General features: G+C 35.0%; 2 protein-coding genes across 3 annotated transcripts; both read right to left on the minus strand.

The window, feature by feature from the left end:
- Nucleotides 1-25,079: 25,079 nt before the first annotated feature.
- Nucleotides 25,080-42,601, minus strand: LOC138307632 (monocarboxylate transporter 12-like). Its single transcript, XM_069248439.1, has 7 exons — nucleotides 42,373-42,601; nucleotides 38,782-38,853; nucleotides 36,887-37,030; nucleotides 36,196-36,342; nucleotides 34,450-35,267; nucleotides 33,829-34,045; nucleotides 25,080-32,578 (listed from the first exon to the last, which is right to left on the minus strand). The coding sequence occupies exons 2-7, from the start codon at nucleotides 38,843-38,845 to the stop codon at nucleotides 32,424-32,426; spliced, it is 1,545 nt and encodes a 514-aa protein (XP_069104540.1). The 5' UTR covers nucleotides 38,846-38,853; nucleotides 42,373-42,601; the 3' UTR covers nucleotides 25,080-32,423.
- Nucleotides 42,602-48,370: 5,769 nt separating this feature from the next.
- Nucleotides 48,371-55,814, minus strand: LOC138307842 (monocarboxylate transporter 5-like). Of its 2 annotated transcripts, none has more exons than XM_069248745.1 (7): nucleotides 55,745-55,814; nucleotides 55,318-55,438; nucleotides 54,421-54,564; nucleotides 53,574-53,720; nucleotides 51,011-51,840; nucleotides 49,894-50,110; nucleotides 48,371-49,366 (listed from the first exon to the last, which is right to left on the minus strand). In XM_069248745.1, exons 2-7 carry the CDS (start codon nucleotides 55,373-55,375, stop codon nucleotides 49,206-49,208), a joined length of 1,557 nt encoding a protein of 518 aa, XP_069104846.1. In that variant the 5' UTR covers nucleotides 55,376-55,438; nucleotides 55,745-55,814; the 3' UTR covers nucleotides 48,371-49,205. The 2 variants fall into 2 exon arrangements, with proteins under 2 accessions (XP_069104846.1, XP_069104848.1); XM_069248747.1 differs by having other exon boundaries at nucleotides 55,318-55,396; nucleotides 55,745-55,797.
- Nucleotides 55,815-65,634: the final 9,820 nt, after the last annotated feature.

The following is a 65,634-nucleotide window of genomic DNA, read 5'->3' on the forward strand; positions in this document are numbered from 1 at the left end:
TCAAAGAATATCTAATATATATATAAGTAAGACCATTCCAATTTGATTTCTTGTTCTGCGTATTTTGGAATTTTGAAAAAGCAGCGAGAAAGTGATTTTTTTTTTAAGCGGAAAAAATTGGAGCGATCGAATATTTTCACAGTCATAACTGTATCAAAGATGTAATAAAAAAAGGGAAAGTATAATATTAAGATATTTGTGCAGCTACTGAAATTATGCAATTACACAAAATGCATTCAACGCATAGTATATTTCAATATTAATAGTTAAATAAACTAATAGAAACAACCAGCGATTACCATTAATAGAAAATCATTTAAACCGATATATTCTCATCCGACATGTACATTATTTCTACATTGTACGTTGCCACATAATATTGTATGAAACTGACTCATGTATCCCATTTTAAGTATGAGCAGCTAAATACACAAAAAGTATGAGCAGCTAAATACACAAAAATTAATTATTTTAATAACATTCCTACATTGTTTTTAAAAAGCATATTTGTAAAATGACAGTATGGCTCAAAAGTTTATCGACATATGTATATTAGCATTCATATCATAAACGAAATATTTTGAAATCATTTTTTATGAAGGCGATGTATGTTGTACATATATTGTTGTAAAAGTCTGGATATGAAGCATAAGTAACACTAAGCTTGGATCCCAGAAAAGGGTGTAATTCACTACCGATACAGTATTTGACCGAATAGCATACAAAACACACACTGACCGAGTTTTAAAATATATAAGGTAACTGAGGTGTTACATGTAATTAATTACCGATTGCCATCAAATAATTGGCATGTCTGATTACCGTTTTTCGTTTCGCAAGTCGGACAGTCAAATCACCTGTAATGGTCGGAAAGTCTCTTAAAAGTTGTGGACATCGGCAAAAACAGACTGAAATCAGGACACGTCATATTGTCATAAGTATGCGTCCCTCAGTCTCTATCTCTAAGTACCACTCTGTCTGCACGTGATGTTAGAAAGACTTTACATGTATGTTGTTGTAAATGTTTGCAAGACGCTTGCGTGTTTGAAGTGACAATGTACGAGAAATTCAAACATCTGAATGATCAGGAAACGGTGACTAGTAAAAATGAACCCAAAGAAAATTTGCCCGGGTTCGTCAGATTCCCGGACAAAAAATGAGGAGCGGTAAAAACATTTTTTTTATTTTTATTTCATTTTCGGAAACTAGGAGCGGGAAATCCGACGAACGAGAAATTAAATTGGAATGGCCTACCCAACAAAATGAGCAGTTATTTAAGTACTGATCAACAGCATTCAAATAGAGTAAAACAAAATATCGTAGATATTGAACATTTTATCATGTATGTGCACTGAAACAAACTGAAACGTAACCAAATAGCATCATCATAGTCAAATTGATAGATCTATAGATTGAAGCAATGGAAAGATCGCATATTTTGATCTCATTGTGCTATTTGTGAACATCATTATACAGACAATGCTGAGACTTCTTATAGTATTATTTAAGTGCCGCTTGGGTCTTGTATTTGTGATATGACTGTTACAAGAAAGTGTTCACGAATAGATTTCCAGTATATTATTGACACTATTGATATCAATTGTACTTGGTTTATCATATTAAATGAGCTGTACATCGTAAAACAACAACCACTACAGACATTTTAGCAGTACTATATTACGCTGTAATATGCATTTACTGAACACGTTTATTACATAACTTACTTTGTTACAGGTATATCTGATTAGGATGATAAACTGTATGATTAACCACGGTTAATGTCTATAATCGTTCTTCGTGATCTCACCCGATACACCCAATGTAGTGCATGTGGCAATATTCAACAGATTAATTGTATGGCGTCCATTTGTTAGTAATTCATGTAAGAAAGTTGACAAAAATGTCATTAATGAAGTTTAAATGGGTTTTTTAAATATTGAAATATAGCAATAGTAAAATAATATATTTCAGAATATAAAAGACTATTTTGTCTACTATATAACCTAGATAAGTGTATGCATCAATACAGACGACAATTTAATTCAACTTTTTATTTCGAATCTTAAATTTCGTTAAATTCTAATCGCATATATAAGAGATAAAATTATATGACCTCATCTCATTTGAATAAAACCCAAACAATTACAAATATGATTGGATATTATTGTTGATAGATGTTTTATGATATTGTTTCACAACCAGTTTATATTTTACATGCGGCGTTTCGATAGCATTAAACGAATGTACACACTATTATTTTCGCCACACGTATTTAATTTCCACACGCAATTTCCTGCCTTAAAATATGTGAGCTAGATATATTTGTTAAGGAAATATTTATTTAATCTGTAGCCAGACTCGACATCTGTTTCAACTACATAAGAGATAAATTGAAATAAGGAAGATCCAAGACGAGCGTGTTTTAACGAATTAATTGTTTTTTCTTCATAATTATCTTCGGTACGTGGATTTACACAGTTTGCATACATATTGTTTTTATTCCCCGATTACATTATGCTAAAATAAAACTAAAATATATACTGAGCGCCGATGAAAACGCAACACTTTTTTTTAATTATTTTTTTTTGTTCATATCAAACAAATTAATAATTTAAAACTTAGAGCACCTTACCCATGTATATAATAATGATTCGCATGACGAAAGTTGTTCTCGGGCCGTGAAGCAGTCGATTGTTGAAAAAAAATACCTATCTGCACGTGCACTCGGTATCAATGCGCGCTTGGTCTACCCATAAAACGTGTACAGTCCTTGTGGATAGGAAGACTGTTTTCCACATTCAGATTTTAAAAACGCCATTTAGTTTGGAAAACGTAGCCATGACTTACGGATACCCAGCATCACGAAGTCAGGGGTATGTTAGCAGGTGGACTTTCGCGGCGTAAAATTGCGCGCAGAATGGGATGTTCGCCTTCTACTTTTGTGAGACTTCATCAGCGGTACGTTCAAATGGGTTCTCTGAATGATAGACCTCGCCCTGGGAGGCAACGAGTGACGTCGGATCGACAGGACCGTTACATCCGTGTCACTTATCTCCGTGACCGCTTCCAAACTGCCTCTCAAACGGCCAGAAACACGATAGGTATCAATGGAAGACGAATTCCGGTTTCTACTGTCGGCCGACGTTTGCGTAGCGCCCGTTTGAAAGCCTGTAGACCCTTCCGTGGGAACATGTTGACACAACGTCGACGTCAAAATCGCCTGACGTGGACCCGGAAGCATCGACGTTGACTCATGTGCCAATGGAGACGCGTACTGTTCACGGATGAATCCCGCTTCCATCTCCGTAATAGTGACGGTAGAATTCGCGTGTGGAGACGCCGGGGAGAGCGTTAGGTCGATTCGTGCGTCCGCGAATGTGACCGTTGGGGTGGTGGCAGTGTCATGGTGTGAGGAGAGATATCCTTCGACCGCAGGACGCCCCTTGTTATCGTGGACGGTAATCCGACGGCACGGCGTTACATCGACGAAGTCCTACAAACTACCGTTGTACCGTTCTTTCGTAATCATCCCGACGTCAACGTTCTATAGCAAGACAATGATCGTGCGCACTCAGCAAGGTTGACCACAGACTTCCTTAATCAACATTCAAACAGTGCTTTGGCCTGCCTTCTCCCCTGACCTCGGCCGATTGAACACTTGTGGAACCAGTTAGGTCAAACTGTGAAACGACGTCAGCCACAACCACAAAATCGACGTGACTTAAAATTGCCCTTCAGGAGGAGTGGAGGAACATTCAGCCAGTTAGAATTCAGCGTCTGGTTCGTTCCATGCCGCGTAGGTGTCGTGCTTGTATGGAGGCAAATGGTGGCCACATCAGATATTGAAAGTGTGAAAATTAATTTGGGGTGGGGGAGGGGGGTAGCGTTGAAACGTTTGTCTCATCTCCATTCACGGGCAATCTTTGACTAACTCACTGGTAGGAAACGACTCTCGAAATGTATGTCTTGTAATGAAATAAGGATTTTTTTCTGTAAATATTTTGTTACCATTAAATTTTGCTTATTATATCAGTGTTGCGTTTTCATCGGCGCTCAGTATATTATATAAACATCACTTTAAATATGATGGATTCAAATCATCAGCGTTTTTGCTTATTTCAGAATTTAACCACCTAATGGATATGTATTTGAAAAATTATGTCTTTTGATAGTTTTACAGTGTGTATGATAGCCATGCGTGATTATAGATTGCATATGTGGTAACGATTATAAATTGTACAGCGACAATGAGTTGTCATTACTGGCAATCTTTAGATGGTTGATTATAAGACTCTTTCGCTGGTGGATATGATGCATATGAATATTCTACCCCTAAATACAAAAGTCTAATTATACCCTTGATATGTTGTCGGTTTGTCGCCGAAGAGAAGAATATACCTATCATTTCTATCCATATATGAAAGAATATATTCCTTTCATACCTCGACGTTTTATAACAGTTTTAGAGAAATGAGTTCAAAGAAAACCTAGACGGCAATTTAGTCACTTCTCCATGAAAACTGCATGATATTTCAAATGCAAATCCCATTGCTTATGTTCTTTATAGTTACCACTGACAAGATTATGAAAATAACGTTACAATACACCGCAAAGTAATACCATCTATTTTCGAATAGCAAATAGATGCCGTTATTGAAGGAAGGCAGCTAGAGTAGGTTTCCCTTTCACCTTAAATATATTTGATTAATGCTATTAGTGGAAAGGGGATATTAGAGTAGTTTCCCTTACTGTATAGGAAGTAAGCACAGCGCATGTTCTTCCTTGAACTTCCTTTTCGAAAAAACAGCGTGGCTCGAGGAATCATTTGACATTATACGAAATTGGTTTGTTTGATATTTGGTAGAAAAAGGTGTTGGTACAAAAATATTGATTACAATTATCTTATTTAGGTTATTATTATTACATTTAAGCATTGTTGAGGGAATTTAAAGCTTTATCAAGTACGATGTTTACCGATGTAGAATGGCTGGATATGTTCTGCCATGTTGGGCCTTTGGGCCATATCGGATACGGCACGTGGTATGAAAGTTTTGGTCATTGGTTAACTAGAATGTCAGTTCATTTGCAAACCGTTATAATTTATTAAGAACGAATTATAGTAATGATTTGATTTGAGCGAATGTAAGGCTCTATAAGCACGATCTTTTACCGTTTCATAATGGCTAGATATTTTCTGCCATGTTGGGTCTTTAGGTCATGCCGACTACGGCACGTGGTATGAAGTTTTTGGCCATTTATTAATTTAATGTCGTGGACTTAAACAACTGGATCTAATTTATTTAGAAACAGGTATTTTGATGACTTGAAAACAAAAATAAAAAAAAAGGAAAAAGGTGAAGGTCACTAGGATCGAGCCAGTCAGCCTTTACATCGCTCTGACAATACGCACTCCTTTACGGTTACAATGACATGTCTAAACATCTTAATTTTGCTACAAAGGTAAGATAGGATGATCGTCTAGATATACATCCATATTTCCTGATGTCTTTTGATTGGAATCGTGTATATTTGGTGGAAAAATATGGATAATACCTGGACACTTACGTGTAGAACATTGCCTCTATTTGAGTATCGTGGATATTTACCAGGAACTTAACCATGCCCACTGGAAATAAAGGTTCTCGTAGACAGAGTTTCAGTGGTTCCAGTAGGGTCAGTGGAAATGGTGTAGATCATACTTTTTCGAAATCGACGGACGAGCGTCTTGATGAGATACATACTATTTTAAAAACTCTTATCACAGAGGACGTTCACGACAGAAATGTAAAGAAATTGAAGATTGAATATTCAACGGGAACATGCGGAACGTATCGAGGTCTTGGAAGAGAGAGTTGCCAAGCAAGAGGATAAGAACGAGGATCTCAAGAACACTGTTTCTTAAGTAGAGGAAGCTATATTAGTATCCATAGATAAACAATCTGAGATGGCGGGTAAATTCAACGATCTCGAGCAACAGGGACGGAACATTTCTCTACGAATTGTTGGACTTAAATATCCGGGTGAGAAGGAATCTGTGGAAGATTGTGTGAGATCCGTTGTAGGTTTTTTGCGCTGCTCCTTGAAAGTTCCGATAGTGATATTGATATTGTTCACATATTTGGAAAGTACAACAGCTCTCGCCATTGGAACATCATTTTAAAGTTCACTCATAGAGGGAAGAAACAAGTGCAAGAAGAAATCTTAAGGGGTCTGACTACGTTATTTTCGAGGACTTGACGTGATACAATAAGCAACGACTCCGGGAAGCCTATCTGACGGACTGTGATAAAAGCTCCTACAGCTTAGATGGGAAACTGTTCGTGATACTGAAAAATGGGAAAAAAACGTAGACTTGAGTTTGACACACCTTTGGAAGAGAGTTACTTGTGTAACGATGCCAATTTCATATGTACATCGCGGAAGTAAATGAATATATGATATAGATCGGTGTTGACAGAGACCAGAGCTCGGCACAATGAAACTATTCTCAGACATATTTTTACTCAAGTATATGATTTTACATAGGCTTGAGTAAAAAAATTGTCTGGGAAAGTTTTATGGTGCCGGGCCCAGATTCTAATCTGGTAACCGATCAGATTGTTTGGCTGTGTACACTGTCGACTTTGAGTGATATAACATAGCATGTATAATGTGTATTGCATGGTCTACCGACTCATGCAATATATCATATTTAAAAGTGCTTTGTCAATGAAATTGTGATTCTGTTCAGTGATTTATTTTTCGTTTTAGGAAGGTATACAGAGGATAATTTCTGTTTCTAAACATACACTGGTGAGTTGATTGCGTTTGTATAGTAAATTTAATTATTTTTCCATTTCTTTTCCATTTTACATTAGGTCTCTGTATGTATAAAAACTGTTTGACGCATTTTCTCAATGTTATAAATCTAATTTTTGATATTTATCGGTGAAGCAGACTTGTTACTAAACAGCTAATGATTTATTGTTTTGTTTCTCGTTTTCTCCAGAAAAGTCGCACAGTCATGTACTTCTAAAAATCTACTATACAACGGCTAGTGAACTTATGATATTTCTTTCCTGTAATTATTTTTTCTGATTAGTTGTAATTATTATCTTTATAACATAGATTTAAAAAAAAAGAAAAAAAAAAGATGAAGTAATTTTTTCCATATTTATGTATTTTAGTCACCATATATTTATCTTTTTTTGGTTTCGTTTCGTTCTCTACTACCATAGATGAATTCATGCACATATCCAGATTGGCATACGGTTCTTACCAGCCTCATTCTAAAAATTAGTTGACTGGAATAACTTCCGGTTCCTTATCGTTTGCTTCGCTTTGCTAGATCAGTAGATAAACAGATTATCCAGAGCAGCCAACTGAACCGTATGACTCTCCAACTTTAAACAAGTTTTCGGTAGTGGAATTACATATTATATGCAAGTTAGGAGTAGTAGGGACTTATGTCTATTGACCTATATTATGTTTTACACATGTCATTTGTCTTTGTCATTTTGTGTTTTGTCTTGTCATGTTTGGGAGACTGCTATTGTCTATTATTTCCTTAATATTAAATATATATATGTATACCATTACAATACGTTCGGCGAATTGTCAGGGTATTGGTAATAAACTCAAGAAATTTTGTTTTCATATTTAAGGGACAAGAGATACAATATTTACTGTCTGTACGACACACATTTAACTAGTGAAATAAAAGACTTTATAAGAAGTGAATTGGAGTACGATACTTTTCATCTCTTTTTCGTCAAATTCCCGTGAGGTCGCCATTCTTTTAAATAACAATTTGAATGTAAACTTTATAAGGGAAAAAACTAGATTTAATTGGTAATTTCCTTGCAATTGATGTAGACATTGAAGGTTCGAAAACTACTCTCATAACTATTTACGGTCCGATTCAAGACAACCCAGATTTTAATAATCTTGTCACTGACATTATAGACAAAATTTGTAATGATAACATTATTGTTTGCGGAGATTTTAATTTAGTATCCTTGATCCTCAGTTAGATTATGACACGTACAAGAATATTAACAATATCGCTGCTAGGGAAAAAGTCTTGGAAATTATTGACACCTATAACTTGATGGATATTTACAGGGAACACCACCCCGATAGTAGGAGATTCACTTGGCGTAGAAACAATCCAATCAAACAGGCTAGACTAGATTATTTATCTATTATCTATAAACTTGCTGTCAGGTATCAGTAAGTCAAGTATAGAGCCCAGTTACCGTTCAGATCATTCTGCCACTGTTATAAAATATAAACTAAAGGATTTTAAAAGGGGTATATTGTGGGAGTCTTTGGAAACTAAACAATACCATATTATTAGATCCTGAATATATAATTGTAGTAATAAAATGTATTGAAAACACTAAATTACAATATGCCTTGCCTGTATATAATTTAGACTTTCTTTCTTACATACCCAATCATACTATTCAGTTTACTATCAATGACCAACATTTTTTAGTTTGTTTGTTTGTTTGTTTGTTTGATTAGTTAACGTCCTATTAACAGCTATGGTCATGTAAGGACGGCCTCCCATGTATGTGGTGTGTTGCATGTATGTTGTGCGAGGTGCGTGTTTTGGGAGACTGCAGTATATTCATGTAGTGTCTTCTTGTATAGTGGAACTTTTGCCCTTTTTATAGTGCTATATCACTGAAGCATGCCGCCGAAGTCACCAAGCAACACAACAACGGGTCACGATTATACCAGTCGTCCCACTCCCTGTATGCTGAGCGCTAGCAGGAGCAGAAACTACCACTTTTATAGACTTTGGTGTGTCTCGGCCAGGGGACAGAACCTAGAGCCTTCCTCACAGGGGCGAACGCTCAACTCAAGGCCAAAAGTGAGGCGGTGCCAATGGAGGCATTAGGAAGGATAAAGTCAGTTAGGAAGACAAGAAAAGATTAGATCCTAAATTTAGTCGCCTTTCACGATCATGCAATAGGGGCAGCAGGTACAATTCTTACGCCCTACCTGCAGGGCCAACATTTTTTAGAAACCTTATTCATGGAAATAAGAGGACAATCACAATATCTTACGCATTTTACAAGAAAAAACAAAATAACTTATAAGAAGACAATTTTAAGAAAATTATAGAAACTCTTGAAGACAACACAGATCCAGATCAGGTTGAATTGGAAGAAAAGAAGGGAATTAGAGGAATTACGTATAATGAAAGTTAAGGGGAGTATTTTTAGGTCGAGAGCAAAATGGATTGAAGAGGGAGAAAAACCTACATCGTACTTTTTTAATCTTGCAAATAGAAATTTTACCTTAAAAAATAATCCAAAAAAAAACAGAAGGAGAATGGTGACATAATCACAAACCAAAATGATATTTTTTTCAAGTTCAATATTTTTACACTGATTTATATAGCTTTAGAGAAATGAACAATGCTAATTTAGATAATTATCTCAATGGTTGCGAGGTTCCCAAATTAAGTAAATCTGAGTCAGAAAGGTTAGAAAGGTACATAACTATGGATGAAGAAAGTAACACTCTGAAAAGTATGAAAAATAATAAAAGCCCGGGCTCTGATAGCTTCAAAGTAGATTTTTTAAAAATGTTTTGGAAATATTAAGGAGAGTTCATTGTAAGATCAATTTATTTTAGTTTCTCGATAGGTCAATTTTCTATAACTCAAAGATAATGGATTATTACATGTCTACCAAAGGGGGATAAACCACGCTACATTAAAACAAAACTGGAGACCAATTACTCTTTTAAATACAGTAATGTTTATAAAATTACATCTGGTGTTATCTCTCATAGAATTCGGCCAGTGCTTGATAAATTAATAAATGAAGATCAGACAGGTTTCTTATCCAGACGCTATATTTCAACATTCCATACTCTAGATAGACTTCGAAAAAGCTTTTGATTCTGTTTCTTGGGAATTAATTGATAATGTGTTAAATTATTTCAATTTTGGGGTGGGTATTAGAAAATTGGTCAAAACGTTACATAACAATGCATCGTCTTTTGTAACTCAAGGTGGAAATCTTTCCTTGCCCGTCTCTATTAAACGTGGTTGCCGTCAGGGAGATCCGATTGCCCCATACATTTTTATTCTATTTTTAATATTTTCGTAGAAATACTAGCTGCTAGAATTAGGTCAAATATCGAAATAAAAGGTATCCAAATTGATAATGTAGACATCTTGAACTTACAATACGCTGATGACATAGGTCTAATATTGGATGGTTCAGAGATATCATTAAGGGAGTCATTAAATGAATTAAACAATTTTGATAAAAAATATCAGGACTAAATGTCAACACAAGTAAAACACAGGTAGTATGGATAGGAAACAAAAAGTACAGCGAGGAAAAGTTTATTCCGGAATATAATCTTTTATGGGGTAGAAACAAATTCACTTTTTTGGGAATTGATTTTTCTGTCAATTTAAGCGGGATTCCAAAAATGAATTTTGATAAAAAAAATGTAAAATTAAAGTCAATACATAACATGTGGAATAAACACAGACTAACTCCAATAGGAAGAATTATTATTAAATCTTTACTTATTTCTCAGCTTAATTACTTATTTATCACCTTACCAAATCCATGTGTGTATACGGAGTACTACAAAGAGGAGCATGTACATGTATCTATCTTTTGACAAGAATAGTATGTGTTGGTGTGTAATTGCGTGAAAGTCAATGATGGTGGGTGTGATTATGGGCCAGACGCTAACATTTTGTGTTAATGATAATTAAGAATAAAATTAAACTGAACTGGCTGTATGTAAAAGTGTATGAATGTGCAGGTTGAGTGTGTATATGTGTTCACGTAGCATGTTATTTTTCTTTGTATGTAATTCTATATCTGTACAATCTTAATATATGTAAAGGACAAGGAGGCCATCTACAAGCCCTTAAGCAAGAAATGATGTCAGCCCCTCAACCAAACAGTATGCCAGCCCCTCAACCAACCAGTATACCAGCCCTTCAACCAACCAGTATGCCAGTCCTTCAACCAACCAGTATGCCAGCCCCTCAACCAACCAGTATGCCAGCCCATCAACCAGATCCTCAATCATCTCCTCAACCAGACCCTAAGCCGTCGGGTACAATGGGAGGTCTAATTGGACACCCAGGTCAAGGTCTCGCAAATGCAGGTTGTTCGGTCAGTGAGGGACCAAACCAAGGTACACCTACTTCCATACCTAGTATTCATAGTGTTCTTGGTGAGAATATGTCGTCAAAAAATAAGAGCAAAAGTATAAATGGAGAATTCATTGATTTGGGAATCTTGTTAGATAACTCGTTGTCTGCTAGGCAGGACACTGCCCCAAAATCACTATACTTGGACGTTAATGGGCAATTAGTAGCCAAGGATAAGAACGCAAAGAGAATCAACAACATAGCCGAGTGGACTGATGCGTTCATTATCTATACGAGTATTTACTTCAGCTTCCCACCCTGAACGGGATCATGAATTGTTGAAATACGTGTATATAGGCTGGGTGCGAGAAGATGTAATGGCATGGGATGGAGGTCTTACGACGAGCAATTTCGTTTATAGCGGAGTCAAGACCAATGTAGCTAATGGGCTACTGTAGATACTGAGCTTTGGCTGAATTATCTATCTTCAATCATTAGTACGACGCATAACACAGAGAGCAAACTTTAAAATGCTTTGACTATAATTTGAAAGGTTTGTGTGCCCGTCCCACTTGCAATTATGCCCACATTTGTACGAGATGTGGAGGGGGTCACTATAAAATAAACTGCAGATCTCAAGGGGCCATGGGAATGAATAATTCATTTCGCCCCCAAAATCCTAGGGGACTTACCCAGACAGGAACCCGTCCCAGGTTCAGCAACCCAACCCAAAATGTCCGCCAGCCAAGATATATGGGCCCTAGGTCATTCGAAGTGGCCCCTAACAGAATATTTAGAGAATTACCCATTAGGAACAGTAGCAAAAGAATTAAAGGACGGTTTTACAGATGGTTTTCGACTTCAGTATACAGGCCCTGAAGCAGCTGGGTTTTTTCCAAAAAAATAACATCAGTAAATCAGCACCCACGGTATGTAAAATAGAAATTAGATTCCGAGATAGAATTGGATAGAATTATGGGCCTTTCTTCAAGTCCTCGTTGTCAGTATAATGTGACCGGGTGGGGTGTGTTGCTTGGTGTCTTCGGCGGCATGCTTCAGTGATATAGCACTATAAAAAGGGCAACAGTTTCACTATACAAGAAGACACAACATAAATATACCGCAGTCTCCCAAAACACGCACCTCGCACAACATACACGCAACACACCGCATGCATGGGAGGCCGTCCTTACATGACCATAGCTGTTAATAGGACGTTAATTAATCAACAAACAAAAAAAATCCTATGGCAAACTTTCATATCTCACCTATAGGGGTCGTTCCCAAGTCTGATGGGGGATGACGAATGATTACACGTTTATCAATTCCCCCTTCAGGGAGCATTAATGATTTCATTTAATCCAGAATTGTGTTCAGTAAATTATGCTTCATTTGATTTTGGAACTGAAATGAAACTAGGTCAAGAGGCAGTTTTGGGCAAAGCTGATATTAAATCGGCTTTTCGTTTAATATCAATATATCCCGGCGATTTTGACCAATTAGGTTTTCAATTTGAGGGAGGTTATGACATAGACAAATGCTTGCCCATGGTATGTGCCATTTCTTGTAATATATTTGAAAAAAAAATTGAACTTTCATTGAATGGCTCGTCGAGTATAATACTCTCTCTCATTATCTTGATAACTTCATATTTGCTGGTAAGAGAGACACTCAGGACTGTCAGATTCTTATGTCTTCACTCAAAGATACCTGTAGCGAATTGGGAGTTCCCATCGCTGTCGACAAACAGTTGGCCTTACTATGGTCCTTATTTTTTAGGAAAAAAATGTACATGTAGATACAGAAGAAATGGCTATCATAATCCCTTCTCAAAAGGCAGTGGAGCTTACTGATATGCTATTTAGGTTTCTCAGTCAGAAGAAAGTCACCTTAAATGAGCTAGAATCTCTAGTGGGAGTACTTTTTTTCTGTAGGGCTTTAAAGTCAGGGAGGCCATTTTTAAGGCTTTTGTTTGATGCGATGAAGGGCGCGAGCAAATCATATCATTTCGTCAGGGTTAGTAGGGCAATGCGGGATGACCTTATGTTATGGCTGCAATTCATTCAGAATTTCAGTGAAACATTATTTTTCCCAGATTCGTCCTGGTCAGAAAGTGATGTATTGCAACTATTTTCAGATAGTGCAGGTAATTCATCATTGGGTTGTGGCTTTCATGGGAGGTGGGTCTACTTTCCCTGGCCTGAAACATGGACAGACTCTGACAGAATGCGGGATATCACATTTTTTGGAGTTTATTCCAATAGTCCTTGCAGTCTTAATATGGGGACATCATTTAGGGTATAAGTTTGTTTGTTTGATTCATTAACGTCCTATTAACAGCCATGGTCATGTAAGGACGGCCTCCCATGTTTGCGGTGTGATGCGTGTATGTTGTGTGAGGTGCGTGTTTTGGGAGACTGGTATGTTCGTGTTGTGTCTTCTTGTATAGTGGAACTGTTGCCCTTTTTATAGTGCTATATCACTGATGCATGTCGCTGAAGACACCAAGCAACACACACCCCCGGTCACATTATACTGACAACGGGCGAACCAGTCGTCCCACTCCCTGTATGCTGAGCGCCAAGCAGGAGCAGAAACTACCACTTTTATAGACTTTGGTGTGTCTCGGCCAGGGGACAGAACCCAGAGCCTTTCTCACAGGGGCGAACGCTCAACTCAAGGCCAAAAGTGAGGCGGTGCCAAGGGAGGCATTAGGAAGGATAAAGTCAGTTAGGAAGAAGAGAAAAGATAAGATCCTAAATTTAGTCGCCTTTTACGATCATGCAATAGGGGCAGCAGGTAAAATTCTAACGCCCTACCTGCAGGTATAAGTACCTTCTCTTATATTTAAGTCTTTGTTATATCTATGATCTAACATTGATAATAGTGCGTTAGTCAGTGTCCTGAATGGTCAGTCTTCCAAGGATAAGTTGGTAATGGAACTTATACGCCCATTGTATTAGAACTTTTGAAATATAACATTATTTTCAAGGCAAAACATGTTTCGGGCTAGAAAATGAAATTGCAGACTCTATTTCTCGTATGCGGTGGAGGCGGTTCCGGTCGGTCGCGCCTCAAGCTCAAGTTCATCCAGCTTCCAGCAAAATTCCAGATAAATTCCGTCTGCTGTTATCAAGGATGAAGTAGATAGGTTATTGAGGGCCTCTATTTCTAGGAATACTCATAGGTCATACAGTACAGGGTTGTCAGCATTTGATAAATTCAGGGCGTCAAATAGGCTGCCAAATGTCTGGCCCCGATGGTTGATCACTGTTTTTTTGTGGGTTTTTTTTCGTTGTTGCCACATTATCACTTAGGGGGTTAGCTGACACAACGGCTGGCTCCTATATTTCTAGCATTGGGTTCCAATACAAAGTACTGGGGAAGTGTGATACGACACAGATTTATTTTAGTAGGTAATGTTCTTGAGGGGATGAAAAGGCTAAAGCATAGGGTAGATAAAAGGCTACCTATTACAGGACCCATCCTAGCTCAGATTGTTAAGATTCTGCCATTAGTATGTTTAAATAAATTTGAGGCCTTACTTTTTCAGGCAGCATTTACAATGGCCTGTTTTGGATTTTTTAGGATGGGGGAGTTGTGCTTGTCTAATGGAGGTAATCCAAGCCATGTTGTAGGAAGGGGCGATGTAACATTGGTACAGGGCCAATATGTACAAGTACACTTAAGATATTCCAAAACTGACCAATCAGGAAAGGGAACTATAATTCAACATCCGGTGTCTGATAATGAAATATGTCCTTTGAAAGCCATGTAAGCTTTTCTGAAAGTGAGACCAGGGGTGGGGGCCCGTTACTGTGTCACTTTAGTGGGGAACCTGTTACCAGATACCAGTTTTCACCAGTTCTTCCAAAGGCTCTTAGGTATCTAGATATGGATACGGCTTCTTTTAAAACTAATTCATTTCGGATTGGGGCCGCTTCTGCAGCATTTATAGCCGGTCATACAGCTGACGTTATTAAAAAGGCTGGTCGTAAAATAGTGCTGTTGCAAAGGATGTTCTTGGGTTAGGGGGTTGCTATCTGAAATACCCAGATATTAAAGCTACAGAGGCTTTTTTCAGTCAGGATAAGGTGCACTTGTCAGAGCTAGGAAACAAAATATTCCTAAATACTTTGCAAGGGGGTGTGGAATACTTTGCCCGGGGGGAAGGGGGTCCAGTATTTCCCGAGTAGTGTATTAAAGGATTACAATAAGTCAAGGCAATATGCTCATGTCAAGGTTAGGAAACAATTTTTAAATACCATATTAGGTAGTGTTGGGAGGGGGGCAGTCTTTCAAGGAGTAAAATAAAATAGGATAGGGTTAGGGTCACGGCTTTAGTGGTATCTGTTTGGCTCCCCCCTATAGGGTGTGGCGGTGGTAAAGATATGACTAACATGCAACTAGCATATCTTTACCATTTGGCGAATTAGCGCATAGCAAAACTACAACTTGTCTAGATTATTTGTCCGCTGTTCCCAGGGACAAATATTTTAGGATATCAACTACTGAACTTTGACCGCTGACACTCTCTTGAGTATCCAGGGTCAGATCATCTTGTGCCCTCTTGAACTTGTGACCTTAAACTTGTGTCCCTGAACCTGTGAGCTTGGAACCTATGAACTTTGACCCCTTTTTGACTTTGTGTCTTTGAACCTGTGTGCTTTCTGTAGGGCTCGTCATATTATTTGTCTGCAGCCCGATTTTAATTTTCATAAAATAGAGCCGTGACCATTTACGCCACAATAATAATAATGAATAAAAGTAATTAATATGTTTTATTAGCTATGTTTTTTATTGGGCTTATCTTCGATAATTATACTGCAGTCATATCACGTGGTTGAATTGCATGGGTAGCCATGTAAAAACACAGAAGGTACAATACACTCGTAGGTATAAAAGAAACACATCCACGTGGGTTTGTGTAAAATGAAAATGTATGTTGGTTTTTTCTTACCGTTACAGACTTTACAACATTTGAAAAAAAAAATACAAAAGATTGCGCGATTTATTATCGTCTCTGACATTTTACAGAATTTCGTGACGTGTGTTGTATGGTTCAATGTTTTGCAAGTATTTTACTTTGTATTTGATACCTTTGGAAGTCGAATAACATTAAGAGCTTGCAGAGAAAATGTAGCAATGTTTTTTTACGGTAAAACCTGCCTTAGAACCACTTCTATGTAAATACATAAACCACTCGATAAACAATAGGACCACACTTTCTCTGGGGCCCAAAATATTCAATTTCAACACATTTTGACAATTGTAAAGCCCACATGGCTAAGCAGGACTTTATTGCCAGGCTTGACTGTATTTGTATGCAGCATTGCTTCAATTCATTGCATTGTATTCCATTACAGTAAGAGATTGCAAAAACAACCAACGTAATAGATAGTCTTTTACTTGAAATGAAGCTGAAATGGAAACACTCATAGTTATATTTGTAGCCGTTGTTTCCGGCGTAAAGCCGTGTGATTGATAGGAAAGAAACCTGACAATGGTTCAAATAGGATATTAATGCATCCATCTATACAGATAGTTTTAAAATGGCGTAGAACACAAATGGCGTTTTAGTGTTATCTGAGTACGTTATTGTTTGAATCTGGCAATATATATATAGGAATGTTTCGTGAGGATTGAACCTAAACAGCTGTATAATGATTTATAGCAATATTGTCGTGTGAAATAAATGGAAAATGCCTAAATCGTACAGTTACTTTAACGGATAGTCTGTATATGAGGCCGATCTATTAATTTTCTCGCTTCTATACCACGAGATCCTTCAATCGCAATCCATTTATTGATGCCATACGTATCAATGTATTATCAAGTTCTTCACATCATTAACATCGAAATAGTGCTGTTTGTAAGTCGAAGATAACGTGTCAATCTCGGCCGGTTGACGCAGTAAAACATGCTTGCCTTCCACCGCTGCCAGGTTCCTGCAGTGCCCATTCCATAAAATATCTATTTTGTAAATTAGTATTAAACATTCCTTATTTTGTATGTAACCAGAGAATAAACATCCAGACTGGATTTCAGATGTTCCATTATTAACATCGAAATAGTGTGAGATGTATACATATATAAACATGTTATAAGTCTAACATAGCCTTTCAAACCTTGGTCTGGTGACGCAGTGAAAGATCCTACATACCTGCCTTCCATCGCTGTCAATGATTCCCATATGTTGGTCATGCAGTTTCCATTCCATAAAATACGCTTTCCGTAAATTAGTTTTACCCATTCCGTATTTTGTATGTACCAGGAGAATACAAATCGAGCATGACGATCATTCAAATGTTGTGTATCATAGACATACGTATACTTTATCTGCATATTTATCAATCATGTGCCACACTAACTGTATCAAATATCACTATTTTTTATATTTAGGGTCAAAGAAGTAATATCAACAGGATTTTCCAGATGGCACGGGATCCAATCAAACGTAAGTCTGTTGGATACGAATTACTTCAAATGGTAAATATGGGACAAGGAAGTAATTCCAACCGTGTGGACAAAACAAAATTGTCAAATTGTCGAGGCGATCTGCCCCTTTATCAAGACAAATAAAACGAACACGATTACATAATAGGATACGAACTGTAAAGCGGGACAAAGTAGACAAATATTAAACTATACAGCACAATGGAGCGCAATTTACCCTTCGGCAGTGGCAGCTGAAGGCCGGATCTACAAAAATGTATCCATTCTGTTCGGCAGAACGCTAAAATATGAGCGATGACTGGAAAGCGTGCCACGTGTGACGTCAAATGTGAGGCGAAATTTATATATATTTACAATCTGATTAAAATACAGATCCTTATAACCACTCCGTTATATAAAGGATCTGGCAATATCCCATTAGGGGGTCACGTCCAGATGACCTTTAAACCACGTGGTCTCCATATCGGATACATTTTCTACACTTGCACATCCATTGAAAACGATATTACATATACAATTAGCTTTATTGTGCTCTTTGGGCGAGATGACTACGTAAACCAAAATAAGTCTGACAGTTTTTTCAAACTATTTCGTCCCTGAAATTCACTGTCAAAATTTTGCAACTGGCAATTTGATTGGCCATTTCCAAAGGTCACCTAGACATGACCCCCAATGGGATTTTCTCAGATCCTCTTATCAAACGTAGTGATAATAAGGATCTGTATTTTAATCAGATTGATATATATAATGCTGATTGGTATAGGATGCAAATTGAGTCGCCTATCTTCTCGGTGTGTTGACAAAGAAGCAAAGTCCAAAATTTAGTCGCCTTTTGCTGGGCAGCATATGTAAAGGATCAAAAACGCGTAGAACAGAACGGGCAAAAATGCTGGAAGTAGGGATAATTAATTGAATGGAAGTGATCAATTGATGTCGATAAGTATATTTAACGACACAAACCAAGCGTCGATCGAGCGAGAGATTCTGGATTACCTATCTACAGACCCGCTATCCCAAAGGCATTAACGAACGTTAAATATACTTATCGACATCAATTGATCACTTGCATTTTCAGACGTTATATAAGGACATGTGGCAGATCTTTCAAAACATGTACAGGTAGATATAAATTACAAACAATTATGCAAGAAGAATGAATTTATGAAATTTCGCTATGATAGAACTCTCATCGTAAACTGCTTTATCGAGTGTAAGACTGTTGCGCTACATGTATATCTCCATATCATGAAAAATATAAAAGTCAATTGCAGTTTGCATTATAAACGCATCGTAGGAAAACAACATTGTATATATTTGAATCAAAAAGTTATAAAACATAATTGAATATATAGATTTATAGTTGGGTTTTTGTTCTTCTTTTTTTAGAAACCGTTCAAAAGTTAACCATATAAAGTTAATTTCCATACATGATATTTGCAGTGCGATGACACGGGTGATACTATACGACAGCGATACATAGCCAATTTCTCCCTCCATGACTCGCGCATGATGGTAATCTATCATTTCAACGCACAACAAAGAAATCTATGTGAGATATACGCCATTGTCACTTCCACAACCATGTAAACATCCTACAGTGTTAATAATAGGATGTTGCTCTTCCATCTTCTAGCATTTTCTTAACGACATTGTTTTTACTGATAACGGGGTCAATCAATGGTCAATCAATGGTCATCACAATAAAACGATACAAATGTGGTCAGCTTTCACAAAACTCGGCCATCACAAAATGACTGCGATATGTAGACGTTGTCCCTACCAAATTTACGGTTGTTAAATTCTTGTTAGCCATCTAAGTAATTCAAGCCTAACGTCAAATAGCTATCGTGGCTATTTTACTGACAGGTAGTCTTACATAGGCCAATAACTCCTCGATAATGTCAAACATAAAAAATAATCGTTATGATTAACTTTTTGAGTTTCCAAATGTCATTGACCGCTCTACATTATATATCAACGTATAAAAAACAGGAATCTATAGTTTGATACTGTCCTATTTGTTTTCTGTGGAGGTGGAAATGATATTTTGACACGAAAATAAATAGATATCATGATATCTGAATTCTGTTTTCCTATTTGTGAATGGCATTTTAATTAGCTATATTTTTGTACAGGATGTGTCAACCATTTTCGCCATGTTTCCTATGTTGAGCTTATAAGGCTATGTTAAAAAAAATTAAATGTTATCTTACCCCCGTAACCTGAAAGTTTTTTTTTTATTTTGACATGATTCGTTTTCCCTTTAATATTATTAACATACACATTTTTGATGTAATCTTATTTTGGCGTTTGAAATACTAGACTACACCTCATCGCGCTTATTATAATTCTAATTATCATGTGAGTTCCATGTTTTCCATTCAATAAAGCCATTTCATAGATTGTATTTATTACACACGTGTAATATAACCTATCTGCATTGTGATTGGTTGTTTCTGATGAATAGTACGTACTACTACGCGCGGGAAACGACATTCTTTTTTACGACAATTAACTACGAAGCAATCGATCGAACGACAATGACAATCGATGAAAACATCTGTCAAATCTTCTAAATCAAAACAGTTAAAGTTCAAAGCGGTGAAAAACCGACGTCCGACAGACCTGCATGACGGCAACCGGAAATGTGTTTTTGCGTCAAACGTCAATCTGTGACGTCACGAAAACGTCACAGTGTAAATTGTCGCTTTGTAGTCGCGTATGCGCAACGACATTGATAGAATTCAACATTTTTCCTTGCTTAGAATTCGTCGCTTCATTTACAGATCATTTACATGTAAAGACTTGAAAATAAAGTACATAATAAATTCAGATCAATGCATTAAATACATAGTAGACTGGTTATTTTTCGCACTAGTTATTACATTGCATTGGTACTTGACCGACTTTTGGTATTTAGTGATAGGTCCTTATCTAAACTGATCGATTGATAGATCACCTGGCAGAAAAATCAAGCGGGAACAAACAATGACAAACATTAGTCATATGATAAATAGTTCCATTTTTTGCTAGTGTTTAAAAACTAGCATCAACAATCTAATATGAAGGAAAATGATGACAGATCCTCTATATATTGTTTGTATTACCATTATAAAGCTTTTGCATAAGTTCATCATGGCAATAACTTGTGATAACTATATCACATATTTGCTAAAATTAGATTGCGCAAAATATGTAGTATTACAGTATGAATATTCTATAATAAGTAGTATTACAGTATGAGTATTCTATAATAAGTAGTATTACAGTATGAGTATTCTATAATAAGTAGTATTACAGTATGAGTATTCTATAATAAGTAGTATTACAGTATGAGTATTCTATAATAAGTAGTATTACAGTATGAGTATTCTATAATAAGTAGTATTACAGTATGAGTATTCTATAATGTGTAGTATTACAGTATGAGTATTCTATAATGTGTAGTATTACAGTATGAATATTCTATAATAATAGTATTGAAGTTTGAGTATTCTTTAATAAGTAGTATTACAGTATGTGTATTCTACAATAAGTAGTATTACAGTATGAATATTCTATAATAAGTAGTATTACAGTATGACGTATTCTATAATATAGGGTTATTAATCAGCCAATTTCATATTAGCCCTGTTATTAGGCCAAGGTCTGTCATATTGGCCCGAGGCCGTAGGCCGAGGCTCAATGTGACAGGCCGAGGCCTAATAACAGGGCCAATATGGAATTGGCTGATTAATGATACTATTATTAATTAACTACTTGCATATTTAGTAATGACAACAATATATGTAATCAGTTCAACAAATTTAATAACAACAATTTCTTGTTTGCGTGTTCTTTTATGAAATCGTCAGTTTCGTCGTAAGACACATCCTGGAACCTTGTTGAAATGGGTTGGATGTCGATTCCGTCAAGATCTTGCGCTGTGTTTACAGCTGTATTATTCTTTAGAACATCGTTAAAATCATCTAGTTCGCCCAAAGCCTCGTATCTATCGATGTCATGCATTAAAACAGCGAGCATGTCCTCGCCGTTTTTTGCGTACCTGTCTGACACTCTCTCCATGTTTCAGTTTGTTGTCGTCTGCCCCCAGTGAAGCGGAATGGATGATAAGGTGAAGGTCGTTATCGCCTCGGAAATATACGTAGTCGCTGACGAAAAGCCGAAATGTGTTCCGAACGTCTCTGCGTGCGTTCGATTAGCGCGTTATCCATATTGGCTCAGTTTTTCGTATTGGCTCAGTTTTTCAATATTGGCTCACTTTTGCCGATATTGGCCCAGTTTTGCAGTGATATTGATCGGACCGTTTTTTCATATTTTTTACCAATACGCAAGTAGTTAATTAATAATAAGTAGTATTACAGTATGTGTATTCTATAATAAGTAGTATTACAGTATGACGTATTCTTTAATAAGAGGTATTACAGTATTACGTATTTATAATAAGTAGTATTACAGTATTACGTATTTTAAAATAAGTTGTATTACAATATGAATATCTATAATAAGTAGTAATACATTATGACGTATTTTAATAAGTAGTATTACAGTATTACGTATTCTATAATAAGTAGTATTACAGTATGAGTATTCTTTAATAAGTAGTATTACAGTATGAGTATTCTATAATAAGTAGTATTACAGTATGAGTATTCTATAATAAGTAGTATTACAGTATGACGTATTCTATAATAAGTAGTATTACAGTATTACGTATTCTTTAATAAGTAGTATTACAGTATTACGTATTCTAAAATAAGTTGTATTACAATATGAATATCTATATAAGTAGTATAACAGTATGACGTATTCCATAATATGTATTAGTACATCACGTGACAGAATACAGGATTCTGATTGGCTACACACATGGGTATTATTTGCAATAGTGCCCGGGCAGGCGGGCACTATTGAAGTGGCGCGATATTGAACGTGAATGTATTGTGAAGTCATCATTAATTGACGTCATTATAACGTTGCGCTTAAACCAAGACGTCAAGATAGCGGACAGGCTGTTGTGTGCGGGGATGGAAGCAAATGATGCTTTAATTTCTACAGAGCACTCATGTTCTACTGATCTACTTTTAATCTTCATGAAGCTGAATCCCGTTTTAAAGAAATACATATTTCTACGACAATTCATATCTTGCACTTTTAATGTAACAACGAGGTGTGGAAATGAAGATAGCGTTGCAAGGTGTCGCTTCATGTCTGGCTTGACATGATTCTGTTACGATGACATGAAAACGGGTCTCATGTAAGCGTGATGTACTAAACCCATTATGACCTGCTTGAGAGGGCACTATTGCCTCAAAGTATTGTCTCGTGATGGGATAGTGCCCTGGCCTTCGGCTCGGGCACTATTCCATCCCTCAACAATACTATGGGGCAATAGTGCCCTCTCACCACCAGGCCATAATAGATATATTAGTATTACATGAGTATCTATAATAGTATACAGTATGAGCATTATAAAATATGTAGTATTACATCTTTAAGTAGTATTCTATATAATAAGTAGTATTACAATATGAGTATTCTATAATATAGTAGTATTACAGTATGTGTATTCTATATAGTAGTATTACATAGTATTTTATAATAAGTAGCAATTGATATCTAAATAAGTGTTGTATTCTATTTAGGACTGCAGAAGACTGCAAGCATAACGTGGCTGAAAATATATTCCATAGAAATGATTTTTTATTTTACTTTTGAATTTGTTACCTTTTATTTCGGATTATTAATATATTACCTTTATACCGTTTTTATCTCATTGTTAGTAGTTACAGTTTGATGTATTCTATAAGTAGTATTACAGTATTAAGTATCCTATAAAGATATGTGTATTAGGTCTTCCAGAAAGCAATGAATTATTTTGAAGCTAAGCTCAGAGTGTCGATAAAATATGTATTTGTAAATTTGCTATAATGTAAATCAGCTTTTTTTTGCGGCAGATTAATTTCGTGTTTTAGTTTAATGCCTGAACCATTTTAACGTCGATTTAATATCGCGATTTGGAGTCATAAGGTTACACTGTACAAATGTTCAGAGTAATTTAATCGAAGTGTACAATTATAATATTTATCCTGCAACTAGCATTGGTGTTGTCGGAATACACCTACCACATTTATTTTGCTGTATTTGGCACTGGCGGAAATAAGCTGTATTTTATTATTTCAGCACTTGTGCCGATTTGACCGACCTTATTCCGTAACGTAACTTTGTTAGACAGACGGACTAATTTGCGTCTTTCAACTTAAGTATGTTTGTTTTAATGTTTCAATTACTATGGCCATACGTAGGAACTTCAGTGTAAGGAATGAACAGGCATACCACATAAAATGAAAGCAGTGGTCAAGTGTTTGCCTTATTCACAAAAGATCTTAAATAACGTGGGCGTCTGACGGTAGAGAACTCGGAAAATCCTCTAGCTAATTAACGGTACCAGAGACATGTACCACGAGGGATTCGAATTTGTAACACTGTTGGGCGATCGATCCGTTTCGCCTCCTAATTTCGGCAGCAAAAAATAACATCAATTTACACTTCTTAACTTAAACTATTATTAACATGACCATTTTTGGAAGTTGTTTCGCAATCAGATTACACGATGATTTTGTACAGGCAAAAATATGAAACAAATGGTCTTTTGAAATGATATATTGCATGCGAATATTACTGAGATACAAGATAGAGTAACAAATGAAATTTGGCATTTGTGTGAAAATTAAGGTGTTGGTAATTTGTCTTAAAAGCTCTATTCTAGAACGTAAAAAAACGATAAAAGAGCCGCGTTGTGATGTCGTTTTTACTACTACGCTGAGTGCTTCAGCTTCCGTTGTAGTTTGATGAATAGCGGAAAACTTTTATCACTGTCAAGAACATGTGATAATGCTCAGCCTAGCATTGTGTAGATTGACATGAATGAATAATATCCATTTAGCATTTTCGTTGAATCGTATTCATCTTCCACAATCTAATTGTCATGACACGAGTCGCTGAATAGAGTGCTAAAGAGGTTCTTGTCTGTTATGGTAAAGGGAGCAACGGCGCTTAATTTGTTGGCAGAAAGGTGTTTGATATCGCTACAGAGCTTCCGTTTAAAATAAATCGTTTAGCTGCTAAACTTCGACTTCACTTTGCAAGAATAAAGCAGTTTTGATATTAACAATATAACCTTACAAACGCATCCATATTCCACTAACGCGTCCGGCTAGCTCACACTGAAGAAATTTTGAAATCTACAATCAAGATAGGTATAAATATAATCTGTATAAGTGCCTTTCATTGTTTTCATGCCGGCAGTTATTAAAGACGAATAGCGTTTGATTGATTTATTTGACACCAACATTATTTTGTATTTTTCGTAATATGTTTACATGGTTAAGCTTACGTTAAGGCCTCTCCACAACAGACATGTTAGGAGTTGGAACAGAGTAAACAACAACCGAAATAGACCATTTCGTTGAAATATCATTCAACAATTTTACTTTGCCTTTTTGAACATCTTCCTTCTTTAACATCACTTCCGTTATGATATACATTGTACCCTTTCAGAACTGATCATTAATCTATGATAAAATTGTCAAGGACAAAAACAAAGATTTTGTTCCATCCCTATTGTAACTATCCTTGGTTGCTAATGTTTTCAAATATTTGTTTTTTATCTTTATTCAATTTTTGTTTTGTTATCTAGAACTTAGATATCAAAAGAGAAAGTTATACAAATATTCGATACGAACGGTAAGCTTAAGTCCAGACAAATGACCATACCAAAAGATTAATATTTACAAAACATTTACTGCACAGTACGAGCACCTTTATATTACTACTAAGCCAATTTTATGATCAGTTTTCTTATTTACATTAGTAGTTATACTCTGGCGTAGTAATACCCTCATCAGAGTTCAAGAGGTCATGAAAAGACCAGATGTTAGTAAGTGTGATACTTCACTGAAGAAATTTTAATATTTTACAAATTGTCCAACATGAAAGTATTCTCATTTTTTAATATTGGAAATTAATTTAAGTGATGTATTTACCGCGCACCATATGGTATGCTAAAACATCAAATGTGTGTTACACACCATTTGTCATAAAAGGATAACCAATGTTAAATTAGATTATTTAGAAACATCAACAGAGCAAAATCTTCAATTGGTCAACCCCTAAGATTGCCAGACAGGTGTGATTACAAAATATTTCTTAGTTAACAATACAATACTACAATTTTTTTTATTCATTCGTGCCTTCTGTAAATAACAAGCCCCATGGCTTTTCAGCACCCATATCCTCCTCACACAACATCTTTACGTACCCTATATATAAGTAATGTGACAGCCAACTATCTATTTGTTGCTTGGATCGATAACTTAGCGGAAAGCCATTTGACACCGACCTCGTAGCCAGAACATTGGTTTTGACCTTCATGATCCACGTGAGGTCATCTGGTCGCGCGAGGGCACCTACTTGCGAGTAATCCGTTAGCCGGAATTGGTGGTTGTATACGTCAAATTAGTGCTGTGATAAACAAGAATTTAAGCGATATACTGGTTCCGTGTGATCGGCCTGGTATTACCATCAGACACCGGGGCCTAATGATAGCAGATTGAGATTTGTATCTTACGATGGACATCAGTAACACAAGGCTATTGTAAGTGGTTGTCATATTTTTAGCGCTAACATATGATATAGCGCAAATGTCATTGTCTGTGTGACGCTTATACATTGCACATTTTGCGATGACCGAGATCAGCATTTTAAGCTTATTAATTTGATTACGTCAAAATAACTTCATTTAATTATCTAATTACCCTTTAAGGTAATACGTGTTTATTTATTATTAGTTTCCCCTTCGCATGGGTTTTACTTTTTTTTCTTAACTGAACCTTTTTGACCTTTTTAAACCTAAATATGATTGTCCTTATCCATAATTACAAATGCTATGATATATTCATGCACAAATCAATCTTTGTAGTACAAATTCAGTACGTTTTAGCTCCTTGAAAATATTGAAATTCTCAATTATAGGCCTTATGCATACAATTTTTGATCAACTTAGTAATGTTCAAGTATACACAATAAGATATATATGCTTACAAAATATATCTTGTATAACAGGATTCACCTTACGGTACCTTCCATGCAATGTTTATTAACATTTGTTTATATTTCAATGCAAATTACACAAAAAAAAAGGAAAAAAAGGAAACACGGCTTATGGTTATATATTGTAAATAAAATCCCTCAAATCCCATGTCCACTCACTAATTGGTATGCTAAAGAGTCGCCAAAATGGTAATCCTGTGTCAAACAAGATAGATGATTGCCGTAATAAGGTTATGATCTTAATAGGCGCCGAAACCTGATTGGTGTCCCTTTGCGAATACAATCACTGACATCAATTATAAGTGTCGTTTATTTCCTCGTTCATTTTATTATCATAGGATACCATTTCTTATCTAGGTCAAAATCCTAACCCTTGCAGATATCACAGAAAAATGTGGCATTCTTTCTTTGATGGTTAAAGACCAATATAACTTTATCAAATTTCTTTGTCGATATATGTCATTTACGTGTACGGTGGTGCTACTCCTTGGTTTAAGCCGCTCAATCAATTCCTTTGATTTATATAAGGAAGTATTTGATTTGATTTTCAGCATAATAGCTCGCATCATTAAAGCGGTTCTTTTCCATTAGCCTGTCTTGGTAGAATGCCAGTTGGGACATGCTTTACTGACAGAGTGGTTAAAAGACATAACAACACTGATTCAAAATTGCTTAATTTACAGATTCAGAAACTTAAATAAAGTTAAACCGTTAGCTGCCACTGATTAAGACGAATGTCTATTCATGAACATCAAAGACGTATCTATGGACGCCTGTAGTCATAGCTAGGTAGCACGGGCTGTCGGCCATTACGGGCTTCCATTGATATACTCCTCAGTCGATCGTAGTCCTGACTGGGAATAATAAGCTACAACAAATTAATAACGAAATTCACTACATTGCTAAACATTACTCCTTATCTATTACATATAGATACATTGTATCCCTGACTATATTCCATAATACATGTAACAAAACTGAACTCATAAGATACTTTACAAACCTCCATCATTCGCTAGCATATGTACTATTTATATTAATAACATTATTTGTAATTCATATGCTTTACTATAGTAAGTAAACATCTAGTTTAAGATTATGAATATGAATCCTTCTTATCGTCAAACATTAAACGAACAACACGATTGCACTCATTGCTCACCGTACATACAATCAATAAATCAATCAATCAATGCTTTTATTCCTCAAAGATGAGATTAACAAAATAAAAGGATTTCTCAAAACTTTAGAGTTTTACATATCAAGTGCGTAGTCAGATTCTATTAAAGTCTATATACAGGATATTTTAAGAAGGCTTCTTTAGAACAAGTTTGTATACTGGTGAAAATGTCTTGACGAAATTTCCAGAAATTGTACCCCGCATATATTCTGCTCTTGAGGTAAACATATTTTTGAATTCTTGGCAGTCCATTCCGAACAGTATTCTCAAAAAGTGTTCGTGGGATATATCATCAATATAAGTGCACAGTTCCGGTCCATATGTCGCGAGAACCTTCTCCATGAATTAAATCCTGTCCAATTTTGTATGCTGACACTGAGTGGTTAAATGTAAGATGGGATCTATATACAGTTCTTCACATTTTTCGCACACTGTTTCATTCCAAGTTGGAACAAATGCTAGCATTTTGGCAACGTATCGTGTTGTGGGTGTGCAATGTAGTTTCCATAATATATGAGGTGAACTGTAGGTACAATGTATATATTGGAATCTTAGGAAATCTCCTTCCGCGTGCATTCGATCTCTTAATAACATATTTTCACTGTTAGATATCGATGAGTTAACTATCCTTTTCCACATAATTTTGGAGGGAAATTGTGCTGTCTTTACATATGTTATATATGATATTTACCGTGATCTGTATTTCACGCTTATTCACTTATATTTCCAATATCTATCCCGTAGTATCCACTGTCATACGACCACCGCTACTACGCCATTGTTTACCTGCCCGCTCGATCCACTGACCGTCCGTGCGCCCAGGTAATTCGCGCGCCTCCTCTTACACGCGAAATTTAAACATACTTACCTTTTAACTTTCGACTTGCTTGCCTTTATAAAGGTTCAATATCAAACCCAAATGTCGATATGTGACACCTGACAAATATTGAAGTTAATGTTGACAAAAACTAAATCTGTCATATTTAATAATCCTTGTTAGTTGTTCGATAGCAATCTTTCCGATAGCTATCTCGTGAAGAAATTTGATACGACACCAAATCTTAAAATTCAGTATAGCCAATATCGCGTTGACGTTTGGACGGTGATCATGTGATCAGTACATTTTTACACGTAATTAGCCACGTGCACGGTGATCAGTACATTTTTACACGTAATTAGCCACGTGCACCATTTAGGTGCTCTCAGATATCGGATGGAAAATCATTGGTTTATATCGACACCCTTGAAAGGAAATATTGCAAACCTTGCTTCATTTGCATTAATCTCATTGAAAACGAAACTGATATCAAAGATGAACTCATTGTGTGTCTTTATTGAAGAATCCTCAACAAGAAAATTAAGGAAAACGTTTAAACGACTTGACATATAGATTATCCGTACATATACATTGTTACTTGAGGACACATTTTGGCGTTTAATCGGATAATAATAGACCAGGACATGATGGGAATAGCAGACAACTCTGTCTGATCATTCAAGATTTTTTATCGTTTAACGTTGTGTACTGTATAGCAAAACCTGTCTTAGCGACCACCTCTGTAAAAAGGCCACTTGCTTATTTTTTCATGTAACTAAATAACCGCCTTTAACTCAATTTAACCTGTGTATCATGACCATTTGACTATACATTTCCCTTTTCCATTGTATGTTCTTTATAGAAATATTTCACTGTACATGTAGTTGTACATTTCTTTTTAATTTCGGCATAGATTTACATTCCCCCGTTTTTTAGTAAAAAATGTTTGCATGCAGCTATCAGGTTCGGCATTGGCTCCTGCTTCGTTTAAGTTTCAAAATACGTAAGCAATTTCTGTTTTGGATTCTATATAAACCCACATCATATGTTTGTAGATTTCAAAATCAGTATGTCGTAGCTTTTAAGCATCAAAATGGTCCTTATGTTTCTGCATTTTTCGTCGAAGAGTACTGAGTTTTAGAAACTAACTGCTTTAAACAAAATAACAGAATAATACCACACACTTGCATGTTTAATAAAAATTCAAACAGTACCAGTATGCACACAACTCAATCCTTGTAAACCACCAAAATAAATGAATATTATTTTAATTCTTCAAAATTATCGCAAATATAAAATACAGTACATTTTATATAACCTGTGTATAACTCGGTTTATCGAACAACGTTCAGCTTGTTTCCCCAAATAACATTTATTTAGCAATCTTATGAACAAATATCTAATTATACAAAATACCATTCAAAATGCTTCACATGTATTTATTCGTCTACACAGTGATAAAATTAATGGTACCACAACAAAAAATGTGAAACTTATATTTTCTTATCAAGAACGCGCGACTGTCTATTTCACGGATACAGACATGCACGCAACCTACACATATTTCGTGTTTCTAGCCACAACATGCTTAAGGCCAGTGACCTGTATTCAACAATAACATGTTCTTCGTCAATTTACGTTTTCACGCAAGAAAAATGTGTCGTTTATGCCCCTGAGTAAACAACCAAGAGGTGTGCAGTTCTATTAGACACCGCGGGGACATCATTAGAACGACTAACACGCATGTCAAAACGCTGTACCGGCTGTACCTATGTCAGTGCTACAAACGTAACTAGTGCAATTAGCCATAATATGTCTTTTAGGTGTGCTTTTCTGCTGTTTTGTAAGCATTGTCAATTACAAATTAAGGGAAGAATCGAGAAGGCTTTTTTAAAAGGGGAATTTTTTGCTACTTAAACATATGATTGGTAATAATTTCACGATGAAACCATCTGATGATTGACAAGTTTAATATCCATGGCGTTATTCAGCCATTTTTATGACACAATTGTCATGTAAATGTTCATGTAAACGAACAGAAAGGATGCCTTGTTTTTGAACGCTTTGTTTAGCAGAAGGTACATTTTTTACGAACTCAGCATAATTTTTTTCTGCTTTTGTCTCCAGAACTCACAGTATAATGATTGAGTTTTAATGTTGTTGTTTTTCACAATTTTTACCTGGTCTTAAGGATATTAAAGGGACAATTCACTCGGGCTAATTCTTTTACATAACCAAGAAGCAAAATATGGCATAAATGTATTGTTCTACATTTCTTATGAAATATATAACATAAAATATTGACAAATTTCACGTCATTGTTTAGTATTTTAATTAATATCGTTGAAATATCAAATCGTTGATCAATACGATTAAGCAGGTACAATATGGACGCTGTATCCATACCCAAGCCAAAGCCACGCACGTGAAAACAAATAAACTACATAACCACTGAGAATGTGATAAAATGATTTTTAGGCAAGACAATTCACCTAATAAGGTATACACACTACTGTCAGATCGATTTGAGCAATTCTAGACAACAGTTGCATTACTCTACGAGCAAAGGACAGGGTTCGGCATACAAGAAGTTCGACCACAATGTGTAATGGCGGACAGTGAGCGAGTTTGAACATCTGCACACATGTCACAACCATGGGCTTTTCAGGCATATCATAGTAAAACCACCTGGTCTAATTTCCATTAGAACTGGGTTTTTTCCCGATATATGTACAAATTGTAATGTTCTCTTAGACTGAATTGTCCCTTTAAGCAATTTATACCTTGCCTAAATCGAATGCCATCGGGACCATCATTTTTGATTGGTATAGACAGGTTTCCTGATTATACAGGTTTTAATTAATATATATAGGATCTTACATGAGTGTTCATTTCATATGAGGTTTTATGAAACGGGTCTAAGAAGTTTTTATTTTTGCGAGCCATGGCGAAATCTCACATAAAATAGACATAACTTTATGATACTTTTTATCACATAACTACAAATACCTACATGACAAAAAAAATCACGTCAAAATGTATTCCGAAAAACCAGCCTTTTGTCCCGATATCATAGTAATCCTTACGTCACGTCATCTTTCCTGACGTCATTTTATTATTTTGTCTGACGTCACAATGAATTTCCAGCCAACAGAAATCGTCCCAGGTCATATTACACTAGTGACATACGCGAAAATATTATACAGGCAAAATCACTAGATATCAGCCGGATTATGCGATAAAATTAAAAAGAAAAATGTTACACAATGAAAGGAGGAATAGACAATAATCTGAATTAGACAATGACTGATTTTGACAGGTTGTACTGTATATTACGGCTCCGAAAGAACACACGTTCATCTCGTCGTGCATGTAATATTGCATAGTTGTTAAATTACTTCGGTGTTTAAATTTCGCGATTTGTTGTGCGAAATAGCGGGGATTTATTTTTGCACGTCATTTTTGTAGCATATCAATGCATCTCCAACACGATAGACTATGTTATGTAACTCTATGACTATGACAAATTACACGGGGTTTTTTAATTGCGCGAAGATGGATGAACCCGCGAATATGATCAGCTTTACAGTATATATCGATATGTTTATTGAGTCAGATGTGGTGAAAGAACAGCGAATCCAGTGAAACGTAAGTACCTCGCCAGTATTACAGTATAAGAAAACCCTATCGTAGATATCGACTTTGTAGTATGTCGGTTCTGAATGATTTTAAGTATTCTAAGCACTTGTATCGTTGATATCTTCCTTCTCTCGGGAACTCGTCTTCTTTTTTAAGATAATGAAGATGATAAGAAGTGAAATGCACACAAAGGATGAAGCTCCCATGAGATGGAAGGTGAAGTGAAAAGTGCTGTTGACGTCACGGAAGTAACCTGTAACATAAACATATGGTGGCTCATATGTGTCCATTTTCTTTTCGTTTTTTCGTCTGGTGAAAGATTACCATTTTTGTCTCTTCCCGCCGGTATGAAGGACTGCTAACGACTATCATAGTTGTTTTCAGAGTGAAAATCTTCGGTATTTGGTATCGCGACAATAATCAGCGCTATTTGCTCTTCACATCGCGCTCGAAAAAAACGATACTTATCGCCTTTACGGGCTGAGACGATGGAATATAAATTGTAACATAAAAAGTATGGTGTCTGATATGTGTCGATTGTCTATCATTTGTTCGTCTCGTAAAAGACGTTTTTGTATTTTCGCGCGCAGTACGAAGGACTTTCAACAATTATTATCGTTTGTTCGGAGTGGAAATCTTCGCTTTATCGTACAACGACAAAAAGCACCACTATTTGCCCTTCACACCATGGAAAAACGATACTTATCGCGTTTACTAGTTGTGATGACTGAATAACAAAATGGTGTATATCAATCGCCATATTAAGGCAATGCTAACTGATCGATCATAGGTTGGGCCTTCACTTATAAAGGTACAGTTAGCGCATTTAACTGTTTATTCGTGTTTCTGATTTAACAGTATCATGAAACAAACTCGTTAATCTCCACACACATATCAATATATATATTTACTGTTAACCAACTTTCTTTCGCGCGGCTACTAAATTTCGCGATTTCTTTGTCAAAGCATTTTTGCGGATATTAAGTTGGTGAATAAAAAAATTTAATGGAAATACTTTTTTCCAACTCAATTGTCAAAGAATTGTTGAAGGCATTGATTTCGCGGAAATGAATTTTCGCGAATATACAAGAATCAAGAAATACGCAATAATAATTCGCAGGAGAAAACAAGTTGGTTCACAGTATATAATATTCAGTCCTGATGCCGATTAAAGAACGGGTAATACCGAAGCAAAATGTTCCAACTGGAACCAACTCGAGTTGTTGCGTTACATCATTAAACACGAAAATTTAAGACAACAACTCCACGAACTACATGTACTTTATGAAACACAAAAACATATAAATAGATATGGTCTTTGCAATAATTAGAATGGGTAAATTAATTACAAATACAGTTATCTAAGGTTTATTGGATATCTTATTTAAAATTAATAGAAAACTCACATTATATCATTTAGTTTTTTGTTGTGTTTTGCTGTTCTACCCCCTTTTTTTCTTCAAATGACTAAACTGTACATTTCGTTACATGTATTATTCTTACCTAGTACAGGTACAGCTAGTCCTTCCAAAAGACAAATCCATAGGATAAATATAGCCATTGCACTAGGATACCGGGCTTTCCCAACAATACCAAACATCATTGGTGGAAAGAGAGCGGTGATCATTCCTGCCGAACAGCCTAGTATCACGGCAAACACCAGTAGCAGAATAAATGACGTATAGTATATTGTAAACTGGAGGACCAACCCCACAACAACCTTGGATGAAGAAAAAGCCAAAATCAACTACGTCAGCTACTGTGCAGTTGCTAATATTCGCGGGCGTTTAAAATTCACGAAATTTTATATCTCGAAAAAATTATCAAATTAATGGTTTTGTTTATTAAAGAATGTCGTGTACATGACATTTTAAACATGTTTAGCGAAAACAGGCCCCCGAGAAAAAGTTCCAAACATTTTGTATTAATTGGCGACAGATTGCATCCGCGAAATTATACAACTGCATAGCATAACCAATGATCAAACAATGATGATTTGCTGTGTAGAGTAACAAAGGGAACAGGTGGGTAAGGTTTTTGCCTCCAATAATAGACAATGCCAGTATTTGTTGTCACATTTGCGAGAAAACATACTTCGATATAAAGAAAAAAATAAGTGCCTACCTGTGAAACAAAAACAACGTGTTCCGCAGTGATTCTAGGCAGGTCAGCTAAAAATCCTGCAAAGATTCGGCCGGCGAAGTCTGATATACAATACACAGAGACAATGATAGCTATTCGATTGTCGGATATACCGATATCTTTTGCGTATGTTGGAATGTAGATATGAGCACACATATTGGCTACGTTTCCCAAGACATAAATTACAAGAAATAATATAAAATGTATATTTTTAAACAATGAACAATCCATTTTGTTTTTACACTTCAAGAAACATCCTTGCTCCTTCTCCTCATCTTCCATTGTTGACACATGATTTTCCATTGTTTCTGGCTTATGAGTTGAACAATCGAACACAATATCATTATTTTTGTCATATTTCACGGTAACTGAATTAGAACTTTTGTCACTGTCTTTATTGTCTATGTCTGTCTGTGTATCTGTAGAATTATTAGGCATTGTATTTGAAAGTAATGGTTGTAAAGAATTGAGATCCGAACACGCATCAGCACTTTTACTGAGCTGTTTACTTTCCCCATCTCCATTGTCAATGCATAGTTTCTTTGAAGAATGATTAATGTAAAATGTAGTTGGACGGAGTAAGGCTGCTGCTACCAACGAATTAAATGTGATTCCCGCCGTTATAAGAAGTCCCCCGCGCAGTCCATATTCGTCAAAAACATAACGGTAAAGAGGCGGCATTATCACTCCGCCGAGGGAATTTCCGGATACAAAAACTGCATTGGCTATACCCTTTTTCTTATCGAAGTATTCCCCGATCAGAATGTATATAGGTGGGATATTGAATGCGGCTCCCATGCCTGCAAGGAAATAATACAACGACTGTTGAATAGTTTAAACATCTCATATTCGCGAGATACAAATATTCTCGAAATTTTCGAGAGAGCTTCAGGCAAATTCAAATGTTACGTGAATAAGTGTATTCAGTCTTTGCATATTAGGTATCGGTTGTTACGTCATTACGCTCGCAAACATATGAAGTCACAACAAATACCTACCCGCAAGGGAAGATAACTCTGTAATATGCAAATACAGATTACATTATATAAATACGTTATTGTCAGTGACATATTGCTATGTTGAAAATTACGAAGATGCGAAATATTGGAGTCGTAAAATAATTTACAGAAATTTTGTTATTTGAAGTTATTATGTATTATCGACAAGAGTAGTAGTGCTCGATGGTTTTACCAAAGTACATTATAATAATCCATGCACTTAAATGAATATTCCAGTTACTTTATTTAACCTCGAATTTAAATGAAAGTGGTTCAAAATCGCTCATTCAGCCTTTTTTGTGGTAATGAAGTTCCCATTAATGGCAAACATCACTGCCAATTTGTTTACACTTGGGCGGAAATTGTTTTACTTTGACAAAATATGTAGGTTAAAAGAACATTTAGGATACTGAATGACAGAATCGGGTTTCTTTTCCCAAACAATAAAAGACTGTAACGTTAACCATTAACCACCTACAACATAAAAGATAGTGACGGATATCGGATAAAAGATTTAATAACCTAGAAATTATATTTTAGTAAATAACTTTTTACTACATGGGTAGGTGTCTATTATGACAGCAAATGTTTTCGAGCTTGACGTTATGCTTTTAAGAGAAAATTTTAAGAGAAAAAATTATGGCGTCAAAATTAACATCTGTCCAAGAGAAAAGTTCCTCAATAATATTAAACGTGTTCAAATCAGATTTGGCGATTCGGTACAACTTACCCACAAGGATACTCTGTGAGACCAGAAGATATTCCAGCCCAGTGGCAAAACAACTGATGCCATACCCTAGAGTACATAACGTTATCCCCAAGAAGACTGACATTCTTATGCTCACACGCTTGAAACCAATTAGTAACACAGACGCCGCTGTAAAAAATCGGATCATTAAATTAAATATGTTATGTTGATGGACTGGTAACACAAATATATTAGAACTTGGTTATTTCGAATTCGCAGGGACCACGATAAAACGCCGATATACATTTGTATCCTAATGTTCAAGCAAAGCTGGGTTGTCGAGTTATCGGAGTTCGTTTCAATCAAGTTTCACTTTACTGTGTTTATGTACAGTTATAGTTAAAGTTATATGTGTCGTATTTTTCATACTCACAAGTCAAGACTAGCTTTCTCATATGTTATCCACCGTAAGAAACAAAAATTCTGTTGTTTGCATCTTTTTATAGTAAAACCAGTCAAGTTTGTGAAAAAAAAAAGTTAAAATTTTACCGAGGAAATAGTAATTTTGTTGACGCCGTGACGTCAAGAGAGTTTTATTGCATGGGTAGCCATGCAATACAGCCTCAGGCGGCATGATTGCATTGCCCTAGAACATCCAGTATTACAACCGTAGGTATGAAAGAAAAATGAATACAAAAGTAAAACCAGACTAAAACAATAAACACATACATACACGTTATACTGAATACCACATTCCATACTGTGTTAATCATGGCAGTCATGAACACTTTCCCTTTGAACTGTCGAAGGAATTCAATGAAAAATATTCCGAATGATTTCTCAGTCCCAACATTGATTGTGGATATCGCGAATGATCCTGTAAGAACAATGTTATGAAAAAATATAAGTATTTGTCAATCTTTTAAATAACAAGGTTCTATTAGTTTTAAAATAACTTCTCTATTTAGACTTTTCATTTCCAATTGAGAAACATATACACTCACATTCGAGAAACAGTTTATGACAAATTAAAAGCATGCACATATAAAAAAAACCTTGTTCTTAAAAATTGAATTTCAACTTTTTTTCAAAATACCAGAACTAATCATTTGCCGAAAATGCATTTTGACATGAAAACACGTGGTATTCAAAGATCAAAACTTATCATACTATATACGATTTTACAAATTGTTTCTTCATGTTAGCTGATTTGCTTCCAAACTGAGTAACAACACTCACTGAGGTATTGTATTGGTTTTAATTATCCTCTATGAATGAAAATAATGATAAACTGCATTACATGACACAAAACCTTGGAAAAGATTGTCTGTACGGTATCAACAGACAATACCAGTGTTATCATAATAGTTTGTTATATGTGAATAGGACGAATAGAGGTATCCTACCAATGGTTCATATAATGTGGTAAATTCTTAACCTTGCCAAGTTTTTACAACATTTCGGGTTTATCTCTATCCTTCATTTCCACATGTGAAATGATGATTTAGGTCTCCCATTTTGCAGTTATAACATATATCTAGCCATTTTCAATTTCTTTTTGAAATAAATCAAAGACAAAAACGTCTTCGAATCAATTCTGCGAACATAAATATTGCGATATTTTCTAACGTAAATTCATCTGCTTGCTATTTTTACAATATTACTGTCCTGGTTTATCCAATTGACACTCAGAAACCCGAGAAATCAGCGTCGAGTTATAATGCTGTGACGTCACGTCGTTATTCCAGGGTCTTGCGTGTAATAAGTACGATTTTAAGACTCCCTTGTATGTTGATATGACGGATAGATATATTCTACCCAAGGGTCACAAAATGTTGTAAAACTGATGTATGCCGGGGGCTGTACAACATTTTGTTATACCGATGTTTTATTGCAACAACTATGACATCCCGCTATATTGGTACAAGTTCGAAAAAAGTCACTGGTACAAGTTCGAAAAAAGTCACTGAAAAATAATTCTCTATACATGAAAATGCCGTGATATGTTCAGCGCAAATCCCGAAGTTTGCATCTTTTATTGTAAAACCAGTTTTGAACAAAATGTTCATTACAAAATTTTGTTCTAGATAACCAATGAAGAAAAGTTTTTTTATGTACTCGTAGTATGAGAAAAACCCAGTATTACACCGTAGGTATGAGAGAAAACCCAGTATTACTCCGTAGGTATGAGAGAAAACCCAGTATTACCCGTAGGTATGAGAGAAACCCGTATTACCCGTAGGTATGGAGAAAACCCAGTATTACTCCGTAGGTATGAGAGAAAACCCAGTATTACTCCGTAGGTATGAGAGAAAACCCAGTATTACTCCGTAGGTATGAGAGAAAACCCAGTATTACACCGTAGGTATGAGAGAAAACCCAGTATTACACCGTAGGTATGAGAGAAAACCCAGTATTACACGTAGATAGAGAAAACCCAGTATTACCGTAGGTATGAGAGAAAACCCAGTATTACACCGTAGGTATGAGAGAAAACCCAGTATTACACCGTAGGATAAGAAAACCCAGTATTACACCGTAGGTATGAGAGAAAACCCAGTATTACACCGTACGTATAGAAAACCCAGTATTACACCGTACGTATAAGGACATTTTCATGACACTTACCTAACAACACCATCCACGCCCAGCCTCTGTCGACAGGAATCCGTGCATCTCTTGTGTCCGCCATGATAGTAGCTACAAATCATAATCAAAAACCTTTTTCATTCAAATAACAACGTAGGTGGTTAGAGGTCGCCCAACTTTAACAACGATGTTTGTTTCTGATTTTTGAAATCTTCAAGAACATCTAGACCCTTTTAATCTGATAAGGAAAATTTATCTTTCGTCACTGTATAGTTGGGCAATCTTCTTTTCACGTGCATATGTATAATTAAATAATAAGACAGCTAAATGTTTAACTTAATGTATGCATCTTAAACACACAGCAAGAGTACTAGTATTTTCGTATTTTGGTACTTGAGTGCTTAAAGTTATCTTCCTTAATTGGCAATATTGGTTTGTTAGAGTTATTCCCCTTTGAAATTAGGGCGTCCCCTTTTCGCATAACTCGCATGTTGATTGGTCAATTACATTGTGGGATGCTGAAGCCCCTCTCACAAGTAAGCCTTTTTGGATTTCAAAGAGAATAGCTAAGTTTTAAGACTTTTTAATCAGACTTTTTTAACCAAAATTACCCACCCTCTTCATCCCATATTTAAGCTGAGTTGATTTTTTTGTGTTTTAAAGGGGCGCTTTTTGGTAACTCCATCTTGGCCCCCTTTTCAATATGTATATTTTTCAAATTTGTACCATGTATTTTTGATTATATTGTTTTTGTGTTGAATTAATATACATATTAATACATTCTTAGTCAGCCTACTTTAGGTTGGACATTTTCATTCATATTTATCGCTTTTTCTTTATATTTTTGCGAATGTGTGTAGATCCATAAATACTGTTTTCGTGGAAAGCCGATTTCACGTTGCAGTTCAGCCATACAACTAAGCGCAATAGCAATGGATTTTTTTCGGCATTTGATTTTGTTTATTGGTTCTGCCTATGGAATATGGCATTTTCCATCGCACTTGGAAATAGATAATTGTTTATCAATCGTTTGTGCAATGTAATTGCATTTGAAATTATTAAAAGACATCGATTTTGATTAAGATGAAGATGACAAAACATGTTTAAAAAGTGCAATTAAAAATATAAATTTACCAATGACGTGAATCAAATTCCTCCTGAGGTGAAGTTATAGAATACCAACTCGCTAGGAATTTAATTGTATTTAACAACGCATTAGTACTTTATTCAATTTACAGATGTCATCAAAATGCATTTTGTCATCATCATGAAATAGGGAGGTGTGTTGTTCAGTGTGACTTTTGCAGTAAGCTTCAGTAGGATATCGCTATAGAATGTATAAAATTAAATGAAAAAAAAAAACTTTAACAACTATCAGGTATTGTATACAGGAAAAGCCAACAAAGAATTAAAATATATTAGTGTAATAAAATACAAAATAAAAACTATATAGTAAATAATTGCAATACAGATCCCTCCCATTCACATGCCTAACACTTATGCTGAATTGTTTTATTGAGATAATTATCGCTTTATAGAATCATCATTTCGATAAAATGAATTAACATTTCCCTAAAACGAAACAATATTTCTATAAAAAGAATTAGCATTTCGATAGAATGAAATAATGTTTCGATAAAATTAATTTATATTTTGATAACGTGAAATAATGTTTGGATAAAATAAAATAAAAGCGAGTAATAGAAATAGTTGAATAAGTGGTTCAAAATAAGGAATGGTAAAGAACACCTTTAGAATTTCCAGCTTATAGAAGACCTGGCAGTGATATCTATATATCGGACCAAACAAAATGTAGATATTTCCGAAAACTGAACCCAATACATAGAAAACGAACTAGGGGCAACTATATATAGGGTGTTATATTCTTCTGAGATCGTTTGAATAATCGAATAATGTTGAATGCGCATAGCAAGTTTATTAGATAAACCAAGGATTATATTTCCAAAGATCAAAATGCACTTATTGTATAATTCAAAACGACAACCTAATACAAATCCATTTACGACACACCAATTATAAATAGAATTGGTAAATGGTAGTAAAATTATTGATAAAGTGTAGATTTACTTTAAACTTTGGAAGCGTTTTATTGATTTTAAGTGAGAATTTTAGTTTCATTATTATATCAGAATTCTCTAACGTAGCTGCGACCATGGAAAAGTGCATTAATTTTGAATTATATTCTGTGGTTATTAAAATCGGTAAGACATTAATTACATTAATCAAAGGATGTTGACAGAAGACCTAGCTAGTTTTAGCTGGCACATATCTCGTTTCATTTGTCAGATTTCCTGTATACGGCTCTAGGGCATATTTTAGATTCAGATAATTGCAAGCATTGAGGAAGCATTTTGTGTCTCAGAAGGCTTCGTTGGTGAACAGAAAACTTTTATTTTAAACATGTAGAAGACATATAAGTTCGTATAACCTCATCATAGCAGGATATTCTGTTCGTAAGCATTTCTATTTCTTTTATTACAACTCGTTAAAGATGCTCCATCGCCGAAAGAGCATAAATGATATTCATCATTTGAAAATAATTGGTGTTTAATCGTGTATATATATGCCTAATCAACACAAAAAAATAACATAAAATGATTTATTTTGCTTTTGGTGCATGCGCAATCATTACTTCATTCCATATAAGATACAGTGCCACGGAATTTTTTCGGGATGCAATTTATCATTTTTCATATATTTAACTTGAAGTAAAATTAGAAGCTCAAACTTCATTTCAAATTATTTGCTACTTTTTTTGATAGTGAAAAGTTACCATTTGTCAGCGGTTGAGCATCTTTAAAGTTACGGATGGAAAGTACAAGTACTTTCAACAGAAGCTGGACTGTTTTGTTCAATAAGCATATTGTTGGTGTAGATCATTATCTATTTTACATTTGATAACTTACATTTGAGTTAATTTCGCGATCGAGATGTAACTATACTTTACCGAGTTTTTTTCTCGACGATTTAATTTCGATTTTATATCGCGCATTGCGAATCAATAAAAGCGCACGCGAAATGCGTCGCGATGTATAGCATAACGGTCAAGGACGTTCTTCTGAACAGAGAATTCAGTGCCCTGAATGTCAAAACACTTTTAACTGGGGAGCTTTTCGTGGTAAATCTGAAAAAGGGACCTTGGGAAATGATAACATGTGGAGTTGAAATAAGCTGTGCTTTAAACAAATATTGCTGTGATCGAAAATCGTGAACCTTGAACTATTACAACCTAGAAGATAATAATGTTCGACTACCAGACAATTCAGCACGTACTTTTAGTACCATTCGTATTAATAGGACACATCGCAATATACATACCTTATCTTCGATTATATGTAACTATTATGTACATTTTTAGCGCATTTCTGTATAGTATAATCACACATGTGACAAAGTTTGAGTGTTGTCTCTAGTTGTCGTTAACGCGCCGTCTCCGATAGCATTTAGTACGACTTTTGGATTTCTGATTATATCGAGATGGATATCAACATTAGTAAATGTTGTAGGAGTTATTGTTTACTTAACAGTTCATTGTTGTGTGTAAAACACTGCATGCATTTATACGAGACATTTAAATACAAGTTTCATTGATTGAACGTATAGTCTTACCCTACGTATGGAGATATACCAATCGTTATCGCGTAGGCTCCCTCGACCTGGTCTGCCTGTGTGTTGGAAATAGAGAAGCCGATGTCTATCTATAAACTTTACATTTCACAACCATGGTGACACGCTAATGTATACGTTATCAACCATTTGTGTACATAGCCCAAATTCGAGAGTAGCCTTTTAACCACTACGCCACGAGGCCATTGATAACAGCTATCTATACGTAAACTGTATTGTGTACCTGGTGAACCTAAAATACAAATATACCGACAACAAGCAACATTATCGTGCACGCCTTACTTCAAATAGAAAACTACATGCTATCGCAAATATACTCTCAAATGATCTCTTTCCCGCGCTATTCGGATGGAAATTGTCATTTAAAAGAGGCTAAACATCCATTAACAGAGATTTTAAGGAAGGGAGATATAAATGTTGTGTAATTAATTATAAAGATAACGTTGCAAAACCTATATGACTCTTTCATATGTTCATATGTAGGATAGAACTATTCCACCCTCGGGTACAGAATTTTGGGTCAGAACCGAGGCTTGCCGAGGTTTCTGACCCAAAATTCTGTACCCGAGGGTGGAATAGTTCTATCCTACATAATTTACATATGAAAGAGTTATTTTCTCACATTGCTTGTCGAGTTACTTGCACGAAAGGTGAGGCAGCCATTTTGTTACAAAATCTTAACTTCTTAAATAATTGATCGATTTTAAAAATAAGAACGCCATTCGAAAGAGCTCATCAAAGTTTGGTTTATATTAATAAATATAAACAAGAAATCTTAGGTAAAACGGTTTGAAATGCAAATTAAACAAACGAAATGGTAAATAAATCCGGCAAATCAATCGAAAAAGAAGAAAAATGACGTCAACTTTGGCTGATATGACGTCATCTGATTGTTCGGCAATTGTGACGTCACAGCTATGTAAGATAGATTTATCTTACATAGCTGTCTTTCATGGGACAACTCTATCTTACATGGCTAGCTATGTGAGAAATTAATATCCCTCCTCTTTTTATTAATTATCGCGCAATTACAATTGTTGAAATTCTGTGATAATTACATTTCCACATGCATTTGATATTCTTCCAAATCTGTCCCGTAGCTATAGGAAGCGATGAACTGTAGAATAAAGTACAGATTCTCAAAAACCGCATTGTTTTAAACGCAGATAATCTAAAATACATCGGTACTAGATGAAAACTACTTTTTTTTGGTAAAAGGCATCGACGAGGGCTCTAAACTCTGATCTTCGTTGTTTTTTTCAGTAATTGCAAAACAAACACATCTAAGATGAAATAATTGAATATAAAATGAAATCACGGGGTTATTTTGTCCTTATTGGTAATGGTTGTTGGGCTGACAATATTTTTTATCTGAATGGCAATGACTGCTGTAATTTTAGACACTAATGACATACATTTGTCATGGGACTAAACCATTTAATGATTGTTTTGACAGAAAAAACAGGATTTATCGCAAGTGAATAATTCGCGTCTTTATAGTAGGCGATGTTTTAGCAAACTAAATACACTGTACCTACCCGTCAAATCGCCAAATTAAAGCCCCGCTCAAATATCCCGCTATACAGTAAATAAAAATACCAATGCATCCCTGAATCAATTTCTCTTTAAGCAATATCATTACTTAAAGTTGACAATGCAATTAAAAAAATGTTCATTTAAGATTTAAAAAAAAAGGGTTTTTTTTCAAAACTTGTTTCTGAGACAGCCCCATGCGTTTCTATGGACGGACAAACGCCATTTTGTTTGAACTCTGCTTATAAAGCACGTGAATCGACACACGTGCGCTCAGTCATGTACATAAACACCTAGAAGTTGTCCACTGTGCATCATCTACTAATACATAAACAAAACCCCTTACCTGTAAATATGTGTAGGGCTTGTTTTAGCAGGCAAACGTCAACTCTTCTAAGCTGTCATTTAGATGTTTCTCACATTTATCTTTCCACACAAATGAATAGAAGTCCTATTAATAATCCGTCCACATATCTCCACGTATACTATCGTACCCGATATACTCGACTAGCCACGCGCATGTGACCACCTGTCCCGAGCAAGTGACGATTCCACATATAAACAACCGAAGGCACACACGTGTACATGTGCGTGTAATATCTAACGAATATTGAAGTGTTTTATTAGCTCGTATTTGACATATTTTGGGATCTAGCTGACAATATTACTATTATTATGAAATCTTGTCAGGTGAGTGCAGTGTTTATTCTTAGTTTTAAATGTTATCTGCTATTAGAATTTCCAAGTTTGTTTACGTTATATTCAAAATTGATCTCGCACGTGGAAAGATGGTATGAATTCATTCGTTACTTTTAATTTAATTATAAATCTATACATGGTTCTCAGAAACTTTATTTGCAAAAACATTTAGTACTTGCCATTTTATTATTATGGCACGGCCTCAGGTTAGACGTAAATACGTCTTGGGTATATAGTATAGTAGATCTAGAGCCGGTCAAGTACTAGTTTTTACACCTTGAACAGCGAGCGTTCGACTGATCGCACGTGTGTGAATTGAATTGATGAGTTTTACGTGCCACCACGTTATCGTTTCTGGGCACGCGTCACGTGTGTGTGGTTCACGCGCTTTATATAGGGGTCGGTACCCGATGATGTATCCAAGCAGAGTTAAAACAAAATGGCGACTGCCCTTCCTTAGAAACGCAAGGGGTTGTCTCAAAAACGAATTTTGAAAAGAAAATATTGAAAATTATTTTTTTATTATTTTTTTTTAAATCTCAAATGTATACTTTTTGACTTGCATTGTCAGATTTAAGTATGAAAGTGGATGTGTCGAATGGATCCCCTTCTGTGTGAAGCACATCAAGGTGCCTTTTCGCTCTAATAAGAAATACTAATAGTTTCTTCTGAGGAAAACTATCCCTTTTTAATGGCAATACAAGTCAGACCTTGTTGCAAAAAGCTATGGCACGTTAACAAAGTAATTTTGATTGAGTTTTTCTCGAAGTACCGAAAAAAGCAAAACAACTTGCTTCTCTAGATTGCATGTTAGCCCACTCTTACGTTTGATTCTATAAGGACACTTCACGATTTGGCAAGTAATCCTAACTGAATTGTAAATGCCAAAAATAGCCCGTTTGAACCAAATATGCTCCCTTCATACAAATTCCAGTAGTCAACTGGTATCAGCAAAACATTTTCTTCTCTTCGTTAATTACAATCCTTTCTCCTTTTTTCAGCATTCAAGTTGAACCGTTTATAACTATTAGCAATGTGCAAATACAGTTGAAGAGGGAAAGCGAATGTCAATAGGTCTGGTGTTACTGTCGGAGATATGTTTCAGATCTCAACAGTCACTCCAGGATTCATTACATTGGTTCCACGATTCCTGAAAGACATGCGTAGCTACTTGTGTACGTGTCAAAGGATATTAAATCAAATTTTATTAAGTTAACTATCAATAATACACATTAAAATACTGCCGATTAGAAACGAACTTATTCATCCCAAAATCATCTATTTGAATTGAGATATTGGTTGTTATTTTCGCGTCCTGCTTGTGTTATGATGAACAGTACTTATAGAGGTTCTAGCCAGGGCAAAATCCTTCTTATTGGTCTGATATATATATACACAAACTAATAAAGATGAAATATTTTTTTCCGGCAGTATGGCTTTAGTTTCTTGCTCTTTGCTTTTGTAGTTAGATTCGACGATCATATTTTCTCATCATAGTGTATTGTTGAGTTATTATATCAAACAAATAAATCCCATATAAGTAAAACCGGTTTTAACGTCAACCTCTACAAAGATACCACCTGCTTATTATGACCACTTTTCTAGGGTCTCAAATGACCAAATTCGACACAATTCATTTTTTCTATAAAACCTACTGGTTATAAAAACCAATCTTGGTTTCAATACGAGGAGCGTATAGATTTCAAAAACAGTATGTTCGTTTAATTGACCCTGGCATTCACACCTGCGACACATGTCATCGCGGTAAGGAACCCTATCACAGTCCACGCAATATTCATATATTGCCCTGGTGTGACGGAGACATGAAGATTTGTTTCCCCGAAATAACTCATGTTTCCCGAGGGCATTACATGTATATTGTTGTCCCTTGGGTGGTCTGTACAAAAAGAAAATTGACTGTATTACAATATCAACAATTACATTTGTTATGGACAATTGATTTTTGATATGTCTGGTTTCCCAAACGTACGATTCTGTAGGGAAAAGCTGTGGGGTCTACACACGTTTTTGCTAGTGGAGAAAATAGTATATTTCTGCCTTAAATGTTCAACATGAAAAAGGTAGATGACCAGATCCATTATGATAACGGTTCCTTAAAGATGCTCTACCGCTGACAAACGGCATTTTTTCACTATCAAAAACAGGAGCAGACGATTTAGTAATTTTCTTCAGTTACAAAAGCTACTTAAATGTACTTTACACCATTACCACTATCGAAAAGTTTGAGCTTCTAATTTTACTTCTAGTTAAAAATATAAAAATAATTAATTGCATCCCGAAAATATTCTGTGGCACAATATCCTATATGGAATGAAGTACTGATTGCGCACGCACCAAAGGCAAACTAAATTATTTCATATTATTTTTTGTGTTAATTAGACATATGTATACACGATTAAACATCAATTATTGTTCAAATGACGAATATCATTTATGTTCCGCGGCGGTGGAGCATTGTAATGATTTAATCTGCATGGTAGACTCAACCAAGAATCCTCGGTAACCCAGACACTTACGTCCTTAGCCCAAATCGTTTAGATTGTGTGGATTGCTGAATATCACCTTTCAAGTGAGTAATCATTTTATTTTTTTATTTCTCAAGACATTTCATAGTTAGATATCTACACATACAGTATTAATTATTATAAAGATCACCTCTCCACACTCACCCACACATATTTCTACAAAAAAGATTCCTTAATCCCATTTCAACCGGCTATTTTTGTTATAAATGCAACATGAACTTAAAAGTTAAAACAAATATGTTGTCATTATAATGCAGTATTACGTAACTATAAAAGAGAGAGAAAAATGCAAATGAATATCGCTAGTTGTAAAAAATGTAAGTTATAAAATCTGTTCCTGGCAATTTACGTCCGGATTGCAAGTTTTACGGATCATGGGACTCTGGATTATCGCGTGTCCGCTTTATCAAGTATTGTGACTCGAAAACTTATTTCAGTTAGGACGCTTCAATGAAAAGGAGACTTAATTGATCAATCATGATAGCTGATACGCATTAAATTTCTTTTACTATTATAATTGTCATTCTTGTTATATCTCCAATAAACATACACCAAACCGACATTTGTTGTCTTCCCACTTTGTTGTCTCCATACAATTTGTCTTCTGAATGTATGTCGGTCGCTAGAACCTAAATATGACCCGTAAGAACAAAATAACAAATTAATCAAAACTAATTAATTAATTAACAGATGCTTGTAGAAATTTAACCAATATTGATAATTTGGAACTTCTCGCTCTATCGACAATCATGTGGCATTTACCGGTTGACACTGAGTCAATGATCTCTTCGCATGTCTTTCCCATATTATTCATAAATATGTGATGCATACATCTGCATGATTTGAAAGGTGGGATTTATATGAGAATAAGCATCAATATTTTATATCAAGAATATTAACCATATTAAGAAGCGCTTTCTATGATAAAGTACCTCTTGGTAAATCTATTCCGTTTGCCTACACACCGATGTGACAAAATGTGGATGCATGTTGACTGAAAGAAGTCAAGTCTATAACATAATTCTAACATATACAACAGGTCCAAGGGGTACAAAATTTTGATAAATAGTGTTATCCATCAGAGGCGGACGTCAGGGTTCATCCTTTTCCCCCAAACTACCCTACGCTTATACCTTATATGTTTCAAAGCGCTACAGCTAGAGCTCTAATGTAGTCTGTGAAAAAGGATAATCCAAAGATGATATTTTCTATATACTGATTTATTACAGTCGGGTGCGGAGCGGCAAAATATCCAACTCTACACTTTCAAACATAGGCCTAAAGTGAATAAACTAATACTACAAAATGATAATATACAAAATATACAGGAACAAACATGTAAACAGCACTTAGTCTAAACGTGATATACATTAGTCGCTAATTATTAACTGACGCAAGTGTTACTGATATTGAGAACTGCTAAGAAGGATTAGCTAAAAGAAACACAGGTAAATATGTTAAAGCAATATATCACAATAAAGAAACGACTATTATAATCAAAATGAAGCTTTGTATTTTACTTCTAAACATAGAATATTAATTATGTTCGAGTAGATTAAAACAAATAAATAACTTCACAAATGTCCAAACAGGAACCTGTCATAAACCGCGTGACATATGCGTCAATATCGTATATTGCATCCTTACCTAGAAACATCCTGATGGATTTGACAATACTTGACACACATAGCTTGTACATCAAATGGTCCTTTTTGTTAAAAACAGCAATTTTGAATGTGTTGCTTGTTTCACTAGCGGTGATTAAAGATAGTCACACGATTACATTTATACTCCTATACTCATTCACGTTCATCCATTCAATCATGAATACATTCATCATCACCAAACAACATCAACATTATCTAATAGTATCAAATGATATATATCCTTTAACAATAGTATAATTTGCTATGTTTTATCATACGTAAAAGCATCCATACACATCCACTTGTATTGAGAACATGCGTAGAAAAAATATTTATGACTTATAATGTGATTATTTCAATGTTTTCTAATAAATGGATTGATTTGAAATCTTCAGTGGTTGGAATTGGCATCCTCATCACTTTCGGTCTTCAGCTTTGCTTTCCGCCTTGTGAGAACATCAAATATGATAAGAAGAATGGCGGTTATGAACGATGAGGCCCCCATGATATGGAATGTTAAATGAAATGTCTCAGTAACATCACGTATATAACCTGAAATGGAAAGTACATGGTAACAATTATGGAGAATTATTGGTGCAATATATTTCTATAATGTAAGGAAGCCTTTTTTCTAAACTTTTTTTTTTTGTGAGATATGCATCGGCGAATTTCGGGATCCAGGTAATTGGTGAGTTTTAAATTTCATGTCATCGATTAAATATCTAAATTGTTTGTATTGGTAAATATGTCCATTCTTTTTTTTAATTTCACGAACTGGTTTTAAAATGGAAATCGCAAAATTAGGTAACTTCTAAAGAAACTAGTTTCCAGAATTATGTATTCATTTAATCGATTTGGTAGTTTAACAATGTGTTTGAATACTGTATGTATTTTTATCATATAGTTTATTGTAACTTAATATATACTGAAAAGAATGTACAAGTTTGATAAAAAATATTTAATATTGATTACAAATTAAATAACAAGAACATAGAAAATTAGATATCGGTTGAACTACAAAGAATACAAAACATAAAGTAAATAGAGACATTTTTGAAAACAAAATGCAAGTTATTTACCAAGCAGTGGCAGGGCCAATCCTTCAAACAGACTTATACAGATAATAAACACTGCTATGGCACTGCGATACCGTTCTTTTCCCACAATTTTTATAAGTATCGGCGGGAATAGAGCAACAATCATCCCGCCAGTGGATCCAAATATCATAACAAACACCACCAAGGTCCAGAACGAGGTATAGTATACAGTGAACTGTAGAACGATGCCCACGACAACCTTCAAAAGACGTATAATGTATCATATCACTTATAACAAATGTGTGGCGATAACGAAATTCATAAAATAAAACAAATCAACGTATACCGAATAAGTTTATACGATCTGAAACAATAGCGAATCAGAAATGAAAGGTGGTTTCCAAACGAAGAGTTTATAGAGTCAAACAATAACAGAACTACACGTTCCGGAAAAATGACCCCAGCACTCTAATCTATGAAACGTGGCATTGCATTAATGAGTCATATAACATTTCAAAATATTGTGTATATAAAGCTTAACTATTTTTCTATGATAACGATATTCCGTCTTTGCATATTACAGAGTCAGCTCCCTTGCGGGTAGGTATCCATTGTAACGTCATTATTTTGTAAGCACAATTCAGGTCGTTTTCTCCGAAACGTATGACGTTGCGCTTCCAAACGCATGACGTCACAATCAATACCTACCCGCAAGTGCAGATAACTCTGTAATGTGCTAATTCGGAATATATTGTCAATGGGTGGTCTAGTATATATTAATAACCCTGCTAGTAGCACTAATAACACTGACATTAAAGCCATCCCGGGGCTGTGACAATGAAGGCAATAGAAGACACAGGTGATGTAATTCTGTGTTGTACATGTACATCAAAAGAATTGTAATTATATGTTGCACATGTACATCAAAAGAATTGCATAACGGTACAATGTGGTCGACTCTGTTGCTTTGTAGTTGTAGTAATCTTTAAATGAAATCTTTATGAATGCTTTGATTAATTATATTTTTCTCATGAAATACCTCCAGCTTCACTATGAAGTAGTCAAGGATGGATATAACGTCAGTGATAGTAACTCATAGGTTCCAAGGATACATTAGAGATAGTCCAGTGTTTGTCTTTGTTGCTGATCAACCACTAACCTGAGACAGGATAACAATCTGTTGCGGAGTTATCCAGGACTGATCAGCCAGAAACCCTGCTAATATCCTACCGAGGAAGTCTGATAGGCAGGTTATAGAAACGATCACAGAAATCCGCTGGTCATCGATGCCAATATCTTCAGCATATTTCGGTACATAAATGTGAGCGCACATGATTGCAACATTACCAAAACAATAAATGGCTAAAAATAGTAAAAAGAGAACATTTTTCATCAAATAGCAATCTATGCTCTGTCTACACTTAACCAGGAACCCTCCATCACACTTTCCCTTGCATGTTGTATCCTCGTGTTGATCTATATTGGATCCCAGACTAGCCAGAGAGGCAGCCAATACATCACCATTACTCGAATATCGGACAACGTTTGAATTCGATAATCTATCAAACATATCATTTGTCTCGTCAATTTGTCTGGTCAGGGACGAAGAAGACTGCTTTTCAGTTTCTTTTGAAAGCAATGGGTACAGCGTACCTGAATCGCATTCTTCAAAATTATTCTCGGAATTATTTGGTTTTGTCAAGGAAACGTCTTTGTCCGTATTGAATGTCTTTGGTCCGTTTTTTGTGTAGAATTCTGATGGACGTAGTAATGCGGCGGCTACTAGGGAATTTAACGTTATACCAGCAGTAATAACTAACCCTCCTCTCAGGCCGTACTCATCAAAAACGTACCGGTACAGTGGAGGCATGACTATACCACCAAGAGCATTCGCTGAGAGGAATATAGCATTCGCTAGGCCTTTTCTCTTGTCGAAGTACTCTCCGAGAAGGATGTATATCGGCGGATTATGGAAACCGATACCAATACCTGAAAGATAACAATGAATAATAATAGTTATAATCCAATCATGTATTATATGGGGTTGGATTACTTATTTCGAAAGTAATTGACACATGCATGGAATAAGTGTTGTTATATACGTGGTTTGGTCTACATTAAATTCAAAATAGAAATTTAAAAAAAAATCTAAATTGCTATTTCATAACTTATTCACCCGTAACGTAGTGTTTTCTATAAGACAAATAATGTAATAGTTAACATCCCGAGGTATATGGGTATGTGTGGCACAAGAGAAATAGCTTGTACTGAATAAATGTTATACCAGATCAAAGATCTATTTATATATTCGAAATTATTCGCTGCATCTCATTCGAGCCACAGCCATAAATGAGAAGCCTAAAATGACAAAACACTTTCATTTTTTTAAATTAAATTTATATCCTTACTAGTAGGGCGACACCTGAGGGAGTGTCGCAGATTGAACGAAGATACTTGCGAAAGGGAGATAACTTTTGGAGCTATTTCATTATGTTAGGAAATCATATCACCGTTGAATTTGAGTAAATTTAAGTAGATTTGATTAAAGACAAGAGGCCCATGGTCATCTGAGCTCGGTAAAAAATAAAACAAAGACATATAAACACTATACAAATGCTCATCAGGCTCTTGAAATCAGTTATATCAATTTGACCTTTTAATCTTTAAAGAGATTTTGATTCCATTATATCTGTGAGATTTCCTATAAAAACTGAGCAAACAATAGTCATAAATGGGTTTTCACTATATAAACTAAAGAAATTTGACTCTCTCCCTAGGGAAAACTCTGAGACCCACAGGGCCACTAATTTATGAAGAGTATTTAGTTCCATCATATCTATGAATTAAGAAGATGATTTTTTTTAATTTCAGCCATTTTGATCCCTATTGACACCACCCTCTGGCCCCTGGGAGTCAGCCAGGGAAATACTACCTCAGGCTAATAAATCTAACAAAGTTAAGTTTGAATTATTTCTGAAAATTGAGCAAATAATTGTATTATCCCAATATAAACTATAGTAAATTTGACCCCATTCCCTTTCATAAATACGACCCATTTGTGAATGATTCACTCGTCGATTCAATCGGTAAGAATACCTTTGAAGGAAGGCGGCCGAAGTTCCGAAAGTCTGCCGTGAAAATGTACTGGGAACTTGCGAAATACCACCAATTTCCAAGACCGTTTTGTGGTCGTTGTTTTTAATATTTTCAATAACCAAAAATACCATTTTGTTCTAAATTCTTAAAACTTTCAATGTATAGAATCTCAACTCGCCAACTTTGAGCGTTTATTCGCTATGATGAATTACGCAGAAACTATCGATAAAAATGTCGAATTTTGCCTGCGCTTGAACAAAAATTTCTCCCTCAAATGAATTTTCGCAGAGTCAACGACTATCTCAGAGATCACGCATGGATTTACTCAACTGTAAAATATCCTTAAAAACTTTCTGTCAATTTTCTTATTACCCAACTTGTTGTTTATTAATGGGCAATGTCACCTCATAGTAGCAATAATATCTACACGGTGTTTCTGAAAATGGAAGCGCTGAAACGGTATGCCATTGTCCTCTATGCTAACCATGTGCATGTATTAGCCAATAAAAACACTGAAAAATCACAGCATATATAATATAGTACTTATCATTTACGTTTCTGTACAAAATATTCTTATACAACTTAATATTTGATATTATTTTGTGTGCCTAAATTAGCATATCTACCTATTAGTATACTTTGTGACGCTAACAGGAATTCGAGTCCAGTTGCTAGGCTGCTGATTCCGTAACCTATACTGCATAGGATTATCCCCAGGAACACAGACATCCGGATTTTCATTTTCTTAAAACCGATCAGCAGTACGGATGCCGCTGAAAACAGATTGCTTCTAACTTTAGACCGAAGTTCTGTGACCGTTCTGGAAGACATCTAAATGTCGTCTATAAAGAAGCGTCTCACACTATCGTTATTGAAGAATAAATGTTTGATTATAGCGCTTCCTGATTGCGTCAAGTTTTGTGTTTTCTTCTATTTATGGGTCGGAAAGTCACAGTGTTCTTAAGTGAGGATACGAATAATTTGCTTTGTTTCTATTTTTTGAGCCATATAAAATGCTTACATATACTATTATAAACTTCCCTATTTCGGCGCAAACACATTTAAGAGGGAAAAAAATCCCGCATTTGTTACAATTGCTAAACTAAAATTGTATAGGCTAGATACTGCTCTTAGTGCGATCGTATTTTAGCGCAAAATGTCTAGGGCGAATATTTCTGAAAATTGATTACCACTAAAATATTTACGCATACAGTATATTGCGATACATGATTTCACATATTAAAAAAATGTCCATTTTCATTCTTATGATAATTCGTATTTAAACACCTCTGGAGACATAATTGAAATCTTTCTTATTCTGCAGCTGGGAATGAGTAATTATCTTAAGAGGTGAAATACAAAAAAAAATATACAAGACATAGTTTCTTACTTTTGCGTGGACTGGAAAACTAGACTAGACTTTGTCAAATAGTAAAGTAATAATTAAAGTCTTCAGCTGATCCTGGAACCTACCTGTGATGCAGTAAGCAACATTTAAAACTGTGTTGATCAGAACAGTCATAAACACCGTGCCTTTAAACATCCGGAGAAATTCTATGAAAAATATCCCATAAGATTTCTCCGTCCCTGTGTTGATGGTAGATATCATGAACGATCCTGAAATATATGTGCAAACATTAAATAATGAATAAAAATAGTAAAATTCTAACAATTTATGTGAGAGGATGTGAGCAAAGAAGAGAATACACTTTGAGAGAAAAGGGGGTAGAAAGAGAGACTGAAGGAGGATAAGAGAAGTAAGGGAAATCATAATGTTGGAGGGAGGAAGAGAGATCATAAGAGAGAAAATGATATATATATATATAGAGAGAGAGAGGAGTATTAACAGAATTGGTGGGGGTATTCGATTTTTTATTATCAAGGATGTATTTCACACTTAACTATGAAGGGATATTTCTGTTCTGTGGTCTTTAAGGGCAAATTTGTTGTATATATGTTAGGAAATTTTATTCAATTTGAATAGCTCACTACCCTTCTAAAATGTTTTTTTTTTATATTTTTAAAAATGGGAATGTAAAACGAGATGTATTTTGTAGAATAACAAAGCAGAAGTTATCAGCTTACCGTTAAAACTACACTTACCATCACCTTCTGAACATTTTGATTTTCATAAATCAAATATTAATTTACAATCTCTGGTCCTGCCATATCTTTATGCGAGTGAATCGACTATGACTGCACCATACGTCCAATCAGCAGACAGTTATCATATATCATGCAGGCTTAATGCATTTGTTTAGTGTTTTAGCCTCTAATTATGACATCGATATCAATTTACTTATGTCATTATTGTTGTATTTTCCAGAATCTTTTATTTTTTGTTTCGGAAATGTAGGTAGCAGTACTCACCGGCGAGAACCATCCACGCCCAACCTTTGTCCACCGGTATTCGCGTGTCAGAAGCCATAACCAGGCACTAGATCTGAATCTTTGACATAGAAACTCAATAACACATACGTCTGTCCAGGAACTGTTACAACACTGGGATTTAAGAAAGACAAATCACTCTAATATGACAGAAACAATTAATTATCTGGAACATGATACAGTAAACAATGATCGCTACGGACAGAACGATGTAATAATACTATGTCTGCCCGCTATACATACACAGGGTGATTATTACGATGCGTTAAACAACTTATACGCCATAAATTCATATACTATGCGTGCTTGATGAAGAAGAATTAACGCCAAGAAGAAGAAAGTTTATCACCAGTTCTCGGTTAATGGTAGACAAGCCATGATTATATTATAACATAGTTGTTTTACTAACCTGCTGCTCACTCTAGGTCATATGTTATCAGCGCCTCACCTCGCCTCACATTTCCTTCTTTGAATATTTTGTATACCGAGGCCTTATATACAGTCTTGCTATCTAACATTTCACAACTATGGCGAAACCCGCTTATCGTATGTTTGCACAACCGCGAAATTTGGAAGAGAAATGCTTAGATGTATTAATATAAACTTTGACTATCATTCTACTGAATTATATTTGATATGTGATTCTCCCTTAGCAACAATTATTAAGGGAAATATAATCCTACATGTATTATTGGCAAAAGAACTCAACGTAATTTATCTTGTCAGATTCTGTCATTTAAATTCTTTGTTTTGGTTTCATTACGTATCAAATTCAACTGAAAGATGTGCAGTGTATCAGTTGGTCAGAGTTGATGCACGCATTTCGACGCGATATTCTAAATAGAAACTTGAATAGCTAATAGACCACATCACAAACTGAACTAAAACTATTAAGTATTTAACTACAGAAATACATTCACAGGTTCGATAGTCAAGTGCATTTGTTTAAGTTATATTTCAAAGATCAATACATTTTGACAACGGAGCAATTTCGAACATAAACAATATACGAAAAGAAAGTAAATATATAAGAATGATATTGAAATAAAGAAACACCTACCTTATACAATTACTATAGCTAATATCATTTCCCTTGAAATGCATACCTCAGAGTATAACCTAATTAACATAGCAGCATTGTTAATTGCTTCTCTTCATGCGTCAACAGGTAGTACTCACACCAATGTAATTGAAAGGCAAATATTCTCAATCTGTGATCAAAGCAGCTTTTTTTAGCAAATGTAACTTCTTCTTAATTGCAAAATACATGACCAATAGCATCACACTCTTCCGAACGTTTTACATGTATATGAGATGCATATACATTTCCATATTTAGCCATTGTGTACTAAAGTATATACGTGACAAACATTCTTTTATTCTGTATAAGCCTCAACGTAAGTAGATAATCCGTTCATGCTGTTAAGAGCAGTTGACGGGAGATAACTCTTGTTTGATTGGCAAAATAATACTCATTACGTTAGTTATCTGTTGAAAAGTATTCCAGTAGAGAATGATGCTGTTTGGTGCGTTGATATTTAGCACCTGGTAAAAGTCCTGCTAAGTTGAAATTCGCAATCATTAAACGGTCAAATAACTCTTGACAAACTTCAAAAGACATTAAGCTAGCTCTCTGAAGTGTGATGCTGACTTGTGAGTACCTTATAATTAAATAACGATTACGTATTTTTTCTGATATAAATTGTGACAAGATCCATAACCTGGATTGCTATGTTGTCGCCAGTTATTATCGATACTGACCTTATCGACACCTGTTTTATCCGACACAGTTACTAGAGCAGACTTGTGTCGGTAACGCCAGGTTTCACTGTACTATATATTTATATGAATACCATCATGCATGCTCCTCATAAAAACTCAACACAAATGTGTAAATTGAAAATGGCAATCTTATAAAGATGATTACATCTTATATAAGATGACGATTAATTATAACTAAACCGTGTTAAATAAAAAATTAGAATTAAATTTATCACATCAATACATACAAAGTAATGGAATGGTCATGACATCATATTAATTAGTACTCTAATATAAGACTACATTCAATCAACACCTACATTCTAACTGGCGACTCTAAAAATGAAGATTCAAGATACATATTTGTTTTCTTTTCAAATACACAACAATAGAGATAAAACAAAACATTATCATGAATAATTTCCATATTGTGGGGATTCGTCAGAATTACGCAACACAGTGAAATGCTAACAATCTTGCACCAGTGAAAGAGTCAGCATGTTCACTGTCCCACTTGTATTTAGATGTATGGAAATCCTCATTTACATCCGACAAAACAAACATCCAATTACACGTTAACGTTCGCAAACAATGAAGTTTCACTTGTACTGATATTGTTTGTATGTTCATGATTTTTATTATTCCCGCATATAAAAGCAAAAATAATAATACATTACCTTTATCTATGTTTCATTTGTGGCAATCTTCAATAGATAATAAAAACCCTAATTTCATCTCACAGTTGCAAAACCCTCGCCAAGCCTCGGGTTTTACTACATTTTGTGACCCTCGGGTAGAATATCCCTATCCTTCATATACACATATGAAAGAGTCTTATATTATACTGCTCGAGGCATTCAACACATGTTGATTACTACCACAGGTGGTGAGTATTATAGATAAGAAAACAGTAACCCATGGAATATAGGTATTCTAACATAATCAATTTAATCATCATTAGATTTCAAGATGGGTGTTTATTCCATACAAAACTCCAACCAAACCTCCAACGACGTATGCAGCGATTGCCTTTTATTTTGTTTATCATAGTTTTTTACATAGCACGCCATATCACATGATTGGCGCTTTCATACGCTGCAAAGCTAATTTGCGTAGAAGTTATTAACTACATACCATTTCTTAGATATTTGACGGTGCAATGATTTTTTTTATTGTTTTTCAACGCATTTGCACAAATGTTGGTATATAAATATAACGGGGTACATGTACATACAGGACACTGCGTTTATATGGTGACAACGGAAAACATTATTACATTAATTATTTATTGAAGTAGCTGCATTATACACAAATTAACTCAGCAGATAAAACTCATGTCCATTGGTTTTCTAGCATAATGTTTATTTGTATGTTGTATTTGTAGTTTCGTTAACTTATTAAATACAGATTTATTCTAATAAGTCTTTATAGGTTTCGTTCTAACATTTTGGTAAATTGGACGAATGACGTCATCCTGACAATATAACGATGAGAGTCACACAAATATAAACACTCATTTCTTTTTATATCATTGGTATAGCCTCCAGATTTAGTACACAGGTAATATACTGATAACCTTATCTTTGACAAAAAAGCGATTTTTATTTGGAATATTCTTTGTGAAATACGTTTGTTAAACAACATCATTCACCAGGTTTCGATGTAAACGACACTGAGAAAAGTGTTTTCAGTATAAATGACAATCAGCTGAATATTTTTTTTTTATTCTCATCTTTTTTTTTTTCTGGGAAGGTATTTGTGAAATATTTGAAGGAACACTTCAAAGTTCAGTAGTGTACAAACATTTGTTTTCAGTAAACCTATTCTTTTTGTGGGTGGTTTATAATATTGAACTAGATAAGATGCATTCCCAAGGCTAAGAACTTGGACTGAAAGCTGGAATTAAACATATAATAGTTCAATAAGAGACGACTGAGCATATATATCCCGATCTCAGTTTTTTTTGTTTTGTTTTTTTTGTTGTTGTTTTTTTTTTGAAAATATCTTTCTGAAAAAAAATCTCAAACGAAATAAAATTCCAATACAGATGACACATATTATGTAGGAACTAAAACTTTCCCGTTACATGCTATCCGTCACATTCTGTTGTCTTTAGAATGTTGCATTTACGGATGTATTATTACATGAACACTGTGTCGGCCCCGATGTTTGGAATATCACAATGGAGTATGTCAAGATCGTTCCAAATATCTGAAACATATAGTTTAATATTTAAATAGATTCATTCCTAAAATAAAATTGTAACAACAAATAAATACTACCATATCGTTTTCTTTTCCTGGTTGTATTTACAATAAAACTTGCGTTTGAGTTATAGAAACTGATACACATCACGAATTTAAAATTGTTTGAGCAATTCTATTATATGACTTCAAACTAGATTTTGCGTGTGAATTATTGTAAACGATGATACTTGTATTTTATTGAGATTTATTGTATTTATGAAATTTTCGATTTGTAGAGTCACAACAGTTATTGGTAGCAAAACGTTAATGCTACACTTCGTATCATCTACTAATCAAAATAAATCGAATGTTAATTTTCATAATGCTGGTCGTATTGTATTTCCCACCGTCGTCCTAATCACCGTACGTTAGTTGATTACCACTATGCTATGCGGCAAGAGAATCTTGCATTTGTTTATTGATGTTACCTTATTTAGGTAATCGATATAAAGGACTATGTATGGTTTGGGAGCTTTTTGGCCCCAAATACTTCAAGTTTTCAAACGTATGTTTTATAAACTAAATTGTTGAATATCAACTATCGGGTACATTTTTGATGCTCTTTATGCATCATTGAAGCTGTATTTGCTATGCTAACCATCCTAAACATGCAATTACGAAAATATGGTAATTAAGTCATTAATTATTTCTGCTAAGTCTTTCATCTAGAAACCATAGATCGCATCATTGAACAAATTTTGAACAAATTTTCAATTTCAGTTAATTTATACATATTTCGGATGGTTATCATGGCAACTTAAAGCTGCAAAATAAGAAAACTTTTATTACAATTAAATTGTGAATGTACTAAACATTTCACATGCAATAATTTTATATCTTTTATATCTTATATACTCCGTTTAAAAAATCGATGGATTTGGGACCAAAAGGGACCCAAACAATACATAATCCTTTTCTTGTGTTTTTCTTCATTTTTAATTTTTGTTTCTGCAAGGAAGTGGACCCAATATTCGTATCTGTCTTATTATACAAGAAAATCACTCCAGATTATATCCCACAAGTTAATACTCATAATGCAAAAAATACACGGGCAAAATTCACCGTATACCAGGCGGAATGTATAATACATGTTTATGGAACATTTTGTAAGACTAAACTCATGACCGGATCATAATATACTCACCGTTAATATACTTGACGCGTCTATAACAAACATATTGTAGACGTATATCCCTATTTGAGGTCCATTCACCTGTGTCAAGAAGATTTGTACCTGTAATTGGAACTTAATACATTATAACCCTAATTAAGAAATGATTTACGGCAATTCATTTCAGATCCTATACTCTTACATTTATTCCTGAGAGGTGACTTGAGGTCTTTTTTGAGCTAGTACTTTGGTGGTATGATCAAGGACGGGGTAAAGGAATTAAGTTTCAGTTAATATTTATACGGTCACTTTCGCCACCTTCGCACTGAAGGGCATACCTCTTCAATACGTCGCTCAGTTAGTAGAGTGGATAACTAGTTAAGTCGGGAAAATCAAATAGCCTTCAAGTATCGCGCCTGATTTCCACGGCAAAATCATTTCATAGAAATCGCTAGGAGCATCATAACAAAATAAAACAACTACATAAATATCATTTGTAAAGTCATAATTAGTTAATATGTAAAATGCAAATAAGTGTCGTCTCAGTAAGGGAAGGGACTTTTGTTCAAAAAAGGTACCCCATAATGGGTTATGATCTCACCTTGAACTTTTAAGTGATTACCATCGAAACGGGTCTTACAACCAAAGCAGAACGACACCACAACGGTTTCCTTCTATGATTGAAAGGTGTTGATATCAAATTGTATTTACCTGATGGACAGTTGCTTTGGAAAGACGACTCAGATTAAATCGAAGCAAAGAATGTCTTATTTCGTGTGCCTGTAGATAAAAAAGGAAAACAAATGATAATCAATTCCCTTTTTTTAAAGATTTTATTCACCATATTTGACTCGATTGAAAGTGTATCATTTGATGTCAGAAAGTCATACCAAGTGTCACTATATACATATTTATGTCAAAAAGTAACTTTAGTGCCACCGGTTAATGTGCAATCTGACCACTTAGTGAATTGCTTTATTACCAATCAGTAATGGAATTAAAGTAGAGTTTTAAAAGCAGCTATCAGGGATGTATATGATATATTGGTGAGAAAAGGTATTTGATCATCAATGATTGGTAACGACACCAGAATTGATACCAAATATGAAATATAAATTGCTACGTGGATGAAAAATATAATAGATTAGTTGAAAATAAAACTTACTTTAAGATGTTCCACCGCCGACAGAGCATAAATGATATTCATCATTTGAACAATAATTGGTGTTTAATCATGTATATATATATCTCTTTAACACTAACAATACTATAAAATAATTTCTTTTACCTCTGGTGCATGCGGAATAAGTACTTCATTCCATATAGGATAAAGTGCCATGGAATTTTTCCCGGATGCAATTAATTATTTTTTATGTTTTTAACTTGAAGTAAAATTAGAACTTCAAACTTTTTAATGGCGGCATTGGTGTAAAATAAGTAACTTTTGTAACTGAAGAAAAATACCAAATCGTCTGCTCTTGTTTTTGATAGTGACAAAATACCATTTGTCAGCGGTGGAGCATCTTTAAAATTACATATATCATCGTCTTCAAATGGGCTTAGAATTTGCTTACAAGACCACGTACACAATTTAGACAATTGAAATTACGATTGTATATAGACTATGTGTTAAGGTACCAAGAAAATTTATTTTTGATGAGATTGTATGTGCAAAAAATGAACACTTTTGTGGGTTATTGTTTTCAGTCAAATCGCATCTGTGTGGTTGAAGAAGGAAAGAGTAATCGAAAGTTGTGTTTTCAAGAAATGGCGGCTGTGGCGGCCCATCTTGTAGATTTCAGCGATCGACCCGAAAAAATAAAGAACAAGGACCATTTATTGCAATGTTTCAGAACAATGCAACCATGTACGAACTTGAGAAGAAGTGTTAAGGTGTGTGATCAATGATGGTGGTTGTGAGCGGCCATTCTTGGGGACGAGTTCAGGACCATGTGTATGAGTTTCTCACAGGCTGTTCAATAATATGTATTTTAAAATGGCTGCTGGAGCGCCCGAACCCCCCGGAATTTTCATGCAAATTGAAAAGGTTGGTTGAAAGAATAAAATGTATTTTTGTTCCAACAAAAAAAAGAAAGGTTAAAATTGCATCTTGGTTGAAGAATTTATTTTTTTACATAGATTGTACTGCGCTGGCAATAAAACCGAACGGTTTGAACGTAGATTCCGTTTAGGGACTAGCAGGTATTTGGTTGATAAGGAAAGAGCAATCGAAAGTGCTGTTGGCACAGTTAACAAGAAAGACAGTATCTATAGATGTTCGCCAACTTTTCATGTTATGGAGATTAAGAAGCTTATTCCGTATTTACATATTACAGGATAATCTGCCCTTGCGCGTAATTATTGATTGTGGTGTCATATGTTTCAGATGGCAACGTCATACCTTTCAGATAAAACGACGTGAGTTGCGCTCACAAAATAATGACGTCAGAATGCATATGGATATCAAGAGAACAACCAACTAAAAAATACCCTCGAAATGACCCCTGTGTAAAAAAGATTGAGCCCAGGATATAATTTTTACCCGGCTGCTGATTGGCTGGCTAATTATCAATTTCAAAAGTAAAAATGTTTTCTGACAGGTAAATATTCCTAGATAACCATGATATAAATTTGGAAATTCATATTGAGACCTAGGTTCAAAATATCAATTTTGATAATAAATAGGTAAACATATTAGAATTTCAGGATTTTTAGTGCAAAATGCGCCTGGTTTTAAATATAGCTAATCTTGTTGGAGTTTGAGCAGAAGGACCCAAACTTTTGTTTCTATCTAGTGTTATATGAGAACCTAGACTTATAGTATAGAACACGATAGCTAACTGATATCCCTTTGTTTTAATAATGCAGTACAAAACTTAAACAAAGTTTAACACATGTAAAATTATTTAGTTGGTTGCTCTATAGGGATGAAACTCTGCAATATGCAATATGTCAGCGTAAGACATAGAATTATAATTCAAATGCACTTTACAACAAAATCTTACGTTGGACATTGGATAGCATTAACTTGAATTCGATACATTAATATTATGTATGTTTGGCAAGGAGACCCTATCTGAGAACATGTTTTTACCTACTCCTCACAAGATTGAATTAAACCATGCCAAAAACTTTTACGTGATCAATGTATTAAACCAAAAAGCTTTTGAAACGGTACAACTAATGTGGATACTTTAACTCATGTCAGCAATCATGCATCCATATCTTTCACGTATGTTACATACCTTTGAATTCAATTTTTCTCCTATCCGGGTGATATAAAAGTACCCAGCCAAAGAACATATCAGCATATAAATCAGAACCACCGAATCTTCGGCCATAAGATCCTCACTAGCTAGGCTGTAGACGAGGAAGCAGGTGGTCGGTAGACCAAACCCTAGAGTAACAAGAATATAGAACTGAATTACGGGGTTAATAGTCTGAACGAGGTCGTTCAGTGTCTGATGTTGTCTTCGATATTGCTCAACCATTTCTTCTGCGTCTTGTGCGATATCATTCGTAATGATAGTGTCTATTCTCCGGGTGATCCGACTGTACTCAGACACCAAAATTGGAACCAGTTCACGATAAAGACCAACATTACTGGTAACACCAAAGGAACATATAGCTGATTTCAGAGAATAGAGAGTAATTGGTATCACTTTCTCTGAAAAGTTATTATATTCAAATTTATAAAGCAGAGTTAAAAAAATTGAGTCTTCGGGTAAAAGAGCAAATAGGCCAAACATTGAGAAAAAATTGAACAGCACAGAGAAGATTTGGGAGCCGATCAACTGAAAGCGTCTCATTTGGATTGTTCTTGTATCCAAGCAAATACCGTATTGTTCTTCGTACTTGGTCAAGGCGGATAAAATCCTATGGACATATTTAGTCAGAAGATATAACTGCCCTATGTAGAAGATAGGTGTTCTCCATATGTAACAGGTTAACACAACAACGGATGCTAGTCTCCCTGAGTAAGAAAACTCAAAATGTTCACTTCTAAAAATCGACGAATATCTCAGCGCATCGGCAAGTGCGACTGTTACCAAAATTAGGCAATATGCACAGTAACACGCGATCTTTATCTTTGAACCAGGTGAATGATCGATAAAGAATCCCGACAATTTCAATAAAACGATAATAGGATGAAATAGTTGTTTTGCTAACATGGTCCCGCTTTGCTTTCTTTCTGGTTCTGCATCTCCTACAACAGCCTCTCGATTAATCTCACATTTGGACATGGTCAGACAACAATTACACCGTCTGAGTCGAATCCTTGTCTTTTGAAACTCAAGATTTTGTATTTTTCCTCCAGAGTTTATCAACGATTATATCGGTTATATCCGATAGCATTTGATCCATATCTTTCCTCTAAAATGTTCAACAAGTTATGTGACTGATTCAACAATATGGCATTATACAAAGAATCAGTATCTGATGTAACTGCTCCATGCGTATATTGTGATTGGCTGATTGACTATCTATTCCTAACGGGCTATTAACCGTGTTTTGAAATCACTCAACTTCTCTATTTTCCTAATGGATAATAAAACCAGGCTGAATATTGTCAATATGACCGTTTTTAATTCTTTTGCTACAAATTAAACACAAAAAAGTATTAATGGACAAAATCAACTCGCAATATTGCTCCTAAGTGTAACTGTCATTTTATCAACTCTGCAACATTGAATCGTTCTCTTCGTGTTGGAAGAGCGTAGTATTCCCCGGGGATAATGTCAATATGGACGGTGTCACTCACTTCAAAGCTCTATTAGAGGTGCGAGCCATTATCGTGAACTGTATTAATTCTGATTATTGATTGGTATGAGGTTAACTCACAATGACGTGATGGAGTTAGATAACAGAACGTATTTTCGCATTCAAATGGACTATTGTTTGATATTCATCTAAGGTGTAAATGGTATATACAAATTTTGGATTATATTGTTAAAGACGCTGCCTAAAATATATCGTGACTTCATATGTCAACTTGAAAATAACTTTTCTTCCTTTATAGTCAAGTGATTAAGTTAATATTTTATAAATATGACAAACAAATAATAATTCTACCTATATCGAATAGTGTGTATGACCAGAACGATGCGTTCAGAATAAAGACTGACCAGGTTATTCCACCGTGAATCATGTTATCCTTATATATGTTTAATTGTTTTGTCA

Source organism: Argopecten irradians, chromosome 14, assembly GCF_041381155.1.
Source record: "Argopecten irradians isolate NY chromosome 14, Ai_NY, whole genome shotgun sequence".
In the NCBI taxonomy this organism is placed as follows: domain Eukaryota; kingdom Metazoa; phylum Mollusca; class Bivalvia; order Pectinida; family Pectinidae; genus Argopecten; species Argopecten irradians.

Coding starts and splice junctions, on each gene's coding strand:
- LOC138307632 (XM_069248439.1), bottom strand. CDS start 38,845: ATGGCGGACACAAGAGATGCACGGATTCCTGTCGACAGAGGCTGGGCG. Junction 34,046..34,449: donor ACGTTGTTTTTGTTTCACAG/GTAGGCACTTAT, acceptor TCTTCATCCAAG/GTTGTTGTGGGGTTGGTCCT. Junction 32,579..33,828: donor ACTAGCTGTACCTGTACTAG/GTAAGAATAATA, acceptor TTTATGTTACAG/GTTACTTCCGTGACGTCAAC.
- LOC138307842 (XM_069248745.1), bottom strand. CDS start 55,375: ATGGCTTCTGACACGCGAATACCGGTGGACAAAGGTTGGGCGTGGATG. Junction 51,841..53,573: donor GTCACAAAGTATACTAATAG/GTAGATATGCTA, acceptor GTTATCTTTCAG/GTATTGGTATCGGTTTCCAT. Junction 50,111..51,010: donor AGATTGTTATCCTGTCTCAG/GTTAGTGGTTGA, acceptor CGTCTTTTGAAG/GTTGTCGTGGGCATCGTTCT.